This window comes from Oncorhynchus mykiss, chromosome 19 (genome assembly GCF_013265735.2).
Source record: "Oncorhynchus mykiss isolate Arlee chromosome 19, USDA_OmykA_1.1, whole genome shotgun sequence".
Lineage (NCBI taxonomy): Eukaryota > Metazoa > Chordata > Actinopteri > Salmoniformes > Salmonidae > Oncorhynchus > Oncorhynchus mykiss.
Genome location: NC_048583.1, coordinates 43,159,398 through 43,231,104, shown reverse-complemented (window position 1 = coordinate 43,231,104; position 71,707 = coordinate 43,159,398). Strand labels below are relative to the sequence as shown.

The window sequence follows — 71,707 nt, the reverse complement described above, 5'->3', positions numbered from 1 at the left end:
TTCTTTTCTCTCTGTCTCCCCTCACAGGTGAACATCATCACTCCCCAATCAGTCAACAATCAACCCATCAATCAGAAGACACACCTCCTCCTGTTTCCTACCCTATCACAGGTCCTTCCCCATGGTTTAAAAACCCCATCATTTGTTTGCTCAGGAGCTCAATCTCTTTGTAACTGCCATGTGGGTAGATCTCTGTTCTTCATAGATTTCGGTAGCTCAATCTCTTTGTAAATGCCATGTGGGTAGATCTCTGTTCTTCATAGATTTCGGTAGCTCAATCTCTTTGTAATGCCATGTTGGTAGATCTCTGGTCTTTATAGATTTCGGTAGCTCAATCTCTTTGTAAATGCCATGTTGGTACATCTCTGTTCTTTATAGATTTCAGTAGCTCAATCTCTTTGTAAATGCCATGTTGGTACATCTCTGTTTTTTATAGATTTCAGTAGATCAATCTCTTTGTAAATGCCATGTTGGTAGAGCTCTGTTCTTCATAGATTTCGGTAGCTCAATCTCTTTGTAAATGCCATGTTGGTAGATCTCTGGTCTTTATAGATTTCAGTAGCTCAATCTCTTTGTAAATGCCATGTATGTAGATCTCTCTGTTTCACTCTCTCTTTTTTTGTCTTAAACCTCTCTTTTGTTTGAGCACCTCCAAATCACTTTGTCATCTCCTGTGAGTATTGTTTTGGTTATGGTGTTTGTTTGTTGCTGGTGGGAAAAGGGGGAAACCAAGACAAGTCGCCCATGGGCATACACTACCCGTAGGTGAACTTTGTTAAATACACTAGTTAGAACTGGGCGGACCACCCACTGTATTTTTGGTTAGTTAGTTAGCTGTTGTTAAAGTAGGCTAGTCTAGCTTAGGGGTGTTTTTGTGTACTTATTGTTTCTTTCCTTGGGTCCAGCTCAGCCCCTTTTCCTGCTCCCCCCATTTACCGTGTGTTTCTCAAATAAACCCTGAGTTTGACGGTATTTCGGTTGTTGTGGTTATTTCGTTCACACTCACTTTGTCACAATTATAATTTACATGAGTTATGTTACGGGTCTCACTACCATCCCCCCCCCTAGACTGTCGGGCCAAAAGGGATTCGTAACAACACAACTGATTGGCTCAAACTCATAAAGAAGGAAAGACATTCCACAAACTAACTTTTAACAAGGCACACTTGTTAATTAAAATGCATTCCAGGTGACTACCTCATGAAGCTGGTTGAGAGATGCCAAGAGCTGGTGTGAGTTTGTGTTAGATGGGAGGCAAGGGTGACATGGGAAGGATTGGTCCACATAGGCTTGCCCCTAGTCGACTCCCGCTGACGCCATGACTGATACACCAGTATTTCTACTTGCACATCATTTGTACATCTATCACTCCAGTGTTAATTTGCTAAATTGAAATTACTTCGCTACTATGGCCTATTTATTGCCTTACCACCTCACGCCATTTGCACACACTGTATATAGACTTTCTTTTTTTTATTTTGTCTTATTGACTGTACGCTTGTTTATTCCATGTGTAACTCTGTGTTTGTGTCGCACTGTTTTGTTTTATCTTGGCCAGGTCGCAGTTGTAAAAGAGAACTTGTTCTCAACTAGCCTACCTGGTTAAGTAAAGGTGAAATAAAATAATGAGTTGGACCGCAGAGTGAAGGAAAAGCAGCCAACAAGTGCTCACCATATGTGGGAACTCCTTCAAAACTGTTGGAAAAGCATTCTAGGTGAAGCTGGTTGAGAGAATGCCAAGAGTGTGCTTAGCTGTCATCAAGGTGGCTACTTTGAATAATTTAAAATCTAAAATACATTTTGATTTGTTTAACACTCTTTTGGTTACTACAAGAGTCCATATGTGTTATTTCATAGTTGTGATGTCTTCACTATTATTCTACAATGTAGAAAATAGTAAAAAATAAAGAAAAACCCTTGAATGGGTCAATGTGTCCAAACTTTTGACTGGTACTGTATCTGCATAACATGTTGACGAAACAACCACCATGTGTTTACTATACTGTACCGTTTTTGTATTTATGTTAGAAGGACTTCATATCAAGATCACTGTATCATAATTCAACCATGCAGCCTATGGGGGCTACAGAGTTGAGCAGTCAGGAGAGAGCAGGAAGAGAGGCCCTGTGCTCCATGGTCTCGGCTACAGAGTTGAGCAGTCAGGAGAGAGCAGGAAGAGAGGCCCTGTGGTCCATGGTCTCGGCTACAGAGTTGAGCAGTCAGGAGAGAGCAGGAAGAGAGGCCCTGTGCTCCATGGTCTCGGTCCTTGAGTGCTGCTGAGCACCCAGCAGGCTTCAAGGGTGAACGGTCATTAAGGAGCAAAGTTTTAATAAGCCTGCAGACAGACACGCTCCTACACAGCCCAAGTGCCAGGAAAGGTGCTTTTCTTTTGTGCACTCACTTCTTTCTCCTTCATGACTCCAGATATCGTGAATGACCTGCAGCCAAACACCGCTCAGTCTCCAACATTTACCCATAACACAGGATGATCAGTAGCTTTTCAGATAATTTGTCAGTAGCCGTTGTCTTACATGGATGGGTTGACCCAGTAGTCATAAGATTGTTAGTGCCTTCCTGATAAATTGAGGAAGGCAGGGTTGGGAGGTGGTGGGAACATGGACACATCAGTAGGGTGTCAGGCTGCCTCCTTGCTCAATGGCCTCTCGGATCCATCCCCACTCCCTCACAAATTTACACTAGATGTACTGTACACCATAACCTTCACCATGCAGGAATACTTTGAATAGCTCTCAATTCAGATAAAACTTAAAATACACACACTATAATACCTATGGTCCAGGGGCAAATGCCAGAACCAGGAGTGTAATATAACTGTACTGGAGAAGTAGTACTATAACAGTCATCTGTTCCACTGTATGCTCTGATGGTGGATGGACAGTAGAAGAGGATGACAGTGGGGAAAGAGAGAGGTTGTGTCAACAGGCGGTAGGTTGGATCGAAGGGGAGTAGGCAAGGAGGCTGTGGCATTACCACTAGACCATCCAGGATGGTCTCAAAACAACCTCCAGTCAAAGTGAGTCACCCAGTTTCAGTCCTTTCACTGTCCTTTTAAAATTTGGCCCATGCTGGGAACTGTCCTATTGAGACTTTAGGGAAAAGGTTGGTTAAAAATGTACAGAATGACAGCTTTGGAGACAGGCACCTGACGACAGACAAAACAAATATCAGAACCTGTTAACGAACAAAATAATATTTCACAATTATCTTTCAGCATTTTGTACTTAACTAGGCTGACTCCTGGAATGTGGCAGAAAGCAGCCACACAAGTAAACCCTGAGAAATGAAACAAGCACTTTACCTTGTTACATTGATTTACATCATGTTCTCTCAAATATGAATATTTTTTATTGATCCTCAGATAGTGTAGCTATACTTCCTACTGCGAATGAGAAGAGTTACAGATACACAGTGACACACTTTACAAATATACTGTAGGTTACAACTTTTAATGTACTGTCTGGGAGGTGTTGGGTTAATGCTCTTCAGCTGCCCCATGGCTGTTGGGAATCATACCTTTCATTCAGAAAAGAGTGTGTTTAATTGAAGTGTGTGTCTGTGGAAGTAGGACCATAAGGCTGTCAATGTTTTACAAAATATAGTGTGTTTTGAGTGAGCTGATGAAAGCCAGTCAGCGTTCACAGCCCTGTTAACCATGGATGGTCTGTGGCACTAATATACAGCCCTGTTAACCATGGATGGTCTGTGGATGTATCCAGAGCATTCTCAGGATCCCTTTGAAAATAAACACTCAGTCGCGTTTGGCACCATGACTATGCACATTCTAACAAGACAGAATTTCCTCACTCATGAAATGGACAGCAGAGGAGAGTTGGCAGAGAAAAACTGTGATTTCCATAAGGGCTGTAGTAGTGGCCATGTTTGTGTTTGTCCTACTGTTTCCTTCAACCACATTTGTGTTTTCATCCCCCTTATGGATAGCCTGTGACTGTGATGAGAAGCTGAATAAATGCTAGCTGTGATCACTTGGTGAGGGGTCAGATCACCTGTCCAGCAGTCTGCTGAGGTGTGACATGTTTGCTGGTTGGAGACTGGTCTGCTTATCAGATCAGTGCATCATGTTTAATGATGATCAATGGTGTCAGCTAAAACGTATCTTTTAAACTGGAAATCGTTTCAAAGTATTATTCATTATATTCAGAAAGGCATGTGGGACCAAATCCGGATTCAACCTGTGGTGTGGACTGAGCAAGGCCTAACTAAATAGAGAACACTCAATAGCTTTGGCTAAGGCGCAAAAGTACTACATTAGGTCAATTAAAAAAAATGTATATTGTTATGACAACTTTGTTCTTGAGTGAAGGGGGAATGAAACAAGTATGAAAATTAATTATGAAAATTAGAACTGCAATAAATGCTGTACAGGTTAACCAAGTAATTTGGGAATGTATAGTATGTTGTACATATATCATAACATACATATAGCATTCTGCCATATCCAAATATGTAGACTAAATATACACTGAGTACAAAAAACATTAGTAACACCTTCCTAATATTGAGTTGCACCATATTTTGCCCACAGAACAGCCTCAATTCGTCAGGGCATAGACTCTACAATGTGTCGAAAGCATGTTGGCCCATGATGACTCCAATGCTTCCCACGGTTGTGTCAAGTTGGCTGGATGTCCTTTGGGTGGTGGACCATTCTTGATACACAAGGGAAATTGTTGAGCGTGCGACTGGCACCTACTACCATACCCTGTCTTGCCCATTCACCCTCTAAATGGCGCATATACAGTTGAAGTCGGAAGTTTACATACACTTTAGCCAAGTACATTTAAACTCAGTTTTTCATAATTTCTGACATTTAATCCTAGTAAAAATTCCCTGTTTTAGGTTAGGATCACTACTTCATTTTAAGAATGGGAAATGTCAGAATAATAATAGAGAGAATTATTTATTTCAGCTTTATTTATTTCATCACATTCCCAGTGGATCAGAAGTTTACATACACTCAATTAGTATTTAGTAGCATTGCCTTTAAATTGTTTAACTTGGGTCAAATGTTTTGAGTAGCCTTCCATAACCTTCCCACAATAAGTTGGGTAAATTTTGGCCCATTCCTTTTGACAGAGCTGGTGTAACTGAGTCAGGTTTTGTAGGCCTCCTTGGTCGCAAACACTTTTTCAGTTCTGCCCACGCATTTTCTATAGGATTGAGGTCAGGGCTTTGTGATGGCCACTCCAATAACTTGACATTGTTGTCCTTAAGCCATTTTGCCACAACTTTGGAAATATGCTTGGAGTCATTGTCCATTTGGAAGACCCATTTGCGACCAAGCTTTAACCTGACTGATGTCTTGAGATGTTGCTTCAATATATCCACATAATTTTCCTATCTCATGATGCCATCTATTTTGTGAAGTGCACCAGTCCCTCCTGTAGCAAAGCAGCCCCACAACATGATGCTACCACTCCCGTGCTTCACGGTTGGGATGGTGTTCTTCGGCTTGCCTCCCCCTTTTTCCTCCAAACATAACGATGGTCATTATGGCCAAACAGTTCTATTTTTGTTTCATCAGACCAGAGGACATTTCTCCAAAAAGTACGATCTTTGTCACCATGTGCAGTTGCAAACCGTAGTCTGGCTTTTTTATGGTGGTTTTGGAGCAGTGGCTTCTTCCTTGCTGAGCAGCCTTTCAGGTTATGTCGATATAGGACTCGTTTACTGTGTATATAGATACATTTGTACCTGTTTCCTCCAGCATGTTCACAAGGTCCTTTGCTGTTGTTCTGGGATTGATTTTCACTTTTTGCACCAAAGTACGTTCATCTCTAGGAGATGTATGACGGCTGTGTGGTCTCATGGTGTTTATACTTGCGTACTATTGTTTGTACAGACGAAAGTGGTACCTTCAGGCATTTGGAAATTGCTTCCAAGGATGAACCAGACTGGTGGAGGTCCACAATTTTTTTCTGTCTTGGCTGATTTCTTTTGATTTTCCCATGATGTCAAGCAAAGAGGCACTGAGTTTGAAGGTAGGCCTTGAAATACATCCACAGGTACACCTCCAATTGACTCAAATTATGTCAATTAGCCTATTAGAAGCTTCTAAAGCCATTTTCGAAGCTGTTTAAAGGCACAATCAACTTAGCGTATGTAAACTCCTCACCCACTGGAATTGTGATACAGTGAAATAATCTGTAAACAATTGTTGGAAAAATGACTGTCATGCACAAAGTAGATGTCCTAACCAACTTGCCAAAACTATAGTTTGTTAACAAGAAATTTGTGGAGTGGTTGAAAAACAAGTTTTAATGACTCCAACCTAAGTGTTTGTAAACTTCCAACTTCAACTGTATAGTGTAGCTAACTGGTAATGCTTGTATCTTAACAATAGCTTATAGAATACAACCACACACAGGGCCATAACCTTGGACTAAAGTTATTTCTAAATGAATGCCATTATGTAATAGTGTCACGTGTGCTCCCTCTCCTGCCTCTAGGCCACCAGGTTGCTCGTGATGGTGCACACCTTTGTCACCATCGTTACGCTCACCTGGACTCTGTCTCTTCCCTGATTACCTATATGTCACTCCATTTGGTTCCTTCCCCAGGCGTCATTGTTTCTGTTTCCTGTCTGTGCGCTGTTCGTGTTTGTTGTTTTGTTCATTTTTTTATTAAATTATGCACTCCCTGAACTTGCTTCCCGACTCCCAGCGCACACGTTACAAATAAACTCATTCGTTCTGTTTAATGTCAATGCCAGACCTCAATGAAGAAGCCTTTATGGTCGAAGTCTGCGCTGACATGTTTTTTTCTGCCACAGAAATCTTAGTGTAGCCAGAGTTCTCTAAAGAAGCAACACACGGATCAAAGATTGATTCGTCGGACGGAAAAGGACGTGTTCAAACCATGGTGTGTTTGCACAGGGTGGCATATATGACCAAATTTGAATCTTCGTCCAGGCTGGGCTGACCCATGCTGAGAGCCCGGCTAGGAGGTTGAGCCCCCTCTGTGACAGCAGCAGTGTGGAATGGGCTGCCTCAAAAGGCAATTTTAATGACTTTTAGGAATTATCACTGCTAACTAGCTTTGTGGAGAATGACACTGGGGGAAAAAACAGAGAGAGAAGGGTCAAATCTTTGATGTCAGAATGGCTCCATCCTGCATGAGTGTGTGCACGTGTGTGAGAGAGAGAAAGAGACAGAAAGAAAGATAGGGAGAGGGACTAAGAACTTGCATTTTACTCCATCCATTCCTGCCACAAGTCGTCTCAGTCAGGGCCTCCAGCAGCTGTTACTAGTTCCTTTCCACCTGCCTCCACCCCACAAGGACCTAACGTCCCTCTGACCAGGTTCTGCAGCTCTGCAGCCTGGAGAAGAAACACCAACGGGCCTCTCTGAACTACAGCCCTGTCCAAAGGAAGCAAATAAATCAGGAGCCTGTCAGACTCTCCTCTGTCAATCAACACAGAAGGGCAATATACTGCATGTATTTTAAATTCATGAATTTACGTGCTGACATTCCCAGGCAACATGTCTTCCTCTTTTAGACATCAAGATAATTCATCTGACTTTGATGTTGTCACTGGTAATTATTAGAGTATTTTAAAGTGAAGTCATCTCCAGATGTTTCTCATCTTTGATGTCTGATTCAAAGACCATTCTACCACTCAAATCAGTCAAAATGCCTGAGAAATCACAACTTCTTTAATATATAAGCTAATAACAATGCCGTCTGTCAACTTTACTGAACCTTCTTACATGTTTTAATTTAGCTCACTAAAAAGTCTGAAATGGGTCCAAGAAACCTTTCTTGGTAAAGGAGAAAAAAGCTTTGAAATAGGCACGGATCATCTTACTGAAAGAGTAAAGGTAGTTATTAAAAAGACAGATCCTTTTTACACGTTTCTCCCTGATATTCCTGTTCGAACAGTGTGACGACTCTCAGAGGACCTCCGCTGCTGAGGCTTCTCTTCCAATCACCATAAAAGAAAAATATACAGCCAGCTCCTTCCACGGCTCCCACTCCAAACAAAGTCAACACAGTCTGCCATGGCTGTGGGCCTTCTCATGTATCTCACATGGATCTGGCCTTTAATGTCCTCCCCAGAGGGCATTGGATGTTATCCTCATCACCACATTGGGTGGCTGACACTTTTAAACAGGAAGAGGCTCTTGCACTGACCCGCAGCACTAACACAGTTAGCAGAGAGGATGGTGTGAGTGTTATATCACATCCTGCTGGCACCTGGTAATAACTAAGGGACCAACAGTGTCATAATGTGTTGAGAGATGGAGAGAAGCATGGAAATTGTTCACCTTTGCCCTCATACAATAATCAGGAATTAGCTCAGTACTGGTAGGACAGTGGAAATCAAGGACATTCATTAACCCGTTAATATTCTTGTGAAATAAATACTTCCAAGCAGTGAGATTATACACATGCTAATTTACCTTGCATGTCACAGCCTGATCTGTTTCACCTGTCTTGTGCTTGTCTCCACCCCCCACCAGGTGTCTCCCATTTTTTCACATTATCTCCTGTGTATTTATACCTGCGTTTTCTGTTTGTCCGTTGCCAGTTCGTCTTGTCTTGTCAGGGTTTACCAGAGTGTTTCCCGTTTTTCCTGTTCTCAAGTTTTTATTTTTTAGTCTTCCTGGTTCTGACCTTTCTGCCTGTCCTGACCCTGAGCATGCCTACCGTCCCGTACCTGCCTGACTCTGACCTTGTCACGGCTTCTAGGAGTAGTGGGTGGAGGAGTCAGGCGCATAGAGCAGAGTTAGTTCAAACGTGGGTCTTTATTCCAGGAACAGAGTAACGGTCACGCCAAACGCAAGGGCGCATAAATAACCAAGTCCAAAAAAAAGGACGAAACCGTCCGGAAAAAGAATTTCCCCCACATGAACAGAAAAACAAGCCCGCACAAAAGCAGGCGGGCATACCGGGTTTAAATAGCCCAAAACAAAACCCAAACAAGAAACAGGTGAAACTAATCAGACAAAACTAACTGAAGCAGAAAAGGGGATCGGTGGCAGCTAGTAGGCCAGCGGCGACGAGCGCCGAGCGCCGCCCGAACAGGAAGAGGTACCATCTTCGGCGGGATTCGTGACAGACCTGGTTTACGAACCTCTGTCTGCCCTCGACCTACCTTTTACATGCCCTCCTTGTTATAATAAATATTCTGAGAATCGTACTATCCGCCTCCTGTGTCTGCATCTGGGTCATTTTGGGTCTTCACCCTCAAAATACATTACATAATCTGTCAAGCAGAAACACTTCTGAACTAACCTATGCGTGTAGACACAAATGGCTGGACTCAAATCAGCCTTACCACACATCATAGATTTATATAGATTGAGTGGTGGTGGGCATGGAGGCAGTATAGTTACCTAATAGTACTCAGTCAATCTTTCAGTCGTGTTGAACAGAGCCTCACCCTGTTCTCTGTTACCGCACCACCAGGGTGGTCCCATGGATCTGTAGGCTGTTGAGAAGGCTTGGCAGAGGATATCACCCATGCCAGGCCCAGACAGGAACGTCCTTCACTGACTCAGCCGTTTCCAGCAGGTGTATTCCCCCTGGTCCCTCTGTCCAGCCCAACCCACCCTGTCCTTCCATCCCACCCATCCTCCAATCAGTCCTCCTCAAGAGGCAAGTCCCTCAGTTCCCCCTGCATAGCCTCAGCCCTGCTCAGTGCCAGTGCAGACACATGCACCACTGTCCTGGCCGAGCTAAACGCAAGGCTGAGCAGCTTCCTTATTTTGCAAATTTCTACATCCTGTCTTTGGTGCTCCTTTCAAACCCCTGTAAAAAATGTTTTGTCTATTTTCCCCTCCTTCCTACACTGTGTGTGATTGCTCTAGCAACCAAATGTGATTGGGAGAGGGTGTCATAGTACAGTACCATTACTGACTGACCCACACAAAGAGGTGCCACTGATAGTGGGCTTATGATACATGTGGTCACCAGATGTTGCTATTGTTGTGGTTGTTTGGTTGTTGACATATTTATCCATTTAAAACCTCCTCTTCTCTAATTGGGGGAAAGCAGGGGCAAAGAATACATTCTCCACAGACTTTATGAATACATTCTCCACAGACTAGATCAACTGTGTGATTACAATTCTCACAGAGACACTTGGTGCTGCACATACTCACTCCTCTCTCTGGCACATACCATAGCTCCTTGACATGGAGAGACTCATCCACAGACCACAACACAACCACTGTGGTGTGTCTGTTTCTACAGTAGAGAACCAGGCTCAGCCCCTCAATGAGGAACAGGCGTTAAAAATAATCCAGGCAGAGCAGGCTCGGTTACAAGAGACAGAGAATGTATATCTCGCTAATTTACGAGTGCAGATTGCACTAAATCTAACTTAAACCAACACTACTTTGAATTTCCATAAAATAAGGTTCCTGGTCAGGACAATGTTCATTGTCATCAACTGTTACAGCAGAACCTCATTCCAAGGATTTACTGAGGGTAGTAAAACAAATATACTGTAAATGAAGCCCTGTGTGTCACCAGGGGAACTGCAACAGAAGCAGGAAATATACAACAGCTATACTATATAGCGATATAGCACCACTTTGTACTGTACTCTCCCTTCAGATCCAAGACCGGATACATCCAATCTCTCATACAGTATTTGTGTTAAGTCTGAACAAAACTCTTTGAAGAGCAGCAGTGCTCCGACCTGGCTGGGTTCAGGTCCTCCTGAGTGGCCGGGATCACTCTGTAAGCCTGCAGTCAGTCACTGCGGTTGGAATAGGGGCTTGTGCCAAACCCATTCCTGTGACCTGCCAGCCAGACCTTGGTGCATGTCGAGGCCTTCAGAGATGTAAACATCCACTCAAGCCCCAAAGACTTGTGATACCAGCAGGCAGAAAGGCTCTCATTGTGCAGATTAAATTCATGACATTGACTTTGACTGTGACCTTGAACTTAAGCATAGCCGTCCCATGGCCAAGGTCCCCGCCATTCGCACACACACCAGGAGAACATGTCTTCAACTGTACCATGTCCTTCTGCATGGGTGAACATCAAGTGTTTTAATATGCGTTTGCTGCATAAGGGACAATTTGACATGGACATGTTTATGTGACCAGGAGAAAACACTGTGCTGTTCCATGATGTTTGTTTTACTTACCTTTACACGGTTCCTGTTTCCACTTTATAACCCATTCATACCTGATATGGTGGTGCTGGGGGACCCTGTATGCTGGGGGACCCTGTATGCTGGGGGACCCTGTATGGTGGGGGACCCTGTATGCTGGGGGACCCTGTATGGTGGGGGACCCTGTATGCTGGGGGACCCTGTATGGTGGGGGACCCTGTATGCTGGGGGACCCTGTATGCTGGGGGACCCTGTATGGTGGGGGACCCTGTATGGTGGGGGACCCTGTATGCTGGGGGACCCTGTATGGTGGGGGACCCTGTATGGTGGGGGACCCTGTATGCTGGGGGACCCTGTATGGTGGGGGACCCTGTATGCTGGGGGACCCTGTATGGTGGGGGACCCTGTATGGTGGGGGACCCTGTATGCTGGGGGACCCTGTATGGTGGGGGACCCTGTATGCTGGGGGACCCTGTATGGTGGGGGACCCTGTATGCTGGGGGACCCTGTATGGTGGGGGACCCTGTATGGTGGGGGACCCTGTATGGTGGGGACCCTGTATGCTGGGGGACCCTGTATGCTGGGGGACCCTGTATGGTGGGGGACCCTGTATGCTGGGGGACCCTGTATGCTGGGAAGAGAGAGACAATTGAGGACGTCTAACAATGGAGGACTGAGCTTCAGAGAGCCAGGCAATGCAGAGGAAATATGAGGACATTAAATGTTTCCCGACACAGAAAATAATACGGCTGCACATCCCAGCAGGACCACCAACCCCATGAATCAAGGTGGCCTCCTCCAACACAATATATAACACAGACAGTGACAGACTGGGGAGCATTCCATTTACTCTAACTCCAAACATCTTTCCAAGTCCATTGCTAGTTTTTTAAAATATTTTGGATGAAAGAGGATGAAAGAATCTGTACATGTCTGACCTCAGCCTGCACTATGCAAGGTCTTGGATAACCCGTGTTGGTTGTTTTCTAACGAGGACGTAGGCTACATTTTAGAGAGAACAGCTGTGTGTGGCCTCTTCACGGCCCCTCTCTTTCCCTTTTTGACATTAACATTTCAACACCATAAATATCTCACATTCTGTAGACACTGTAGTGACTTCACCTCCCGTGGATTAGCATGAGAAATCTCTGTATTTAAAGCGTTCACAGCCACTTGCATCACCTATAGTCTATTGTACTGTATGGAGGCAAGTAGTGGTGGTGTAGCTGAGGGTATGGAAATCTCTCACCCTGGTACATAGCTCCTGCTATGAGGTCAGCGAGAGCAGCAGGAATGGTCTCTGCTCCAGGCCTTGTTTAGATTGGAGTCATTCCGAGCGTCCCAATAAGGGTGATGAGTTCCAGGTCTCAGTGCAAACAAGAGAAAGGAAGTAATGAGTAAGAGAGAGATAGAGAGAGCGTGAGGGAGAGCAAAAGAAAGAGAGAGAAGGAGAAAAAGAGAAAGAGAGGGAGACAAAGTCTTTATCAGCCGCATCCTATCCACACATTCCTCCCCCAGTGATCTGCCAGAGCGCCGTCATCAGCTGGCAGCCCATCTTCCCCAGGATCATATCATAAAGCCACACACTGCTGGCCCTGGCAGCGGTCCAGCAGGAATTTCTGGAGGGGACGGAACCGGTGGTGGTAAATATCCACCAAAGTAATTTAGTAAATCCATCACTTTGTCAGAGCTGTTGTGACTGCCCAGCCGCTATGCTCTATTACAGGGGCTGAGTCACTGGCTTACTAGGGCTCTTTCATACCGTCCCTAGGAGGGGTGCGTCACTTGAGTGGGTTGAGTCACTGATGTGATCTTCCTTTCTGGGTTGGCGCCCCCCCTTGGGTTGTGCCGTGGCGGAGATCTTTGTGGGCTATACTCGGCCTTGTCTCAGGATGGTAAGTTGGTGGTTGAAGATATCCCTCTAGTGGTGTGGGGGCTGTGCTTTGGCAAAGTGGGTGGGGTTATATCCTTCCTGTTTGGCCCTGTCCGGGGATGTCATCGGATGGGGCCACAGTGTCTCCTGACCCCTCTTGTCTCAGCCTCCAGTATTTATGCTGCAGTAGTTTATGTGTCGGGGGGCTAGGGTCAGTTTGTTATATCTGGAGTACTTCTCCTGTCCTATCCAGTGTCCTGTGTGAATTTAAGTATACTCTCTCTAATTCTCTCTTTCTCTCTTTCTTTCTCTCTCTCAGAGGACCTGAGCCCTAGGACCATGCCTCAGGACTACCTGACATGATGACTCCTTGCTGTCCCCAGTCCACCTGGCCGTGCTGCTGCTCCAGTTTCAACTGTTCTGCCTGTGATTATTATTAGTGGACCATGCTGGTCATTTATGAACATTTGAACATCTTGGCCATGTTCTGTTTTAATCTCCACCCGGCACAGCCAGAAGAGGACTGGCCACCCCTCATAGCCTGGTTCCTCTCTAGGTTTCTTCCTAGGTTTTGGCCTTTCTAGAGAGTTTTTCATTTCCACCGTGCTTCTACACCTGCATTGCTTGCTGTTTGGGGTTTTAGGCTGGGTTTATGTACAGCACTTTGAGATGTCAGCTGATGTACGAAGGGCTATATAAATACATTTGATTTGATTTGATTTGCTCTACTCCGTGCTGAGAGCATTTGGTCTCATTTTGAGGAGGATGCTCCATGTGGCTGACGTTCTCCACAGTTTGGACCTAGGCCTAAGGATCCGATCACACGTAACATGAAGTCAGTCCTCCATAGTGCCTGCGAGGAGAGGAGGATGGAGGCCCATGGAGAAGTCTTGCCAAGGCTGCTCCTGGAGAGCGCCTGCCTGCCTGTCCTATCCTTTAATATTGATTGAGACTGGCCCCTCAATCAGCACGGATGATAAATACCTACAGCCAATCAAGTTGCCAGTTAATCAGCGCTGTCCAGTCAGGTAATCAGGAGCCCATGTTGGATTTGGGAACAGGCGGCCCTGAGGCTGTCCAGCAGGAGAAAACATCAGTCATGTTCTTCAAACATTAAGACTGCCGGGCCACACTTCTACTCTCTGTTCCACACGGTACAGTACTGTCTGTGTACAATTATCCTGTAATGGGCTAGCAGACAAACAGATAGACTTCCCCTCAGGAATAGAATGGTTAAGTCGGGAGAGGAAATGGAGCTCAACCCTTTCAAGGCAATCCAATGGTTTCAGCTAACCACCCACAACGGCACTTGTTTAGACCATTGCCTAAGAATTGAAACATTGTCAGAAATTGATGATGTCCCAAAGGATTCCTATTGATGAAGATGATTCTGTGAATTCATTGTATACATCATAGATTATCTTCACACGATATTGCTCATGGTAGGGGATTAACAAATCAACAAACAAACAAATATGGCACAATATCACAATGGAGGGCCAGAGGCAGACATTTTGATTTGTGGTTCTTATGTTTCGAGCATTCCTGCAGGGAATTTGAAAGGGGCCATTATGCAAATACCCAGGTGCATGCCAAGACTGAGGGACTGAACCCCTGTTTCCGAGTGCTTCAAGATGCCTTCGCCTAGCCCTGATAGGATTTACACAACAATGGTCGGAGGCAGGCAGTTTGTGAGCATGTGAATCTAGTGTGGAGGGCCAGGGGTTTTGCATGTTTGGAGTACTCCCCATTCCAACAACAAAACCATTGAATGCTAGGCTTGGCTCTACACTGGATATATGTAGTCCATGCACAGTGATGGTTGTCTTAACCTGCCATTTTACAGGCACAAGTTTACATTCAAGCCTTCTTTTGGCACCGGTTATCACTTCTGTATACTCAAGTATCACATTCCAGTGCACAGTAGAACACTCAATTGGTTGACTTAATTAAGTATTTAACTGATGGGAAACCAGTCTTATTGAATGAGGTGTATTTATTTTTAAACAGCAATGAGGTGTGAGTAGGCTGGTTCGCTGAAGTGAATCAACTCACTAGATAAATAAATCAGACATCGGTAATCTGGACCATTAATCATTGGACTCTAACTCTTCCTGACTGTGCAGGACTGGAGATTTCAGGACAGGCGTGTTGGCCAGTTGAAGAGAAGAAGGCCCCTCATCCGTTACTCTTAGTGGGATCTGTCTCTAGAGTTAGCGGTAAACTGTGCTGACTGGAGGGAGTCTTGCCATGCTGTTGCTGCTTTACTTCTCATGTAGAAATACTGCCCCCTTGTGTTTGAGAGAACATCGTATTCTGTTGGAATCATGTGATTCATTATATATTTTTTTAACCTTTATCAGGGAGTTGTACTGAGACCAATGTTTATTTTACAGATGAGCCCTGAATTACAGAAAAAAACAGAAATACACACATCGATAAACAAATACATAATGTAAGAAAACACAGTCGGAAATTTTTATAAATTAGCAGAAGCTCTTATCCAGAGTAATTAGGATGAAGTGCAGTGCTTAAGGGCACATCAACCGATTTCTCACCTAGTCAGGTCTGGGATTCAAACCAGCGACCTCTCAGTTACTGGCCCAATGCTCTTAACTGCTAGGCTACCTGCCGCCCTTAAAAACAAACACATTCATAATAAGGTCCTCAATCAGCTTTCTTTAGAAGCACCAAAACATCAAATTGAAAAACATTTTGAAGTATGTTCCACCAATACAAAGCAAAAAACCTCTAATGACTAAAGTGATGAGATGGCATACTACTTTACAGGCCTACAGGCCAAGGCAATGATGAAAGAAAGTGTGTCCATTGTTATGAAGGTAATTTTTTATGCACTAGCTAAACATAACATGCCAATCACACAAATGACAGGCATAATAAATATATCAATAGTAGGAGGGAAGTGAAAGCAGTCTGGTAGCAAACTAGAAGCTCCAGTCCAGGTGAAGAGCAGGGCTCCAGATATTCTCAGCATGTGGCAGTCAGGCAGCATCTGGTTATACTCTACATGTAATCTTAATGAAATTCTAATGCAACATTAGGCCTTCCCATTTCTGCACCGGGAGACTGGCCTGTCACTAGATGGGATAATTGAGGCCAGGATATGGTGAGGCTGCCGGATGAAATCTCCTCTCCTCTCTGTTCCTTTGATTGTGTCCAAGGACAGACCACTGGGATGTCACATAAAATAGAAATCATCCTGGAAGGAGCAAGACCTTGTCTGTCTTTGGGAATAATCTTTCATTTTGGACTGTGGAGAGGAGGGTTGGTGCGTCCAGGCTGCAGTGAAAGGGCACATGCTGTATCGACTAGCCAGCCAGGCTGCTGCGTTCATTACTGTCATGTAGTTCCACCACACTCTGCTCAGTCAGCAGTCAGAGAGCTGGGGCCTTGTCCGGATTCTCATACTCACAGCATTAATCTCACTCTACATCAGAGAGGGTCAGACACAGGGCTCTCCTCAAAGTTTGTAGTCACTACTCAGGGGGCCATGGATTGGTCCCTGAACTCTTTTTGAACGGTAATAATGAATCAATTCAATGCTTTGATCACTAAATTACACCCAAACATTGTTCAAATCAATGTCTGGTTTTGCATAATTTCCCCCCTCATTTTTTATTAATGGAATTTGCAATGAAGGTGAACCTTATTTGACCAATGTAACTAAGCATACTTGATAGATTTTTTGCCATACCATAATGGAGTAAATGAATTGCTTGCTTATGGTGGTGCAATGTGTCGGATGATGGAATGCCATAGCTCTCTGTTGTTCATGACAGCTAGTAGGCCCTCTGTTCTGAGACCAGTGTCTCTGAAGATGTTGTCCATGTAAACTCAGCTAAAAAAGAAATGTCCTCTCACTGTCAACTGCTTTCATTTTCAGCAAACTTAACATGTGTAAATATTTGTATGAACATAGTATTCAACAACTGAGATATGAACTGAACAAGTTCCACAGACATGTGACTAAAATAAATGGAATAATGTGTCCCTGAACAAAGAGGGGGGGGGGGGGGGGGGGGGTCAAGATGTTACCCCACTCTTCCACCAAGGCACCTGCAAGTTCCCGAACATTTATGGGGGGCAATGGCCCAAGCCCTCACCCTCCGGTCCAACAGGTCCCAGACTTGCTCAATGGGATTGAGATCCAAGCTCTTCGCTGGCCATGGCAGAACACTGACATTCCTGTCTTGCAGGAAATCACGCACAGAACAAGCAGTATGGCTGGTGGCATTGTCGTGTTAGAGGGTTCTGTCAGGATGAGCCTGCATGAAGGGTACCACATGAGGGAGGAGGATGTCTTCCCTGTAACGCACAGCATTGAGATTGCCTGCAATGACAATAAGCTCAGTCCGATGATGCTGTGACACACTGCTCCAGACAATGACGGACCCCACCTCCAAATCGATTCCGCTCCAGAGTACAGGCCTCAGTGTAACGCTCATTCCTTCGACGATAAACACAAATCCGACTATCACCCCTGGTGAGACAAAACCGCGACTTGTCAGTGAAAAGCTCTTTTTGCCAGTCCTGTCTGGTCTAGCGACGGTGGGTTTGTGCCGATAGGCGACGTTGTTGCGGTGATGTCTGGTGAGGACCAGCCTTACAACAGTCCTACAAGCCCTCAGTCCAGCGTCTCTCAGCCTATTGCAGACAGTCTGAGCACTGATGGAGAGATTGTGCATTCCTGGTGTAACTCGGGCAGTTGTTGTTACCATCCTGTACCTGTCCTGCAGGTGTGATGTTCGATGTATCGATCCTGTGCAGGTGTTGTTACAAGTGGTCTGCCACTGCGAGGACGATCATCTGTCTGTCCTGTCTCCCAGTAGCGCTGTCTTAGGCGTCTCATAGTACGGACATTGCAATTTATTGCCCTGGCCACATCTGCAGTCCTCATGCCACCTTGCAACATGCCTGAGGCACATTCGCGCAGATGAGCAGGGACCCTGGGCATTTTTCTTTTGGTGTTTTTCAGAGTCAATAGAAAGGCCTCTTTAGTGTCTTAAGTTTTCATGACCGTGACCTTAATTGCCTACCGTCTGCAAGCTGTTAGTGTCTTAACGACCGTTCTACAGGTGCATGTTCATTAATTGTTCATGGTTCATTGAAAAAGCATGGGAAACAGTGTTTAAACCCTTTACAATTAAGATCTGGGAAGTTATTTGGATTTTTACCAATTATCTTTTAAATACAGGGTCCTGAAAAAGGGACGTTTCTTTTTTTGCTGAGTTTAAGTTTCATGTGGTCTTCTGCTAGTGTCCAGCTAGGAATCCTTGAAACAGTCACCAGCAAATCTCAGCCTCCTTAAACAAAGACAAATTGACACAAAATGTAATAATCTCCATCACGTTTTAATTCCATGAACAATAAAGGGACTGCAGAGCAGGAACCCTGACATCCATCAGCCCACAGTTTTGTCATTTATTTGACACATAAAAAATTCCCACCTCCAAGCTGTAGGCAACTATGTCACAATATGTACACCGATCCAAAACCAAACCACACCAACCACTGAGTTTTCCCCATCACTTGAGCTGGAATCTTAAACACTGAGAGCAGGACCTGCTTATGAGTGAAACACTATCTGAACAATAACTTTAAAATCACAGCTGCCGTTTCTTTTTACATCTTGATTTTAAAAAAAATCTGAACTGCATTTAAACTATTTACACTTTTGTAAATGCACATGGTTTGATTAAGAATATTTAATATCTTGATTCCTATAGTACAATGCAATGCTACTTCTGCCAAGTCTTGTGTCTGACAGCAGCTACCATTTCAGTTGACTAGGTCATCTGATTAGTCTAACATTTCAATGCCCATAGACTTTCAGTCACTGCACTGACGCTAGTTAGCATCGGGAAACTACCTCTAACTGGACACAGAGACATACAAATGGTATCCACGAGTTCATCTGACTCTGGGAAAGTAGACAAAATCCAGAAGTATCCCTTTAAGACTTTGCCCTAGGCAAATCATGGTGGAGGATGAAAGCTCACTGTGTCTCAAAGGAGAAATTCTGAGTGACTGGGAGGTGTGTGCAGTCAACCCCAGCAGCAATAACAAAAACCCAGCACCCTTAAGAGGTTCCCAATAAGGTAAAGTTATTCTGTTAGTACGAGGAGCTTGGGAAGTGATACGTGTATTCTGTTCAACAAGAGTGAGGTGATTTTTAATTAAGGGGAAATCTCTTAGTGGCTGCAAATGCTAGAAGAGTTGAATAACAATAACGTAACCCGTCATGGGTTTGCATTTGTGGTAAGTTGTGAGGCTAAAGATTCAGGTGAATACAAAAAATACAATAATATTGCATAAGAATGTGTCTGCTTTAGGCTACTGTGCTATGTTCTAGATGTTGGCTTTCCTAAATAGCCTGTACATGTGGGTAGCTGCACACTGCAATATGGGGTATCTGTACTTTACTATTTATATTTTTGACTACTTTTACCTCACTACATTGTTTAAGAAAATAATGTACTTTTTACTCCATACATTTACCTTGACACCCAAAAGTACTTGTTTCGTTTTGAATGCTTAGCAGGGCATGAAAATGGTCCAATTCACACACTTATCCATTGAACATCCCTGGTCATCCCATCACTGCCTCTGATCTGGTGGACTCACTAAACACACAGGCTTAGTTTGTAAATGATGTCTGAATGTTGGAGTGTGACCCTGGCCATGCCTAAATAAATAAAACAACTAGAAAATGGTGCCATCTTGTTAGCTTAATTTGAAATTATTTACACTTTTACTTTTGATACTTAAGTATATTTTAGCAATTACATTTACTTTTGATAGTTAGTATATTTTAAACCAAATATTTGTAGACTTTTACTCAAGTGGAATTTTACTGGGTGACTTTTACTTGAGTCATTTTCTAATAAAGCATCTTTACTTTTACTCAAGTATGATAATTGGGTACTTTTTCCAATCCTGAAGAAATATTCATCTTGTGTTTCCTGTCTCAGTATCCCTTACTCAGGTGGCTTATCTACTGAGTTGTAGGAGTCAGAGACAGCACACTATGGGTAGTAGTTAGAGAGGAGGCAGCTGAGATCACACAACCATGGGCAGGGACACAGAGGTACAGGGACACACACACAGGGGATGCATAGATGAGATGCGGAGGTAAACCCAGACAAGACGGTGAATGAAAACCAACAGTCAAGAGCACAAGACATGACAGCTATCAAGATAACCTTGAGTTCCAATCTCTTCACATGTTAACATCCAATTGATAGTCCCATGTCAAACTGCAAAAACTACCAACAGTAATATCACTGTTGTTATACTAGTCTAGGCTTCGTTTAACTACACACTTCAAGTGTGTAGTCAGAGGCAAAGGGCTTGAATAAGGCAGGTTTTAAAACCAAAAACTGTTACGGCTCAAGACAAATAGCATTGTCATCAACAAGTCATCAACGGTATGGGTGAAAACAACATAAATCAGTCCATAAGTTAAAACAGACACATTGACATGGGGTAGCAAACCGTTTGTTCTTTTGAAAATCCATGTATTTGTAAACTGAAGTCATTGTGGATGTGAAACGATGATAACTAAAAAATACATGAAATCAGCTGTAACGTGTTAAACTCCCACCAATAAAAAAGTATGACCTCAAAGATCTATCAAGTACTTTTAGTCCCTTCTGTTTGAAAATATATCTGAACTGTTGCTATGACAACCTTTTAACATGCATGTACACATATTGAAATGAAAGAGGGATATAATATATACTGTATATACATTTGACATTTTAATCATTTAGCAGAGCGACTTAAAGTATGAGTACATACATTTTCATACTTTTCACAGTATATACACACACATCCTTCCCTGATCAGGTAAGGCCAAAGTGCTATGGGGTGCGCAGCTTCTCCACACTTTGTGTAGGCTGCTTTTGCATTTAAATGTTCCTCAGCTTTTTTCCAAAATAAAATTCAAAAAACCAAAACAACACCAAGCTCACTAGGCTCTTTAACTAGCTCTATATTCTGTCTCAAAAACGTAAAATTAAACAGCTCTAACATCTAGAATAAAACTACCCAGCCTTTTCTAACACTAGGTCATGTTCTTCATTAGAAAAGCAAACATTGTACAGTATATACACATAGTGCAGACACCTGACGACGTCCCAGAGCCTCCTGGACTTCCTGTGGAATTCCTTTAATGCCCTCTACCGCTGAAAGAGGATCATGGGTAGCCCGTGTGAGTCGAGGAGGGATGTCCATTGTCCAAAGCGGATGGAGCGGGTAACAGGCGTACCAGGGGCCTGGTTGGTGCTGGTGTCATTGGTACCCCACTGCTGTATGAGCAGGACCACAGTGTGACCAGAGTCTGGGGGTGAGCTCCAGGGATAGGGCCACTCAGAGTCTGGGGGTGAGCTCCAGGGATAGGGCCACTCAGAGTCTGGCGGGGAGCTCCAGGGATAGGGCCACTCAGAGTCTGGGGGTGAGCTCCAGGGATAGGGCCACTCAGAGTCTGGGGGTGAGCTCCAGGGATAGGGCCACTCAGACTCTGGGGGTGAGCTCCAGGGATAGGGCCACTCAGAGTCTGGGGGTGAGCTCCAGGAATAGGGCCACTCAGAGTCTGGGGGTGAGCTCCAGGAATAGGGCCACTCAGAGTCTGGGGGTGAGCTCCAGGGATAGGGCCACTCAGAGTCTGGGGGTGAGCTCCAGGGATAGGGCCACTCAGAGTCTGGGGGTGAGCTCCAGGGATAGGGCCACTCATAGTCTGGGGGTGAGCTCCAGGGATAGGGCCACTCAGAGTCTGGGGGTGAGCTCCAGGGATAGGGCCACTCAGAGCATGCCGAAGCCCTCACTGCCCTCACTGATGGCCAGCTTCAGCATCTTGTGCAGCTCCTCATAGGAATCATAGGTGGGGAGGCAAAGCTGGTTAAAACTAGAGAGAGAAGAATTCACAGATAGTCAGTCACTTTACAGTTTTTTATGAGACAAGTAGTGTGTCTGTGCATTACTCAAGTAAAGAACTGAAACCGACTGTATAGCACATGTTAATGAATGTGTAAGAGTGCATGTGTATGTGTCTGAGTGTGTGTGTGTTTGTGAGGGTGCGTGCATGCCCGTCCACTCACCAGGTGTGTGCGGTGGGCAGGGTGCTGTGTGTGGGAGCAGCAATGATCTGGAATGAGGGGCAGAGGGTGTTGAAGCCCCCAGGGGGAAGCTGGGAGGAGCCGGTGGTGAACTGCAGCAGGCGAGCCAACTCCTCCTGGGTGAAGCTGGACACCACGGCCCAGAACCACTTCATCACCTAGCACAACACAACACAGTCAGCATGGTGCACAACACTAACACGTTTGACACATCTCAATCAATATAACGCTGTAGCAAAGCAGTGTCGTTCACCATCTACTATGGCTCCGACCAGGTGGTGTCACACACCTTCTCTCTGAAGTGCCACGACCCTCCTACGACCACAGCATGGGCCTTGAAGTCCTGGACATTGATGTCTCCTGTACCGCACATCAACAGCTGGGGACAAACAGACATTTAGACGTTACAGTGCCATAGGCCTGAGATTTAGAAAGTAGGACAAGGCATGCAAGCTTGGAAAGTTTGATAGGGGATGTAATTAGAGACAAAATCAGTTTGTTTTTCAGTTTGAGTTTTATTCAACATACCTCCAGCTCATTCTCATCAAATATGGCCAGGAGGTTCTCCGGAACAAGTTCATTCAAACCTGCAATTCACAAAACAGTTCATTGCCAAAAGCTTGGTTGCCTATCCCCTTAAAGACATTCCAGATTAGATACAGGGGTGAATGTGAAATTACTCCCTAATATATGGGTGTTTGTATCCCTACCTTTGAGAAAGTGCTCCACCTCGTCTCGCACCTGACTGGCGAGCCTGTACTGGGCCAGCAGGTTCAGATAATGCATCTTGTTCTCATTGTTGACAGCAATCTGAGCTCCTCCAGATATCAGCTCCACCACCTGAAGAGTGACAGAGTAACAGAGCTCAGGACATGACTGACAACACACCCACACACAGACCACGCACTGCCTTTCTAGGAGTACTAAGCAGTCTGCCAAGGAAATAATTATTCTGTTTTGTTAGTGCTTTCTTTTTTCTGTGAGATGACATGGTGGATAAGGGAAGTCATGTCAAACAGAAAGGTTCCCTCGTCACCTTCTCCAGCTGTCCTGACTTGTACTTCTCCTCAGCAAACACCAGGTCCATTTCACTGACATCATTGTTTAGGATGAAGCAGACTTTCGTTTTGTAGAACTCCTGATCATCCGTCTCAAAGTACTGCCGTGGAAAATTAAATACAAATACAGGAAAATAGATTTAAAATAAACGTGTCATTCTAACTCGGTGAAACAACAAGGATGACTTATCCACTTAGAGCAGCAGGATGAGATCTTAATGTTCTAGAAACACCACAATATACACCTCATACGCTATGAAATAAACAGATCGCCTTTCTAACCAGCCAAAGCATTGGGAGAGAGGTAGGCATTGGGAGAGAGGTAAGCATTGGGAGAGAGGTAGGCATTGGGAGAGAGGTAGGCATTGGGAGAGAGGTAAGCATTGGGAGAGAGGTAAGCATTGGGAGAGAGGTAAGCATTGGGAGAGAGGTAGGCATCGGGAGAGAGGTAGGCATCGGGAGAGAGGTAGGCATCGGGAGAGAGGTAGGCATCGGGAGAGAGGTAGGCATCGGGAGAGAGGTAGGCATTGGGAGAGAGGTAAGCATTGGGAGAGAGGTAGGCATTGGGAGAGAGGTAAGTATTGGGAGAGAGGTAGGCATTGGGAGAGAGGTAAGCATTGGGAGAGAGGTAAGTATTGGGAGAGAGGTAGGCATTGGGAGAGAGGTAAGCATTAGGAGAGAGGTAAGCATTGGGAGAGAGGTAAGCATTGGGAGACAGGTAAGCATTGGGAGAGAGGTAAACATTGGGAGAGAGGTAAACATTGGGAGAGAGGTAAGCATTGGGAGACAGGTAAGCATTGGGAGAGAGGTAAACATTGGGAGAGAGGTAAACATTGGGAGAGAGGTAAGCATTGGGAGACAGGTAAGCATTGGGAGACAGGTAAGCATTGGGAGAGAGGTAAACATTGCGAGAGAGGTAAACATTGGGAGAGAGGTAGGCATTGGGAGACATGTAAACATTGGGAGACAGGTAAACATTGGGAGAGAGGTAGGCATTGGGAGACAAGTAAGCATTGGGAGAGAGGTAAGCATTGGGAGAGAGGTAAGCATTGGGAGAGAGGTAAGCATTGGGAGAGAGGTAAGCATTGGGAGAGAGGTAAGCATTGGGAGAGAGGTAGGCATCGGGAGAGAGGTAAGCATTGGGAGAGAGGTAAGCATTGGGAGAGAGGTAAGCATTGGGAGAGAGGTAAGCATTGGGAGAGAGGTAAGCATTGGGAGAGAGGTAAGCATTGGGAGAGAGGTAAGCATTGGGAGAGAGGTAACTATTGGGAGAGAGGTAAGCATTGGGAGAGAGGTAAGCATTGGGAGAGAGGTAAACATTGGGAGAGAGGTAAACATTGGGAGAGAGGTAAACATTGGGAGAGAGGTAAGCATTGGGAGAGAGGTAAACATTGGGAGAGAGGTAAGTATTGGGAGAGAGGTAAACATTGGGAGAGAGGTAAGCATTGGGAGAGAGGTAAACATTGGGAGAGAGGTAAACATTGGGAGAGAGGTAAGTATTGGGAGAGAGGTAAACATTGGGAGAGCGGTAAGCAATGGGAGAGAGGTAAGCATTGGGAGAGAGGTAAGCATTGGGAGAGAGGTAAACATTGGGAGAGATGTAAGCATTAGGAGAGAGGTAAGCATTGGGAGAGAGGTAAGCATTGGGAGAGAGGTAAGCATTGGGAGAGAGGTAAGCATTGGGAGAGAGGTAAGCATTGGGAGAGAGGTAAACATTGGGAGAGAGGTAAACATTGGGAGAGAGGTAAGTATTGGGAGAGAGGTCCATCTCTAGGTCCTCAGAGGATGTGGGACTGAGACGGAGGACATACTTTGTAGTTCATCCTGAGTCCGATGAGCTGGGCCAGGAAGGAGCGGGTGAAGCGAGCGCGGACCAGCTGCTTGTAGGCCCCGCCCAGGGCTGACTCGTACAGGCACTTCCCCACCACGCGCCCCGCAAACTCATACATCTTCAGACGCAGGTGGACCGGCCGCTCAGCGTTGGGGTGGACCTGAGAAGATAGACGGACAGACACAGTACCTCACTATCCTATTGGCTAACCCCAGCACTAGGTCACTGAATCCTGGCCTTAGCCGTATTGTTCTAGTTGTGCTTGTGAGAAGGGAGGTCTTACCAGGCCCTGGTTGTCGTCACTGAAGCGAGTAAACAGCTGATTGGTGGTGTCAAACAGGGTCTTACAGACAAGCTCAAACCACTCCCTTCGCGGCCCTCCCCAGTCCAGAGCTAAGGGCCCACACAACACATATACTGCGTCATTCAACAGCCCTCCCCACACAACACCAGCTGACTGGCCTGTCATCTGCTGATCTTACCTTCCTCATCCTGAAACACCACCTCAAAGTTCTTACTCCAGTCCGACACGGAGAAGTTCCGGGTGGATTTCAGAGACTGGGGAGAGATAGACGTGTTAAAACACTGTCATTTTCACACTCAATATCACCTTACAAGTCTGCAGTAGCAGTTCTTAATCTCACTGCGGCTCGGAAAATAGTTACACTGTGGGTTCACTCACAGAGTCCAGGATGCAGTGGCGTGTGATCTTCAGGCAGGTCTTGGTGCGAGGTCTCTTGGAGTGGATGTGTCTGAGCTCCCTCTGGAAGAAGCTCACCTTGTCCTGGAACGTCTCCGAGCCACCTGTCAACGGCACAAAAAACATCCAGTCTCAATGCTTCTACAGAGGCCAAAAACGATCTATACCAGGTACACCCCCCAGTGTTATTGGACTTGAAAAGGAGGGATACCAACCGATATTCTTGTGCAGGAAACGGATGAAGGTGGCAGCCATGATGTTTCTGTCTTTACAGCTCAGCTCCACTGGCGGCTGGATCCCATCATCCACCACAAGAGTCAAGTACTTGTGAACGGGGTCAGGGCCATAGTATGTGAACTGAAGGGGCAGAAAGACGAGGGTGAACACACAAGCTCATTAAACCTACTGCTAAAGGTCAGACAATATTATGTGGAAATCACACAGTGTTTCACAGCATGGCTGCTTGTCCTACCTTTGTCCCTGGGCAAACTCGAAAGGTGAAAAGGCGCCATGGAATGATTTTCAGGTAAAACTCCTTCACTGACAGTTGCTGTGTAGCAGAAAAGTAAATGGTCCAGTCAATGATAGAAGTCTGCAACAAACCCGGCTGTAGAGCATGTGGTATGTCTGGTCAATACAAAATCCTTTCTATCCTTTCTTCACCCACCTTTGGCGATATGTAGCAGTAGACCTTTTTTGGTTTCTTGACCTTCTCCGGCTGGCCCTCTACAGGGGAGTCATGCTCGTCCTCCTCGTCCCCCATGGAGGGCCGTCTCTGAGGGGCCATCAGAGCCGAGGCTGGGAGCTGCCACGAGGAGTTACTGTAGTTACTGTAGTTCCCTGTGCCGTAGAGGTACGCCTCAAAGTAGATGCTGATCCCTGTGGTGGACACGTTCTTCTCCACACACTTCTTCTCATTCTCTGTTTGGTGGAAGGGTAGCAATTGAAACAAAAGAGTGATATGAGAACCCTACAACCACAGCTTTTCCTCCACCAAGACGAAAGTCTAGACTCTACATGTATTTCACTGTGGAGTATCTCATTTTGAGTATGATAGGCTGAAAATACATGTAGCAACTTGGTGAAATACCATTTGATCCACTATCCTATCACCTTCCTTCACATGGGCCTGTTCAATCATATCCTAAAATAGGACCCTTACTCACCACTGAGAACAATGATGTCGAACTCCCCGTTGCTGAGGGGCAGGTCGGTATAGGAGATGCGTGCCCGGAAACAGCCCTTCTTCCTCAGGGTGATTTTCAGCAGTACCTGGCACAGCTGCTTGTTGGATGACACTGACTTACAGTAGTACTCCTCCAGGCTGTCGTCATCCACCGTGCCCAGCTGAGAGGAGGAAGACACAAAATTGATTCCCATTGTCCAAGTCCACAGTCTAAAATCAGGAAACAAATGAATTTATTCTGTTGTATGAGTGTTGTGTCGTGATATTGGGTTCTTACCGAGTGGACGTGGACGCTGTAGTTGACTTCGTCTATCAGTGAGGTGGAATTACTGGTGGGGTTGCCATATTCGTCCCGAGGCTCGATCTGCAGGGTATGCTGCTGGCCATATACTAAGACCAGGGTGGAGAAGTGGTAGGCTATCTTCGTTTTGGACGGGTCCACTGTCCCTGAAATGGACACAGAACATGTGGGGAAGAGATGAGCATTCAGGGGATATCTCAAATTAAAGTATGTAGTGTTTACCAGTACAATACATACATAGGGCCTGAGACAACAGAGGAAAAACAGCTTTCATTTACACAAAGATCCAAGTTGCTTCCATGTGAAGGGATCGTTTCAACACTTGTCAAACATAATTGAGCAACGCTGTAGAGCATAATACAAATATTTCCAAATACTTAAACAATCAGATTCAGATAAAATGTTCAGGAAAATATTGATATTGCCTTAAATAAATGTTATGATCATCATCACCTCGTGCTATATTTCGTAAACAAAGCCGACCTACAAAACATATTGTGATGATGAATACTATTAACATACTTATTATCATGTTATGAGGACAAGCCATGGAAAGAACATTGGAAGAAATGTTCAGTGGTATCAAATCTGGTCTGGGTGGTCATTAATCATTCTTACTGCGCAACGTCAAAGTTCTGTTCTTTATCATACGTAAAAACACAATTATCAATATCAATTACTTAAACGTCCTCATGTCATCCATGCTTCGCATGTATATTACAAATACAGCACAGTCCAGTCCTGAGATGGGTTAGTCACACAGTCCAGTCCTGAGATGGGTTAGTCACACAGTCCAGTCCTGAGATGGGTTAGTCACACAGTCCAGTCCTGAGATGGGTTAGTCACACAGTCCAGTCCTGAGATGGGTTAGTCACACAGTCCAAACGGTCATGACTTTCTTTACCTGATTTGAATATCTTGTAGTAAGGGCTGTAGGCCACGTTGAGTCCTCCCAGTTTGACAGCTACCTCATAGCGTCCGGCCTTGCGGACAGTGAAGGCCAGTTTGACCACATTGGACTCTGGCTCCTGCAGAACCTCCTGGGTGATGGGGATGTCTAGGGCCAGCTCTATGTGAGTGATGTTGACCCTTAACCCCACGGGTCGGTGGGCAGGGAAGGGCTGGCCGTTCTTGTAGAAGAGCTTTGGTAGAGAGTCAGAGCAAACCATGACAAACCATGGCAGGACGTCTAGTACCACAACTTGTGCCAACAGTCTATTCTCACCTTGATATTGAATTGTATATTGTATTGTTGGGAAAAGGCTAGCAAGTAAGCATTTCACTGTACTGTTTTACACCCCCTATGTTCCCTGCACGTGACAAATAAACTTGAAACTTCATCGTGTGCTTTATGTCCCCAATAGAAACCCAACCGACCAGACAAATAACAGAATCACTGACTAAAATCCGCAGAAACAAAAAAGTGTATCCCTCCTCTACATTCTCTTTAAAGGCCCATTGCGGTAAAACCTGATTTCCTGTTTTTTCTCTCTCTACACTATGAGGTTGGAATAATACTGTGAAATTGTGAAAATTATGATAGTGCCTTTTTAGTGTGAGACCTGCTTAAAAAGAATACCTGAAGATTTAGTGGGATGGAGTTTTTGCCAATTAGTTAATAGAGAGTTCCAAACCCCCCTTGGGGTTTCACAAAGAAGAAAATATATCGCATGAATGAAACTTAAAGGAAAACTCCACCCCAAAACAATATTTTGGTATTTGTTTCATTAGTCCATTGTTGACATAGTCCCAAAATGTGAGGGAGAACTTCTCCAAACCTTTCTGCCAATAACAGCTTGTTTTCAGTTTTTCCCTCCCCACTCAAACCACTCACAGACAGTCCTAGCAACATTATTGCTTGAGAAATTGCTCTTTGCTAAGTAGCACTTTTTAAAATTATTTTTGACCATTTGAATTGAAAACAACCACAGTAAGGTACTTAATTGTTACCCAGAAATGATTTGATATTGAGGTAAAAACGTCTACATTGGACCTTTAATATTTGAGGTGGGTGGTTGTGCTCTAATCGTAGTTTCAGAAATGTACTTTCAGAAATTGAACTCTTAAAATCCAGAAATGACTGAAGTATCCTAGATATGTGATTTCAAGCAGATAGGTAGGAAAGGATCTTACGTGAACACGGAAGCTCATAGTCTGGCCCACTTCCTGTGGGTCCTTCCAATCCCAGGACACCTTGCAGGAGCGCGGGTCCAGGTAGTTCCCTCGTACATAGTCGTAGATGCTGCGGTCACCCCTTCTCCCGGGATCCTCATTCTGCAGGAAGCTAACCACCCGCGCAGCAAGCTCACATAGGAACTTGATGGTAAAGACAAACGCTATGATGGAAACAGTAATTCCACCTGCCAGGGGGAGACATTCAGTCAGAGACCTTGTTTGAACACACTGAATGTGATTAAATGCACAGCATACAGAGGATGGCTCATAGAGGTCTTCACGGGTCCAACAGACCACAACATTTGGAGATCTGACACGGGACCCAAGCAGGTCCAGGTCCTAAATTCAGACTTTTGTCTCGGATCTGTGACGAGTCTGATATAATTGGCACGGGTCTCGGGTATGTGCAATTCAAATTGATTTACCGACTGGACCTGATTGGACCTGTCCTCTGTTAATTTACTGTTTGTGTGATGAGAAATGTGCAAGCTTGTTATCTCTGTTAGCCAATTGCAACTCAATAAATTGTATAGTTATGTTTGACTGAAAATGGTTCCAGCTGCTCACCTCACCTGCTGGAGAGAGACAGTAAAATGAGCCTTGGCCTAGGCTACTGTTGATTGTGAAGATTAAGTTATTTTTCATTGAAGTAAAACGAAAGTTAGAGGAGAAAGAGTACAGTAAAAAGAAGCCGACAAGGGTAATGTCCTCGGGGACAAGTTTGAATATTATAGTGGACAAAGATGAGAAGAATGTTGGTGGCCAAATGGACTGTGTGCAACTCACTATTCAGGTTTGATGCAATTGTCTACCTACCATTAATTTATTTCCATATTTGTTATTGAATGTTTAGTCATTATTATTACTGTAAATACTTTGTATTATTATTGTAGGCCTATTTTATCATCTAAACGGGTTCTCTGCATAGCCTATGCAAGTTTTTTTTTTCATTTTGTTGAGACATTTTCATTGGCTAAATTAAGTTTGTCTTTTCAATTTTGTGATCCGTATTTAGTTTAAGGTTAAAAGTAGGCCCGTTGTAAAATAAATAGCATTAACCTATGACTGTAATTTGTTGAGTAGGCCTACGGTAGGCAATGACCTTTGTTGGTATTAGCTGCAATATACATTGCATTTGGAAAGTATTCAGACACCTTGACTTTTCCCACATTTTGTTACGTTACAGCCTTATTCTAAAATTCATTAAATATTCCCCCCCCCCCCTCGTCAATCTACATGCAATACCCCATACACACAATACCCCATAATGACAAAGCAAAAACTGCAAAAAAATTAGCAAATTTGTGCAAATTTGTTAAAAATAGAAATATCACATTTACATAAGTATTCAGATCCTTTACTCAGTACTTTGTTGAAGCACCTTTGGCAGCGATTAAAGCCTTGAGTCTTCTTGGGTATAGACGCTACAAGCTTGGCACACCTGCATTTGGGGAGTTTCTCCCATTCCTCTCTGCAGATCATCTCAAGCTCTGTCAGGTTGGATGGGGAGGGAGCGTTGCTGCAAAGCTATTTTCAGATCTCTCCAGAGATGTTCGATCGTGTTCAAGTCCCGACTCTGGCTGGGCCACTCAAGGACATTCAGAGACTTGTCCCGAAGCCACTCCTGCGTTGTCTTGGCTGTGTCCTTAGGGGAATTTTCCTGTTGGAACCTTCGAACAGTCTGAGGTCCTGAGCACTCTGGAGCAGGTTTTCATCAATCATCAATCCTGACTAGTCTCCCAGTCCATGCCGCAGAAAGAAATCCCCACAGCATGATGCTGCCACCACCATGCTTCACTGTGCGGAATGTTGCCAGATTTCCTCCAGATGTGACGCTTGGCATTCAGGCTAAAGAGTTCAATCTTGGTTTCATCAGACCAGAGAATCTTGTTTCTCATTGTCTGAGAGTCTTTTGGTGCCTTTTGGCAAACTCCAAGAGGGCTGTTATGTGCTTTTTTACTGAGGAGTGGCTTCCGTCTGGCTACTCTACCATGAAGGCCTGATTGGTGGAGTGCTGCAGAGATGGTTGTCCTTCTGGAAGGTTCTCCCATCTCCTCAGAGGAACTCTAGAGCTCTGTCAGAGTGACCATTGGGTTCTTGGACACCCATCTGACCAAGGCCCTTCTCCCACAATTGCTCAGTTTGGCCGGCCGGCCGGCCAGAACTAGGAAGTGTCTTGGTGGTTCCAAACTTCTTCCAATTAAGAATGTTAGAGGCCACTGTGTTCTTGGGGACCTTCAATGCTGCAGAAATGTTTTGGTACCCTTCCCCAGATCTGTGCCTCAACAAAATCCTGTCTTGGAGCTCTTTGGACAATTCCTTCAACCTCATGGCTTGGTTTTTGCTCTGACATGAACTGTCAACTGTGGGACCTTATATAGACAGGTGTGTGACTTACAAAATCATGTCCAATCAATTGAATTTACCACAGGTGGACTCCAATCAAGTTGTAGAAACATCTCAAGGATGATCAATGGAAACAGGATGCACCTAAGCTCAATTTCGAGTCTCATAGCAAATGGTCTGAATACTTAAGTAAATAAGATATTTCTGTTTTTATTTTTAATACATTTGCAAAAATGTCTAAAATCCTGTTTTCGCTTTGTCACTATGGGGTATTGTGTGTAGATTGCTGAGGATTGTTTTGTGTTGAATCCATTTTAGAATAAGTCTGTAACGTAACAAAATGTGAAGTCTGGATACTTTCCGAAGGCAGTGTAAGCCTGTTCAAAACTTTTTGGAATGTTTTATTCTGTTGAGCCATTTTCGGTGGCCAAATTAAGTTCCAGCTGTAATGTTGTGTTTGCCGCAATATAACAAAATTACCGGTATTCCCGGTAGGCCTACTATGCTACTCGCACACAAACCATGAAAAGGAAGAACAAAAGAGGGAAAAAACTTTATTTAATGCAGCAATATAATAACCTGTTCGTATTTTCACTAGAAACAATGACTTGACTTACTTGTGATATTACCCTAATAAAGTTTTGTGACGGTTTGGTGTGGTATGACTATTATTAGGCTTAGCTACTGCAGGCCTTTGACTGCGGTGTGCACTGGCACTCCAAGTGACTCCGACAGTTGAACTTGAGGTGAGGCAGAATGTTTTAGGCCTACCAGACTTACTCCTTTAATCTAACAATCACAGGAGGTAGGTGGCACCTTCATTGAGTAGGACTGGCTCGTGGTTATTACTGGACACTATAAAGTTTTGAACTTTGAAACAACAAATTTCGTTTTTTTGTAATTGGTTATTTGGCGTTTGGACAAACGGTGGATAATTTGGCCAATATCACTTGTTTACTAATGGCGCTGGCAGCGCCAAGTTGGAGGTTTCTTTCTACTATCGGATCTGAACGGGTCTCTCGGCTCCAAACCAGTATGGGTCTGTTTTCCATGGTCTTTTCGGAAAGGGTCTGACTGTCCTCGGGTCCCTTCGGAACGGGTCTCCGTTTTTTGAAATTAAATGTATGCATATCGGGTTGGGTGGGAAAGCCACGGATCCATCCAACGTTTTGGACCCGTGAAGATCTAATGGCTCATGCTGATCTTATTAGTGGAGAGACCATTTGCAATGCAATTGTAGAAAAATTACTTCAAAGAATGCTTTAAAGGGATTGTTCACTTTCATCCAAAAGTATCTACATTGATTCTGAAGCTCAAACAGTCACTTATAGAAGCTTTGAACAAAGCAAATATCGAACCCATGATTGATTGGGATTTGTGCCACCAATGCCAAAAGTTAACCATTTGGAAACAGTGCCAGGGAAATGAACCCAGAGCATGGATTGACATCATACCTTCTCCATAGACTACTTACAGGGTAAGGAAACCCATGTTGTATTTTTGAGTGAACTATCCCTTTAAGGTCTATTTCCTTGAATGTGCTGTGGAGAAGCAGTAATTGTATGGGTAAAGCCTGGAAATCTTGGGACACACAAACAGTATCTGTAGTTCAAATATATATATATATATATATATATATATATATATATATATATATATATATATACACACAGTATATCTGAATGTTTTCTTGATTATTTATTATTTTAAAAATATATATATATATTTTTAAATGTAACCTTTATTTTACTAGGCAAGTTTCAACTGTACTAATATTTTCAACAAGTACTTCCTGATAATTCTAATGACAGGGTAGTTTAGGCCCCAGGCCTTGCTGACAGGCGCCCATCCCCTACTTCGAACGGCTACTGTCAGTAGAACTCACTCACCAATCACGTAAAACATGAGGTCCCTTATCAGAAAGCACAGTGCTACAGTACAGCCAAATATAAAAGCTCCCGCTGAAAGAGAAACAAAGACAGGCATCATACTTTACTTGACTTTCACAGCACAGAAAAAGCTTTTGACAGACATTGCATAATATTCTGATGTGCCCTACGCCCAGGGCACTAAAGTGGTCGCATAAGCTCCTACATATTTTGCTGTGTGACCTGACATTTTATTTTGGGAGCACCAGTACGACCAGGACAAAAATTACTCTGATAATGACTGTTGTAATGATAGGTTTCACTGTGCAGTTGTTTCTGAGTACCTTAAGAGACAAAAGTGAGCACAGATTTGTTCAATCCAAAGCCTACATGTAAAGAATATGAAAACATATTAAAGAATGTATCAGTGACTTGTATTTCTTGCAACTTTCTGAAGATGTAACGGCAGGGGAATTGTGTCTACCACTTTGTGTAGCCAGTAATCAAATCAAATCTGATTTGTCACATACACATGGTTAGCAGATGTTAATGCGAGTGTAGCGAAATGCTTGTGCTTCTAGTTCCGACAATGCAGTAATAACCAACGAGTAATCTAACCTAAGAATTTCACAACAACTACCTTATACACACAAGTGTAAAGGGATTAAGAATATGTACATAAAGATATATGATTGAGTGATGGTACAGAACGGCATAGGCAAGATGCAGTAGATGGTCTTGAGTACATTAAAAACATATGAGATGAGTAATTTAGGGTATGTAAACATATTAAGTGGCATTGTTTAAAGTGGCTAGTGATACATTTTGTACATAATCTTTTCCAATATTAAAGTGGCTGGAGTTGAGTCAGTATGTTGGCAGCAACCACTCAATGTTAGTGGTGGCTGTTAAACAGTCTGATGGCCTTGAGATAGAAGCTGTTTTTCAGTCTCTCGGTCCCTGCTTTGATGCACCTGTACTGACCTCACCTTCTGGATGATAGAGGGGTGAACAGGCAGTGGCTCGGGTGGTTGTTGTCCTTGATGATCTTTATGGCCTTCCTGTGACATCGGGTGGTGTAGGTGTCCTGGAGGGCAGGTAGTTTGCCCCCGGTGATGCGTTGTGCAGGCCTCACTATCCTCTGGAGAGCCTTACGGTTGTGGGTGGAGCAGTTGCCGTACCAGGCGGTGATACAGCCCGACAGGATGCTCTCGATTGTGCATCTGTAAAAGTTTGTGTGCTTTTGGTGACAAGCTGAATTTCTTCAGCCTCCTGAGGTTGAAGAGGTGCCGCTGCGCCTTCTTCACCACGCTGTCTGTGTGGGTGGACCAATTCAGTTTGTCCGTGATGTGTACGCCAAGGAACTTAAAACTTACCACCCTCTCCACTACTGTCCCGTCGATGTGGATAGGGGGGTGCTCCCTCTGCTGTTTCCTGAAGTCCACGATCATCTCCTTAGTTTTGTTGACATTGAGTGTAAGGTTATTTTCCTGACACCACACTCCGAGGGCCCTCACCTCCTCCCTGTAGGCCGTCTCGTCGTTGTTGGTAATCAAGCCTACCACTGTAGTGTCGTCTGCAAACTTGATGATTGAGATGGAGGCGTGCATGGCCACGCATTCGTGGGTGAACAGGGAGTACAGGAGAGGGCACCCTTGTGGGGCCCCAGTGTTGAGGATCAGCGGGGTGGAGATGTTGTTACCTACCCTCACCACCTGGGTGGGGGCGGCCCGTCAGGAAGTCCAGTACCCAGTTGCACAGGGCGGGGTCGAGACCCAGGGTCTCGAGCTTGATGACGAGTTTGGAGGGTACTATGGTGTTAAATGCCGAGCAGTAGTCGATGAACAGCATTCTCACATAGGTAATCCTCTTGTCCAGATGGGTTAGGGCAGTGTGCAGTGTGGTTGCGATTGCGTCGTCTGTGGACCTGTTGGGGCGGTAAGCAAATTGGAGTGGGTCTAGGGTGTCAGGTAGGGTCCTTGACTAGTCTCTCAAAGCACTTCATGATGACAGAAGTGAGTGCTACGGGGCGATAGTCGTTTAGCTCAGTTACCTTAGCTTTCTTGGGAACAGGAACAATGGTGGCCCTCTTAAAGCATGTGGGAACAGCAGACTGGGATAAGGGTTGATTGAATATGTCCGTAAACACACCAGCCAGCTGGTCTGCGCATGCTCTGAGGACGTGCCTGGGGATGCCGTCTGGGCCTGCAGCCTTGCGAGGGTTAACGCGTTTAAATGTTTTACGCACGTTGGCTGCAGTGAAAGAGAGTCCGCAGGTTTTGGTAGCGGGCCGTGTCAGTGGCACTGTATTGTCCTCAAAGCAAGCAAAGAAGTTGTTTAGTCTGTCTGGGAGCAAGACATCGTGGTCCGCAACGGGCCACATACCTCTTGTGTCTGAGCCGTTGAATTGCGACTCTACTTTGTCTCTATACTGATGCTTAGCTTGTTTGATTGCCTTGCGGAGGGAATAGCTACAGTGTTTGTACTCGGTCATGTTTCTGGTCACCTTGCCCTGGTTAAAAGCAGTGGTTCGCGCTTTCAGTTTTGCGCGAATGCTGCCATCAATCCACGGTTTCTGGTTTGGGAATGTTTTAATAGTTGCTGTGGGTACGACATCGACGATGCACTTGCTTATAAACTCGCTCACCGAATCAGCGTATTCATCAATGTTGTTGTTTGACGCAATGTGGAACATATCCCAATCCACGTGATCGAAGCAATCTTGAAGCGTGGAATCAGATTGGTCGGACCAGCGTTGAACAGACCTGAGCTCGGGAGTTTTCTGTTTTAGTCTCTGTCTATAGGCAGGGAGGAACAAAATGGAGTCGTGGTCAGCTTTTCCGAAAGGAGGATGGGGGAGGGCCTTATATGCGTCGCGGAAGTTATAATAACAATGATCCTGAGTTTTACCAACCCTGGTAGAACAATCGATATGCTGATAGAATTTAGGGAGTCTTGTTTTCAGATTAGCCTTGTTAAAATCCCCAGCTACAATGAATGCAGTCTCAGGATATGTGGTTTCCAGTTTACATAGAGTAAAATAAAGTTTGTTCAGGGCCATCGATGTGTCTGCTTGGGGGGGAATATATGTGGCTGTGATTATAATCGAAGATAATTCTCTTGGTAGATAATGCGGTCGACATTTGATTGTGAGGAATTCTAAGTCAGGTGAACAGAAGGACTTGAGTTCCTTTATGTTGTTATGATCACACCACGTCACGTTAATCATAAGGCATACCCCCCCGCCCCTCTTCTTACCAGAAAGATGCTTGTTTCTGTCGGCGCGATGCGTGAAGAAACCAGTTGGCTGTACCGACTCCGATAGTGTGTCTCGAGTGAGCCATGTTTCCGTGAAGCAAAGAACGTTACAGTCTCTTATGTCTCTCTGGAATGCTATCCTTGCTCAGATTTCATCAACCTTGTTGTCAAAAGACTGGACATTGGCGAGTAGTATGCGAGAGAGTGGTGCGCGATGTGCCCGTCTCCGGAGCCTGACCAGAAGACCGCTTCGTCTGCTCCTTTTACAGCGTCGTTGTTTTGGTTCGCCGGCTGGGATCCGATCCATTGTCCTGGGCAAAACACAGGATCCGCTTCGGGAAAGTCGTATTCCTGGTCGTAATGATGGTGAGTTGACGTTGCTCTTATATCCAGTAGTTCCTCCCGACTGTATGTAATAAAACCTAAGATTACCTGGGGTACCAATTTAAGAAATAACACGTAAAAAAACAAATACTGCATAGTTTCCTAGGAACGCGAAGCGAGGCAGCCTTCTCTGTCGGCGCCAGATGTGTACCACATGCCAAAACAGTCATTTATAAAGGTTTAACATAAAACTTTCCATATTAAATGGAGGCAGGCTTACCTGGCAGAATGATATGATATAATGATGATTTGTATCAATCGGATGCTATTTTTTTTTCTATCAAACTCTGCTATTGAGCATGCAGTACAGAAACACCGCCAGCCAAACACCAGTCTCTTGAGTTCAATTGAAATTGAAGGGAAACTATGTTTTTCTTTTCTTCCTTAGACCTCAAAAGTGGTCTCCTGATATGGTTAAAATGGTTGTGCAATTCAAATGATATATTCTCTACAGATCACTTAATTGGAGTGCCAGAATGAACTCTTTAACAATTCAAAGTATGATGCCAAAAGTCTATACAGATGCTTGTGGCATAATAAAACCCCTGTTCATAAACCATGTCACAGGTCATTCCAAAACCAGCATTTGTTTACACCTTGTTCAGTCATGTTACCTCATTAGCTAGCTAGCTAACAACCTGGTTACTTTATCAGTATATCTAAACATTTGGAGGCAAAGAAAAAAGCGAAAAGGGATAGCTTCTTTATAAGATCAATGATCATAGCAATGAATGAATGACTGATCACTTGCATGTCATCACTCACAAACTTGATGACCTTAAAGAGAGAGCGCTTCAATAGATAGTGCTTTTGCACAATGTAGAAACCTAATATTACACAAATGACTGTAATTATCAACATTTTAACTTTTTATAATAAACAAATGTCTTTACCGGGTTAAATATTTGTTTCTAGAGCACAACATGTAACAAGTAGCAAGAATTCATATACACCCAATATGCTAGATCTCAATCAATTCAAAAATATATATATATATCTTCTGGTGCTCCTAGATTTGACATTTTAAGTGATTTTTATTTATTTAGAGCACTGCCTACGCCCTTCATTCTCACAGGCTTGGAGGATTGATCTTTTTATTTCACTTTTGCTTTCTGATATACCTGTAGATAATAAACCTTTAAAACTAGAACACATACCCATGTTGGACTCTGCATCCAGGACATTAATCCGAAAGTCTAATTGGTCCATGTTGTCCTGCACTAGCCAAGCACAGTAGTGTGTGGACAATCTGTGTATTCACCGATGCGTCACACCACAAAGCCAAATCAAGCTTTTCCAGAAATAGGACTTAGGCTATTCTTGGCATCAGAGAAGATACCTATCATAGGTAGCATAGCTATTTGCTTATTGGGAGTGTACAAGCCAATGAGAATCGGTGTGTACTACAGTATGTAAATTAGGATAGGCTAAGAAATTGTACATGAGAATTGTAATGTAACAACATAGGCCTAGGCTACTTTCTTTCACATTATGTCTTAACTGTCTTAATATGGCCCTGTAGTAACAGTCAACTTCTCCTTTACAACACCTAGTTTTGTTCATCTGTGTGGCTATTGCTTAATAAAAAGTTCAATGCTAGGTCCTTGCAATTAGGGCTGGCATAATTACCATATAACCGTGTAACCGATGGTTAGGATGAAGGCCACCATGAAAATAAAATAACGGTCATAACGAACAGCTGACTGAAGTACTATCACCATACTTAGGTGCCGATACGATATTTATTGTGATTCTCATGATTCTATATGTGTTGCGATTCGATACAGTGAATTTAATTGTGAATCGATGTTCCAGACATATTGCTCACCACATGTCTGTTGCAGAGGGACAAGAGAGAGCCATGAGAAAACTAGTTTTGATCAGTCATGGAAATAAAAGTGCTGAAAACAAATTTGCTGCATATTTAAAAAGATAAGAGATCAAGCTATGAAGGAAAAATACTGGAGGGTTGGTGCAGGTACATCCAACTGGCACTAACATTATATTGCGATATTGTATCTTGACGACGATACGATAACATCAAAAATAATATCCCCATCACTATTAACAACATTCATGAAACGTTGTTGCTCCTTGAAGAAAGTAGCAACAAACAAGTCTTCAACGCAGCAGCAACACAAATAGAAATATAATGAATATAACAGGCTTGGAACTAACTTTGGCAATTTCACTGGAGAAGTTATGGGTACCTGATGCAATCATTTCCATGGTAATGTAGACTGTTCATTCAAATTATGTTAACTGATGTGTAGCACATATTGAAGAGTACAATTCCTGTTTTTACTTCCTGCTTTGCTCTTATGGATACACTTGCAAAGGCCGCCAGTCACAGCCCTACTTGCAACGCATCAGTATCTTCTACAGCCAGTGTCTAAAATCACTCTTAATCCATGGCAGACGCATTGCACTCACCGATAGACCACTTCTCATTCAGGCGCCTTTCAGCAAGGCTGTGCACGAGTTGGATCTCGTAGTCCTGGTCGCGGCTCCCCCTAGAGGCCTGGAGAACCTTGACGCCCGTGGACAGCTTGATGTAGTCTTCGTAGTAGTATCCCCACGCAGCAAGAGAGAGCTGCAACTGGCTGTCAAACTGGGCTAGATCATCCAGAGTCATACAACCCAAGGTCTTCAGTCTTCAGTTGGACCACAGTGCAATATGATCAAACACAGAGAAAAAACAGTCAATTGTATTCATTCACCTCTAGCATGGCCACAGTCTCAAAAAGGATAATACACAGAACGACTGAACAAGTAGAACCTGACTTTAAAGCTGGGTTGTAGTCTGTTATTGCTTTAAATATTGTGTACTTTATCATGCATGCAAAGCAAATATTGATCTATCACCCTGTTCTGCAATGTACGACAGTAACCTTAACATGATCTACTAGGTTACATTTACATTAAGCCTTTAAGGGGCAAGTAAATAATAATAATAATTTATTACATTTGTAAAGCGCTTTTCATTATCCAGGAATAATCTCAAAGTGCATAAAATAACAATTTAAATAGAAAAACAGTTAAAAAAACAAAATAAATATATATTGAACAAAAATATAAACTCAATATGCAACAATTTCAATGATTTTACTGAGTCACAGTTCATATAAGGAAATCAGTCAATTGAAATACATATATTAGCCCCTAATCTAAGGATTTCACATGACTGGGCAGGGGCGCGGCCATGGGTGGGCCTGGGCGGCCATAGCAGGAAGAGAATGGGTCCTAGCACCGACCCCTGTGGGACACCACAGGTTATGGTGGACTCCACTGATCTTGCCTCACCAAGGGTGGCGCACTGCTTGTGGTTAGAGATGTAGGAGGTAAACCATAGAGAATGGCACCAAATGGGGTGGCTGCAGTTTTACGGGCTCCTGACCAATTGTGCTATTTTGTGTGTTTTTTTTGTAATTTTCTTCTTTTTTTGTACATAATTATTCCGCCATCGTTTATTATGACCGAAAAGAGAATCTGAACATCAGTACTGTGATTACTCACCTCGAACTGGACTAGGATTTTTTCATTAATGAGTCAGACACAAAGGATATACTGCTCCTCCTGGACCAGGCCCAAATCCCTGTCATTTGTATGAAGAGGAGACGCCGTTACAAAGGTCGAAGAGCCAGATGGCTGGCGAGACTGCGCTGGCGAGTAGATAATCCGCATTTACCCTCCGTTTTACTGCTAAACGTGTAATCACTGGAGAATAAATTGGATGAGCTCCGTAAGATCAGGAGGGGTAGTATGTCTCTTTGATAACAACAGCTGGTGCGCAATCTCGAAATATTAAGGAAGTCTCATGGTTTTGCTCGCCTGAATTAGAGTGTCTCCTAATAAGCTGTAGACCCCACTATTTACCAAGAGAGTTTTCATCTATATTCTTCATAGCTGTCTATTTACCACCACAAACTGATGCTGGCACTAAGACAGCACTCAGCGAGCTGTATAAGGCCATAAGCAAACAAGAAAATGCTTATCCAGAGGCTGTGCCGGGAACTTTAATGCAGGAAACCTAAAACCCATGTCACATGTGCAACTCGCCCTCCATTAGGCAAATCTGACAATAACTATATCCTCCTGATTCCTGCTTACAAGCAAACACTCAAACAGGAGGTAGCATCGACGTGGTCAATACGGAAGTGGTCTGATGAAGCAGATGCTAAGCTACAGGACTGTTTCTGGAATACGTTCCGGGATGCATCCAATGGCATTGAAGAGTATACCACATCAGTCACTGGCTTCATTAATGTATCGACGATGTTGTCCACACAGTGACAGTACCGGTACCCCTTGTATATAGCCTCATTATTGCTATTTTATTGTGTTACAATTTTTCCTTTAGTTCAGCAAACTTTTTTAAAACCCTGCACTGTTGGTTAAAACCTCTACGGGATCGGTGTCCCCCCATGGGACGGTTGAGCTAACGTGCACTAATGTGATTAACATGACGTTGTAACTAACAAGGACATTTCACAGGACATAGACTTGTCTTATATGGGGAGAAAGCTTAAATTATTGTTAATCGAACTGCACTGTCCAATTTACAGTAGCTATTACAGTGAAAAAATACCATGCTATTGTTTGAGGAGAGTGCACAACAACAACAAAAACTTTTATCATGGCAACTGGTTGATACATTCACCTCTGAAGATAAATAATGTACTTAAATTCAGCAATCTTGCTCTGATTTGTCATTCTGAGGGTCCCAGAGTTAAAATGTAGCATAGTTTTGACAAATAAATGATATTTTTATATTAAAATGTAGGAACTGGGTTCTACAGTTTGAACTTCTGCTATGTCTGCCACCTTGCTTCAGGTCCTGAGCTACAGGCAGTTAGATTTGGGTATATAATTTTAGGCAAAAATTAAAATAAAGGGTGCGATCCTTAATTAAGGGCTTGTAAATAAGCTTTTCCCTGTTGTATTCGGCGAACTGATTAGAGTTTAGGGCAGTCCCACAGATGGCAGTGTGCTCTCTGAGGCGCTGCAGTAGAATGTGTGATCTACTGTGTCGAAAGCAGTACTAAGGTCCAAAAGAAGGAGGAGTCAGAGTGGGCTTAGAGTTGGAGGATACAATGTTCTCTCGGATGGTGTTGATTTTAGCCTTGAAGAACTCAGAAAATCTGTTGCATTTTTCAGTAGTTGCTGTCGGAGGGCCAGAGTCTGTAGGATGGAGAAGACGACTGATGGTGGAAAACAAAGTCCTATGATTTCCTCGGTCGTTGTCAGAGTAGAAGGTGGAGTGGGCTGCTTTTAATGCTTTTAAATAACAAGCCTGGTATTCTTTATAGACCAGTAGATGGACAAATAGGCCAGCACTTCTCCACAGACGCTCTCGCTTGTGGCCATGGGTCTTCATGCTAAGCAGCTCCTCTGTGAACCATGGGGAGAACTGTTTGGAAGGATACTTTTCAAGGGCAAGGCTGTTTAAGGTGTTCCTTAGAGTGCTGTTATACAGGTCAACCATCTATCTCATCAGGGATATCAGACTCATGACAGTCAGCTTGTAGGAGAGGGCAAACAGACTCCGGGAAGACGGACGTGTCAAGGGACTTGTTGTTTTTGAATTTAATAGTGCACTTATGGCAGAGCTGAAGTGCAGGAGTACTCACAGACATTGTAATGGCCCTATGGCCAGATACACATCTCAAGCACATCCAGGTCTGAGGCAGGGACGTCTCCAGTGATGAAGTCTAAATAGTGTTAATTGCTGAAGGATGGGGCTGGAGAAATGTAGCTACTCTCAAATTCATAAACAGAGCTATGGATGCAAGGACTGACCATCCATGAGATTACAGTTTTAACCATGTTTTGAGGCTATACAGTGTTTGTTTACAATTACTTTGTTTGAAAACAAAGGAGTAAAATAAGTTTATATTTTGGGTAATGATGGGGTAAGAAAATTGCCCATTAGGGATTTATTTATAAGTTACAGTGACAAGAAAAAGTATGTGAACCCTTTGGAATTACCTGGATTTGTGTATAAATTGGTCGTCAAATTTGATCTGATCTTCATCTAAGTCACAACAATAGACAAACATAGTCTGCTTAAACTAATAACACACAAATTATTGTATTTTTCTTGTCTATATTCAAATCGAAGTTTATTTGTCACGTGCGCCAAATACAACAGTGAAATCCTTACTTAATACATCACTTAAACATTCACAGTGTAGGTTGGAAAAAGTATGTGAACCCCTAGGCTAATGACTTCTCTAAAAGCTAATTGGAGTCAGGAGTCAGCTAACCTGGAGTCCAATCAATGAGATGAGATTGGAGATGTTGGTTAGAGCTGCCTTGACCTATAAAAAACACTCACAAAATTTGAGTTTGCTATTCACAAGCAGCATTACCTGATGTGAACCATGCCTCGAACAAAATAGATCTCAGAAGACCTAAGATTAAGAATTGTTGTCTCGCATGAAGCTGGAAAGCGTTACAAAAGTATCTCTAAAAGCCTTAATGTTCATCAGTCCACGATAAGACAAATTGTCTATAAATGGAGAAAGTCCAGCACTGTTGCTACTAGTGTCTGTCCTGCAAAGATGACTGCAAGAGCACAGCGCAATGCTCAATGAGGTTAAGAAGATTAAGAAGAATCCTAGAGTGTCAGCTAAAGAAATCTCTGGAACATGCTAACATCTCTGTTGACGAGTATACGACATTTAAAACACTAAACAAGAATGGTGTTCATGGGAGGACACCACGGAAAAAGCCACTGCTGTCCAAAAAAACATGTATTTATTTTACCTTTATTTAACTAGGCAAGTCAGTTAAGAAAAAAATATTATTTTCAATGATGGCCTAGGAACAGTGGGTTAACTGCCTTGTTCAGGGGCAGAATGACATACAGGGGCAAAAAAGTATTTAGTCAGCCACCAATTGTGCAAGTTCTCTAACTTAAAAAGATGAGAGAGGCCTGTAATTTTCATCATAGGTACACTTCAACTATGACAGACAAAATGAGAAGAAAAAAAATCCAGAAAATCACATTGTAGGATTTTTAATGAATTTCTTTTAAAATTATGGTGGAAAATAAGCATTTGGTCAATAACAAAAGCTTATCTCAATACTTTGTTATATACCCTTTGTTGGCAATGACAGAGGTCAAACGTTTTCTGTAAGTCTTCACAAGGTTTTCACACACTGTTGCTGGTATTTTGGCCCATTCCTCCATGCAGATCTCCTCTAGAGCAGTGATGTTTTGGGGCTGTTGCTGGGCAACACGGACTTTCAACTCCCTCCAAAGATTTTCTATGGGGTTGAGATCTGGAGACTGGCCCGGCCACTCCAGGACCTTGAAATGCTTCTTACGAAGCCACTCCTTCGTTGCCCGGGCGGTTTGTTTGGGATCATTCTCATGCTGAAAGACCCAGCCATGTTTCATATTCAATGCCCTTGCTGATGGAAGGAGGTTGTCACTCAAAATCTCACGATACATGGCCCCATTCATTCTCCTTTACACGGATCAGTCGTCCTGGTCGACGCATATAAGGCCCTGCCCCGCCCCCCTTTCGGAAAAGCTGACCACGACTCCATTTTGTTGATCCCTGCCTACAGACAGAAACTAAAACAAGAGGCTCCCACGCTGAGGTCTGTCCAACGCTGGTCCGACCAAGCTGACTCCACACTCCAAGACTGCTTCCATCACGTGGACTGGGAGATGTTTCGTATTGCGTCAGATAACAACATTGACGAATACGCTGATTCGGTGTGCGAGTTCATTAGAACGTGCGTTGAAGATGTCGTTCCCATAGCAACGATTAAAACATTCCCTAACCAGAAACCGTGGATTGATGGCAGCATTCGTGTGAAACTGAAAGCGCGAACCACTGCTTTTAATCAGGGCAAGGTGTCTGGTAACATGACCGAATACAAACAGTGCAGCTATTCCCTCCGCAAGGCTATCAAACAAGCTAAGCGCCAGTACAGAGACAAAGTAGAATCTCAATGTGGCAGGGTCTACAGTCAATCACGGACTACAGGAAGAAATCCAGCCCAGTCACGGACCAGGATGTCTTGCTCCCAGGCAGACTAAATAACTTTTTTGCCCGCTTTGAGGACAATACAGTGCCACTGACACGGCCTGCAACGAAAACATGCAGTCTCTCCTTCACTGCAGCCGAGGTGAGTAAGACATTTAAACGTGTTAACCCTCGCAAGGCTGCAGGCCCAGATGGCATCCCCAGCCTCGCCCTCAGAGCATGCGCAGACCAGCTGGCCGGTGTGTTTACGGACATATTCAATCAATCCCTATACCAGTCTGCTGTTCCCACATGCTTCAAGAGGGCCACCATTGTTCCTGTTCCCAAGAAAGCTAAGGTAACTGAGCTAAATGACTACCGCCCCGTAGCACTCACATCCGTCATCATGAAGTGCTTTGAGAGACTAGTCAAGGACCATATCACCTCCACCCTACCTGACACCCTAGACCCACTCCAATTTGCTTACCGCCCAAATAGGTCCACAGACGATGCAATCTCAACCACACTGCACACTGCCCTAACCCATCTGGACAAGAGGAATACCTATGTGAGAATGCTGTTCATCGACTACAGCTCGGCATTCAACACCATAGTACCCTCCAAGCTCGTCATCAAGCTCGAGACCCTGGGTCTCGACCCCGCCCTGTGCAACTGGGTACTGGACTTCCTGACGGGCCGCCCCCAGGTGGTGAGGGTAGGCAACAACATCTCCTCCCCGCTGATCCTCAACACTGGGGCCCCACAAGGGTGCGTTCTGAGCCCTCTCCTGTACTCCCTGTTCACCCACGACTGCGTGGCCACGCACGCCTCCAACTCAATCATCAAGTTTGCGGACGACACAACAGTGGTAGGCTTGATTACCAACAACGATGAGACGGCCTACAGGGAGGAGGTGAGGGCCCTCGGAGTGTGGTGTCAGGAAAACAACCTCACACTCAACGTCAACAAAACTAAGGAGATGATTGTGGACTTCAGGAAACAGCAGAGGGAACACCCCCCTATCCACATCGATGGAACAGTAGTGGAGAGGGTAGCAAGTTTTAAGTTCCTCGGCATACACATCACAGACAAACTGAATTGGTCCACTCACACAGACAGTATCGTGAAGAAGGCGCAGCAGCGCCTCTTCAACCTCAGGAGGCTGAAGAAATTCGGCTTGTCACCAAAAGCACTCACAAACTTCTACAGATGCACAATCGAGAGCATCCTGGCGGGCTGTATCACCGCCTGGTATGGCAACTGCACCGCCCTCAACCGTAAGGCTCTCCAGAGGGTAGTGAGGTCTGCACAACGCATCACCGGGGGCAAACTACCTGCCCTCCAGGACACCTACACCACCCGATGTCACAGGAAGGCCATAAAGATCATCAAGGACATCAACCACCCGAGCCACTGCCTGTTCACCCCGCTATCATCCAGAAGGCGAGGTCAGTACAGGTGCATCAAAGCTGGGACCGAGAGACTGAAAAACAGCTTCTATCTCAAGGCCATCAGACTGTTAAACAGCCACCACTAACACTGAGTGGCTGCTGCCAACACACTGACACTGACTCAACTCCAGCCACTTTAATAATGGGAATTGATGGGAAATGATGTAAATATATCACTAGCCACTTTAAACAATGCTACCTTATATAAATGTTACTTACCCTACATTATTCATCTCATATGCATACGTATATACTGTACTCTATATCATCGACGGTATCCTTATGTAATACATGTATCACTAGCCACTTTATACTATACTATGCCACTTTGTTTACATACTCATCTCATTTGTACATACTGTACCCGATACCATCTACTGTATCTTGCCTATGCTGCTCTGTACCATCACTCATTCATATATCCTTATGTACATATTCTTTATCCCCTTACACTGTGTACAAGACAGTAGTTTTGGAATTGTTAGTTAGATTACTTGTTATTACTGCATTGTCGGAACTAGAAGCACAAGCATTTCGCTACACTCGCATTAACATCTGCTAACCATGTGTATGTGACAAATAAAATTTGATTTGATTTGATTTGATTTGGTCCCTTTGCAGAAAAACAGCCCCAAAGGATGATGTTTCCACCCCCATGCTTCACAGTAGGTATGGTGTTCTTTGGATGCAACTCAGCATTCTTTGTCCTCCAAACACGACGAGTTCAGTTTTTACCAAAAAGTTATATTTTGGTTTCATCTGACCATATGACATTCTCCCAATCTTCTTCTGGATCATCCAAATGCTCTCTAGCAAACTTCAGACGGGCCTGGACATGTACTGGGGCTTAAGCAGGGGGACACGTCTGGCACTGCAGGATTTGAGTCCCTGGCGGCGTAGTGTGTTACTGATGGTAGGCTTTGTTACTTTGGTCCCAGCTCTCTGCAGGTCATTCACTAGGTCCCCCCGTGTGGTTCTGGGATTTTTGCTCACCGTTCTTGTGATCATTTTGACCCCACGGGGTGAGATCTTGTGTGTTATTAGTTTAAGCAGACTATGTTTGTCTATTGTTGTGACCTAGATGAAGATCAGATAACATTTTATGACCAATTTATGCAGAAATCCAGTTATTTCCAAAGGGTTCACATACTTTTTCTTGCCACTGTATATTCTTCAAATATCAAATGAGTATATATCATGAATTGAAATGTCAAAAAATGTACGTAGCTCTCGCAGATTGCCCCTTTAAGGTTCATATAAACATTAAAGTAAAATAGTGTGGTATGTATTGAGTCATGATGAAATGGCTTCCTCCACTGACAGATGTATAAAATGGTATATGGGTAATCTACTCAAGGAACAAAAGCTTCCCATAGTTGACAGCTGCTGTAGCTACTAGAAACAAAGTATAGTAACCACTATAACCCAGCTGCTCATGTTCACAATTACTTCAGGTAGGGAGTGAGTGTCACTGCTCAGACAGAGGTGAACTCATACTGTACTACAGTAATATGCAGAGGAGGTCAGTTAACAATCCCATTTGTATGACTAGCCCATGAATCACAATGAAATATCTGAATGTGATGCAACTGAAAACCGATATTTATTCAAACATTAGACAGAAAAAAGGGTCTGCTACTCCGTCCACTGAGAGCTACCCCCATATCCGCAGCATTGCATAACATCTACCATATTGTATGTGTAACAACACCTTAAAGCGGCATTCAGCAGTTGAAACAATAACAAAGCCGACTCCCCGCCCCGTTTCGGTAAAAAGCTGAAGGATGGGGCAGGAGAAATGTAACCAGTCTCAAATTCATAGACAGAGCTATGGACGCAATGACTGACCATCCATGAGATCACAATTTTTAACCATGTTGAGGCTTTATAGTGTTTGTTTACACTTACTAATTTACAAACATTGGAGTAAAACAAGCTTATATCACAGTTGAATCTAGCTCATAAGTTATATTTTCAAGAATAATGGGTACATATAATACATGTATAAGTTTTTAAAAAATGGCTGTAGCAACTGTGGATTGTGCACGTTTTGGTTTTTGCCCTCGCACTACACAGCTGATTCAAATAACCAACTCATCATCAAGCTTTGTTTGTTTAAATCAGCTGGGAAAAAACTAAAATGTGCACCCAGGGGGGCCCTGGGACCGAGTTTGGGAAATGCTGCTCGGAAACACTGCAGCCACAGAGCAGCCACAGAGCTTAATGTCACCAAGTGCAGCCAGCCATGAATGGGGATGCTGCCCCCAAGTGGACATAAAAACACATCTATCTCTCAGAGAAAGACAGAAAGTGAAAGAGGGACCTCAGTGTTTCACAAAATGAGTGAATTCAGTAAGATGTTAGTGCACTAACTGTAAGTCTCTCTGGATAAGAGCATCTGCTAAATGACTCAAATGGAAAAAAAGTCATGCAGAATCGTTTAGTAATGTTAATTGTGTTTATGTGATGGGTTTGAATCTGCCCATGACAGGTGAGAGGGAGGTGCTATGCTGGTAATAATTAGTTGCATGCTTGTGTAGTGGCACTGACAACATGGTGGTGGTATGCTTACGTATGATAGTAGTGCTCAAGGCTCTGAGAGCAGAGCCACTCCTGGAAGGCAAAGTCTCGCAGCAGCTGGATATGAGCCTCTGCGATGTCCCTCCAGCGCCGCTTCTCTCTCACCACGTACTCCAGACGAGTCAGAATACTCAGGCTCAGCTCCTCCAGAGTCTCCACATCTACACACACAGGCAAAGACAGACACAGACAAATCAGCCAGAGCAGAGAAGGATCTAGTCTATAGCCTGCCTTATCATAAATAAATTCACCTCAACAACACCAGATTGAGGCCAAGATAAGAATATACTCCTACCAGCAAACAGGCAGGCCCTAAATCACTAAAACCACAACATCATGAGCTTTGGGAAATTACACTAACCTAAAACCAAGAACTCTACCTCTTCAACGGCAGAGAATGAGCTAAATAATTTCACCCATTGGCTGAACATTCAAGAAAATATCCTTTGAACTGTGTAGGCTTTTGTACAAACTCCAATGGATGAGTAAATTCAAAGATGATCAATTCCCCTTGTTGTAAAAGAACTGGGATGCTGTGAATCAACTACAGAATAAATCAATGAAGATGTTACTGTGTTTGGTTGCAATCACATTAGCCTCTGGCTTCTTTACATCAGAAATAGTTCAGAGATACCAAACTGACACTGTTCCATGTCATTCATAAACGCTGGATCTTATCAAGTTGCTGATATTTTGTCAACTGACCTTCAAGTAAGTGTTTGTATTCGGAGAGACTGTGGCCTTGAATCCATTCTTCAATCTGACTTTCTTTGCCTTTCTTCCAGCGCACCTCCCAGAAGAAGATCCACGAGACTGAGCAGAAGAGGAAAGTCAGCAAAAAGCGGAGGTCCATCAGACCATCTTCAGCTCTGACTCAGACTCTTCTGCTCCCCACATAGGCTGGGCCAGGTCCAAAATACTGCACGATAAAATAAAAAGTTGCAAATTATGTTCATTCTCCAGCTTCTTCACTGGTAAAGAGCTATAGCAACAACAACAAAAACATCACAGGTTTAAGTCAGGCAGCTCATGAAAGGTAAGCCTAAACAATGACCAAGACAATTAAAAAGTTGTGACCATGCTCATCTAGCAACTAAGGTGCTTTCATTATACGGTAGCAGCATAGCCAGAGAAGGCATGCATGAATGTTAATGTCTCACACTGGAGGAGTGTTGAATGATGGGATAGGACATGTAATCCAGATGACATATGCATGAACTGGCAAGGTTCTTAAAATGTCTCATTACTTTTATCTCATAATCTAAACTAAAGACCACCAAAGTCCACAGCGACAAAAACATAGAATAAATTCATTGGCAACACCCATAGACATAGATTGTCTACAAGAACAACATCCCCACAAGATGCATATTTGCTACAGCACCCCTAATGATTGGTGTACAAAATTCCCCACACATTTCCAGACTCCCCACCAACCACCAGTCACCCCCACTTCCTGCAGGGGCGTTATTTCCTTCCCCCACACATTTAAGTAGGCACACCGGTAACTAATCAGTGTTGAGGTCAGGATAAAGATGAGTCTGTGACAGTAGGAGTGAAGTATTTGGAAAAAGTGCACCCTTGCCTTTTGGCTGATCCATTTGTGGTTTCAAGGTGGGTGCTGTGGAGTCAGTGAGGGTAACCAGAAGTGGTCTTGTGATAATTGTTTGTGTTTCTGCTGGGCAGAGGGAGCAGGCGCTCCGCATTAAATGAATGTGGGTAAGAGATTTGTTTGCTCAAGAAAAAAAAAAGTGATAGTGGAATAGCAGTAAATGTAAAAGTTACCTAACGGAAGGGGAAGATTCCGGTGTTTGTGATGCTCGTTGTTTGGTGCGGCGCAGACAGGGTGGCGTGAATGGTGAAACAGAAGTCGTTGTCTGTTCTTTTGAGTTTTGTTTGAGTCTTTGCCAGACAAAGTGATGTTAGGATATGTAAGTTAAACTGTATGAGATTTTGTGCCGACTACATTACGTTGTTGCAGGTGTCAAGCTTATGGGCATGTGGCAGCAGTGTGTAGGAGGGAGGTTCCTAGGTGTGCAGAAGGGCATTAGACAAAGGACTGTGTAGAAATGGGAAAAGTAGTGGTATGTGGCAATTGTAGGGGTGCCCATGGGCCTGGGGATCAGAAATGTCCCGTGCGAGAGGCAGGTTGAGGTTTCCAGGGATAGAGTAGTGCAGAAGTTGTCATATGCTGCGGCAGTGAAGAAAGTAGAGGAAGATGGGTCAAGGGGGAGGGATCCTGGAGTGGTGTCAGTAGTAGATCTGTACCAGTACAGAGGGATAGGATAACAAGTGATAGATGTTTCAGTAAGACTGGATTTTTAGCATTTATAGCAATGGTTATCAACTGTACTGCAGGGATGGAAGGTCATTTGCAGAAAATTGAGGTTGTGGTGGCAGCTGCAGAGTATTTGGGTGTGCGAGACTTGACATCAGAAGAGTTACATGGTGTGTTAAGTGATGGTGTCCCATCCTTTCAGGTTGTTGGTCTGAAGTAGGACTAAATAGATTTAAATAGTGGAGGAGTGTGGTATTTTTTAAAAGTTTTTGTGTGTAGTGATTTTTTTTTATTTTTCTTCCCCAAGCAAAGTATATGGGAGTTGTACTCCAGTCTAGTAGGTGGCAGTAATGCAACATTTATTAGATGCCAACCACCCTTACCCTCATTGAAGAAGTAATCAATGTTGATACCTCATGGACTGGTAGTGTGATGTGTTTGGAAGATGTGTTATGTGCTAATATATTCCTTTCACCTGGATTAGGTACTAAGTTTGTCCTCTTTCCTTTTGGTGTTGACTTCCTTGGTCAGTGTGATTTGTTTGACCACAGCCTTTGTTAGCTTGCCTTAGCCATTATACTAATGTGTACAAAGAACTGTGATAATATAACATCTGTGGTGTTAGGAGTAATACTTATGTGTTGTGCTGATGTAGCATATTCCTTATTTGATTCCCAGAAACCATCCAACAGTCATCATAATTTAATAAAAGCTCAAAAGGTTACCCTATCTTTGTGTTCTTGCAGACACACCCATTTGCATTGCCTCCCACACATCCCTTAGTTTCTTTTACCTATTTTTCATGGTGCTGAAACCTGGGTTGGTAACGCAATGGGGGAGGGGGCTACCAACCAGCTAAGCTTTACCCGGGCCAGCTACCAGTCCAGCCTTGCCAGGCCCAAGTCCAACAACCAGCTCAGCCTTACCAGGCCCCCTACACCTACCTTGAGCCGCCGGCCAGCTACCCCCAGCCAAGATGGGAGGGATACCAGTTGCAGGTGGTTCTACAAAAAAACATTAATTCAGAAAAATATTAAATCAAGTTTTTTTGTACAGAGTAAGATCTTGTTTTGTACAGAGTAAGATCTTCCCCTTGCATGCGTGTAGATCTTTGTTTTGGTTGCACTGTGATGCGCCGTCATCTACTTCTACACGTGGCTGCGTTGCATAGAAATGTCTAGTTCCTGCAAAGATGCTGGGAAATGCTAGATGTGGTTTGCTGGCTTTTGTAGAACCACTTGCAACTGGAAACTGACATTTCTAAGATACTTAGTTTTTGAGTCCGTTTTAAAAGTATCTCCATGAACAGGTTAGTTTAAAAATCTACGGTGGCGGTTTGTATGGGGCTTTCCTGTTATGGACACCAAAAGTAATTGGCTCCCGAGTGGCGCAGCGGTCTAACGCACTGCATCTCAGTGCTAGAGGTGTCACCACAGACCCTGGTTCGATTCCAGGCTGTATCACAACAGGGCATGATTGAGAGTCCCATAGAGCAGCGCACAATTGGCCCAGAATTTGTTCTTAACTGACTTGCCTAGTTAAAAAACATTTTTTTTATAAAAATATGACATTGTCTGGGGTACAATCTGTAGCTTGATGTTGACCACTACCTCAAGCTCAACCTCGACAAGACGGAGCTCCTCTTCCTCCCGGGGAAGGCCTGCCCGCTCAACTTCTCCATCACAATTGACAACTCCACTGTGTCCCCGTAGCAGAGTGCAAAGAAGCGGCGCAGGTCCTAATCCAGACACTTATCTTCCATCTGGACTTGTGCAAGTCACTGTTGGCTGGGCTACCAGCTTGTGCCATCAAACCCCTGCCATTTATCTAGAACGCTGTAGCCTGCCAGGTGTTCAACTGTCTCAAGTTCTTCCATGTCACCCCGCTCCTCCGCATACTACACTGGCTTCCAGTCGACGCTCGCATCCACAAGACCATGGCACTTGCTTATGGAGCAGCAAGAGGAATTGCCCTTCTCGAAATTCAGGTTATGCTCAAACCCTACACCCCAACATGAGTACTCTGTTCTGCCACCTCTGGTCTCTTGGCCCTCCCACCCCAACAGGAGGGTAGCTCAACTCGGACCAGTCCAAGCTCTTCTCCGTCCTGGCACCCTAATAATGGAACTGGCTTCCCCCTGAAGCTAGGGCAGCAGAGTCCCTGCCCATCTTCTGAAACCCTATCTCTTCAGAACATCTTAAATAATGTCACAGCACCCCCCCCCCCCCCCCCCTTTTTGCCTTTTGTGAACTATACTGAACAAAAGTATAAAAGCAAAAATGTCTACGATTTTACTGAGTTAGTTCTAAAGGTAATCAGTCAATTTAAATAAATTCATTAGGCCGTAATCTACTGAACTGGAACAGGCTGCCAATCCAGAGCATTCCAAACATGCTGAATGGGTGACATGTCTGGTGACGATGCAGGCCATGGAATAACTGGGAAATGTTGAGCTTCCAGGAATTGTGTACAGGTCCTTGAGGCATGGGGCTGTGTATTATGCTGAAACATGAGGTGAGGGCGGCGGATGAATGGCATGCCAATGGGCCTCAGGATCTCGTCCCGGTATCTGTGTATTCAAATTGCCATAGATTCAAATGTATTTAAAAACTGCCTGCCCACACCATAACCCCAAAGCCACCATTGAGCACTCTGTTCACAATGTTGACATCGGCAAACCACTCGCCCAAACAATGCCATACAGTTTTGCAGTTTTGGGGCCGGTTGGGCGTACTGCCAAATGCTCTAAAATTACATTGGAGGCAGCTTATGGTAGAGAAATAAACATGAAATTCTATGGCAACGGATCAGGTGGAAATTCCTGCAGTCAGCATGCCAATTGCACACTCCCTCAACTTTACATCTGTGGCATTGTGTTGTGTGACAAAACTGCATATTTTAGTGGCCTTTTACTATCCACAGCACAAGGTGCATCTGTGTAATGATCATGCTGTTTAATCAGCTTTTTGATATGCCACACCAGTCAGGTGGGTGGATTATATTGGCAAAGAAGAAATGCTCACTAACAGGGATGTAAACAAATTTTTGTAGAGAATTTGAGATAAGCGTTTCGTGCATATGGAAAATTTCTTTGATCTTTAATTTCAGCTCATGAAACTTGGGACCAACACTTTGTTGCGCTTTATATTTTTGTTCCGTGATCCCCCCCTTACTAGCTCTGACTTTGCTGATAGCTAGTTTATTGAGGAAAATGTACTGTGACATGTGGTTGTCCCACCTATCTACCTTACCGTGAATACATTAAAACGCTCTGGATAAGAGCGTCTGCTAAATCTAATGAAATGTGATTTGTCACATGTGCCGAATAGAACAGGTGTAGACTTTACAGTGAAATGTTTACTTTACAAGCCCATAACCAACAATGCCGTTTTCCCTAAAAAATAAGAAATAAAAGCAACAAATAATTAAAGAGCAGTAGTAAAATATAAATAGCGAGGCTATATATATACATGGGGTACCGTTACAGATTCAATGTGCGGGGGCACTGGTTAGTCGAGGAAATTGAGGTTACATGTAGGTAGAGTTATTATTTTTTATTTGGGGGGGGGGGGGCTTTGCCCTTTCCACACAGCCCCTCACCCACTAGGCTGTATTTGTTTTGCTTTAAAGTATGTTCCACATTTGGGGCGGCTATAGAAAATTCCCCACCCACGTCCAGTCAACGCTGCGGGGTGGTACTTCCTTCCCTACACCATTAGGTAAGCACACCTGCACTTAATCAATGTTGATACTGCTTGGGAGATGTTATGTGCTAATATAGACTTTTCCTATTATTTTCACCTGGATGATTTATTTACTAAGTTTGTCGTCTTTCCATTTGGTGTTGAAGTCCTTGGACAGTGTGATTCATTTGCATGGTGTTTGACAACTGCCTTTGTTAGCTTGCTTTCGTCAATGTTGAGCTACCTTTGAATATATATATATATATATATATATATATATATATAAATATATGACGTGTTTAGCTATTATTCATTCTGTTGTACTGATGCAGCCTATTCCAACTGTCATCCTGATTTAATAAATGGCTACCCTCTCATTGTGTTTTTGCAGACACGCCCATTGCGTTGCCTCCCACACATCCCCTTAGTTTCTTTGAGCTATTTTTCCGATGGGGAAACCTTCAAGGGTGAAATTATACCTGCTTTGCATATGACCCCTAATGAATGACAACTAGGTCACGGAAGCTCTCTATCATTAAGGAGGTTGTTGGGCAGCAGATCACAGACCTGATAACTTCAGGAACGCTGTAAAATGAAAGTTTAAGTAATCAATATGCCTTGCTAAATGCTGGCTCCTTGGGTGTACGTGATACGTTACCTGGCTGGTTGGAAAAGTCGATCAATTAATGAGACAGCAGCAGCTAACTGTCGTTAGCTCAATACTCCATGTGTGTTTAGACAATACATCAATATCAACAACCAAAGTGATTCATGTGTTTTAGGCTATGCACACTGGCAGGGATTATAGTCAGCTAGCTACAACATAAATTCCTTCAGGACAAGTACAGACTAACTAGCTAGCTTGTTGCTGATACTGTAGCCTACGTTAGCTACCTACGATGTACGTTAAGCCGTCAATGTCAACTCAAAATCGAAATGTGGTATTCCAAAGCCAAATTCAGTGATACATGTAATAATTCACCGCTCACGCATAGCTACGTTCAAATACATCAGATAAATCTATTTTAATTTTAAGAATAAAAGTCCTACCTTGAATGTATTTATTATATTTAACTAGCTAGCGGCAACCGGAAGCCGAGATGCGCAGGGAAACAAACGTCGATTGTTGATGACGTTTAGACACAGTCACACGAGGGCTGTAGGCAGTTATACAAGTCAGCTGTTGTATTTTTAAAAACAAAACATGGTAAGTCGTACGATAATTGATAAATACAAGGCCATCATTTAAATATAGACCGTGGTTCTTGATTCGGCAGTTGGAATAATTTAAAATCTATTTCAATTGATGGGAGTTCGTATGCCTTTTTTTGCTCTGCTAGCTTAGCTGGCTAACAGTAGTCACTTGACTTGAGCTAACTGAAGTGTGCATTTTTGCATAAACTTAGCAAACGCTATTCTTTACTTCTGACTTGTATTTCCATATGTTTACTTTAGGGGAAACGGAAGACAAAGAAGTTTGCATCAATGAAGAGAATGATAAGCTTGAAAGATCAGAGAATGTGAGTTTCTGCCAATGATGTTAGCTAGCACGAATATGAATCATTCACACCGTCTAGTTTGACTGATAAACCATGTCAATTTTGTGGATTAGCTAAACGTCAAGCTAACAAGTTGGCATGGATTGTCAGAAATATCAGATAGCTAGCTTCCTTAGACTCACTCATTTCTTTAGTTTGACTAAGACATACTTTATCATGATATATTCCAGTTGAGTCCTCATGGTATTGACTCTGAGTTTCTTTAGAAACGAGAAAGATCGTGCCAAAGTACAAGAGACAAAGAAAAAGGATCCATCGGAAATAAAGGAAAAAGAAGTGTAAGTAGCTTCACAAGTAGGCTGGTTGCCATCTCTGTTCAGCTATTAGAATCTACTCCTTGCCACTCCTTTCATTTGCCAAAGAGACTGGCCTTTCAGCAATCATCAAATAGGAACATTCTATCGTTAATGAGCCCGAGGAGATCAGAGGATTTTATCCTGATTTGATAACTCACAGCTATCATCCAATCACGTTTATACAGATTACACTTTGGAAAACATTCTAACTTAATTCATACATTTGATTGTAAACATTGGAACATTGGGCATTATGATGTAATACATTTCCTTGTAAACATAAACATTGGGCACATGGAGAATAGAGGATTCCCGTTCATTTCATTTTTGCCACCAGCCAATGTGATTTCATCACACAAAGTTCTTGTGTGATATGGAGATGCATCAATTGCGCAAGAAGGGAACAGTGAAGACTTGTAAGTTAAAGTTAATTCATTGGCTGGGCTATTAATCCACCATTTGTATGCTAGCCTGTGTATTAGTCCTAGCTTACTATAGTTTAGCATTATGTATAATGTAGCATATGCCTACTTTTTGATGGACTACAGCCAAGATTTGAAGGCGGACCTAGGTTATGAATACGTTTTTAGGAAGAAATATGATTTGTGAGTGTCAGATGCTCTGGTGGCTATGATTGGTGGGTCATTTTACGTTGTCTGTGAGTTTGAATTCTCTCAATATCCATTCAGAAAGTTTTCTAAAGTAGCCTGTCTGTACTCCCAAGTCATGGTGATCAGCATATGTGCGATGAATGACGACAGGTGCCGGTTTTGCGTTTCTTTTCTCTCGTTAATGGGATGTAGCTGAAGAAAACACAGCTCGATAGACTCTTGTAGGCTAATATTTTCCTTATTATTTCTCTCATTGCGGAGTTCTCTCTAGCTACTTTGAGCAATGGATGCCAAAAGGCCAGTCTCTTTGGCAAATGCAAGGAGTGGAATGTTAGCTAAAAAGACTGGTACCCAGACTACTTCACAAATATCAGAACAAACAAATGCACCCATAACTCTTAACTAATATTCAGTATATTATGGACAAATGATTGATTATAGGTCGATACCTTCTTACTGTGTGTTCACACATTTATTTTCCTACCTGCAGTCCAAAATATCCATCGTGCCTGTTCTTCCAGTACAACACTCAGCTTGGTCCCCCTTATCACATCCTGGTCGACACCAATTTCATTAACTTCTCCATCAAGGCTAAACTGGACATAGTTCAGTCAATGATGGACTGCCTGTATGCCAAGTGTGAGTATCTGGCAAAGTTTATTCAGTGTGAACTCAGTTAATGTAACTAAGGAATAACCCGGTGTATTTTTAAATTATACTCTTGCTTGTTCAAGGTATCCCATGCATCACAGACTGTGTAATGGCTGAGATAGAGAAACTGGGGATGAAGTATAGAGTAGCTCTGAGGTAACTAGCTGTTGTGAAGACCAACATCCAGATACACTACAGACATTCAGACGCATACACACACGTTCTGAGGGTATTATCAACGTTCCATAGGGAAGGTATATGACGGATGCATTTTCTGCCTCTGTAGGATAGCCAAGGATCCTCGGTTCGAACGACTGCCATGCACCCACAAAGGAACATACGCTGATGACTGCTTAGTTCAAAGGGTAACCCAGGTAATGTAGTTTAATCTACTAAATTGACAATGTATTACATTAGGGAAACTTTTTAGTCATTAGAGCACTGTGGTTTTATACCAGAGAAGAACACCAATTCAATCATGTATCTTTCACAGCATAAGTGCTACATCCTGGCAACTGTGGACAGGGACCTGAAGAGAAGGATCAGAAAGATCCCAGGAGTACCCATCATGTACATCTCCAACCATAGGTCAGAATTAACATCAGATTATCAGTGTTCAATTGGTCATTTGTGGTTATCACTGTTTCATCGCTAGTTTATCTCTCTCTCATATAAAATGTCTTATACCATGATCTTTAAACCATGTCTAACCGTAATATTTTTCACAGGTTCAACATTGAAAGAATGCCTGATGACTATGGTGCTCCAAGATTCTAATATTCAGTTGATGGAATTGAAATTCTAGTTGGACTGTGGCTTTTGTCGAGGAGGTTTTGATTTGTTTACCTGCTCATTGTATATTGTTAAAGGACTTAAGTTTATGCTCTACATTTTTAACAGAAATGGATGACAGAGTAATAATTTTGCAAATTTAATGACTGGTGTATTTCTTACTATTCCCAAAACTGTTTTTCACTTTGTTCCATAAAAGTACAAATGCATTCTGTCAAGGTGTGAAAATTGAAATAAATTAATGGAAGAATAGTCGAATGTATCCAGTATTTTTTTCTATCATAGTGTGAAGAGGTAGGCTATACGTCATTAGTCATGGAGGGTGCATTTATTATAAACCTTTAAATTGTGCTGCATTTCATAGGCTACCTAGTGGTTAGAGCGTTGGACTAGTAACCGAAAGGTTGCAAGATCTAATCCACGCGTTGACAAGGTAAAGATCTGTCGTTCTGCCCCTGAACAAGGCAGTTAATCAACTGTTCCTAAATCGTCATTGAAAATAAGTGTTCGTTCTTGACTGACTTGTTGTCTGTTACAGCGGAGGAAATGTGAAGCTCGTTGAACCCGTCTACGCATGCCCAGCTGCTATAGATCTGGGAGTGTCTGAGCGGCGCAATATTGTAGCAGGCATGAGATTAGCTCTCGCTACTCTGTAGCCATGGGCGTTCAAACTGGATTGATTTGGACTGAAACGAACAATATTGTGTCGTAAAATGGACTAGACTGGAATGCGGGCAGTAACTAAACGGAGTGTCGAAGAAATGTGATCGTATCCAATCTATCCCGGCGTTGTGGATATAGACCGAATGACCTCTGGGATAACGGTGCCGGCGGGTATTGGGGTTTTTTAATACAAACTACTGTTTGTTGTCTGTATACCCTTTTGGAAGATGCTATTTTTCCCCCTTATGTTGTAGGCATTATGTGTATTCATAATTTCCCAATGTGCTTAGTTCAACTTCATTGTTGAAGTCTTATTTTCATGATGCCTAAAAATTCACGCATTTTCTAGTTTTAATAATATATTGTCTAGTTTCAGTATTTCAATGATTTACTTGACTTAACCTGCATTGTGATGTTTCTAAAGTGCCAATAACATTATCGTTCAGACATGACTTGATGTAGGCTAACTATAATTCCCTTTAATCCCTGCTTTTGCAAAAAAAAAATATATATATAATTGAACTCATCTGACATAAGTGGACAATTGTAACAACTACTGTAGCTTTAACTCCGCATTTGGGTGGAACATATGATTGTGTGCCATTTTGTTCATAAGAGGTACAGTATTTTAATTTGGAGACTGATACAGCCTGCAGTTTTGCAAAGTTCTACATATCCAGCGTGTCATGAATTGCTCATGTTTCTCAGCTGCTGTGGGAGTGTTACTTGCTGAGAAACTGCAATCAGATTGACAGTTAAAGGGCAGGGCACATAGGCTGTAAACCATCTGTGCCAGGTTCCAGGACTGGGGTCCCTTGTGTGGGGGGATGCTAAGGACCACAGTGGGGTGTGTGGGGGTGGAGGAGAGAGATGAGGATGAAGGTGAAGAGGATTTGCGGGACGGAGGGGTGCCCTTCTTCGTAAACAGGGGAGGCCTACCGGTGGATGAGGAGACTTGGGAGCAGATGTGGAGGCATGTGGCTCGGATTCACCCTAATGGGGAGGCCATAGGGACACGCATCCGGGGAGCCAGTGATCTGCCCAAGGTAAGAGCAAGTGAAGTCCTCACCTAGACACCTTACTCTGTTGTTTTCAGTTTGACAGCTCTACAGACTACACTCAGTCTATTTCAACAATGTGAAAGTAAAAAATAATCAGCTTTTCCTCCCGCTAGTATATAGCGTTCAATGTGTCCTAGTCACATTTATTTACCGTAAACTATCATTCAAGATAAACATGCAGTAAACTATTCAGGAGGATATATTGTCCCATAGCATAGGCCTAGTATATGATGCTACATGCTTAATTCGATTCACACTAGAGATGGAGTGAAGATAACCCACTATGCAGAATGTTTAACTGACTCAGTTACGTCTCCTCAGATAACAAGTGGATGAAGCTGTCAAAATATGCAGCATTTCAAACCACACAGATACACATGCAGTCATAACATGCCACCAGATGTACAAGTGCTGTGCTGTCCAGATGAGGTTAAATGCTGCCTCTGTGCTCATAAGGAATTCCATTATATATTCAATTAATGTAGCATTGTGAGACTTGCTATATGGAACAATTAAGATAATGACCATGCCCATAAAGGATTGTTGTTAAGTTAAACAACAGGACATTCTCCAGCTCTGTGAATATAGGGATTGTGTGATACTAATGCTTCTTGTTGTGCTTTGCCTCTCCCCCATAGATTCCTACACCGAGTGTGCCTACATACCAGCCAACCACCAGTATCCCACAGCGCCTGGAAGCCATACAGAAATACATCAGGGACTTGCAGTATCCTTTGCCTGGAATGGTAGAACTGCTTGGTCACTATTGCCAAGCTCTGGACCAATGATGAATAGCCCAGGTAGCCTAGATAAAGCTGTGACTGTTCATTGGAGCTGTTGTTGGTCATTGTCAGTCTCTGTATGATTGTTTATCCCAACCTGTCAGTCTAGATAACAGTTTAGGTACGTCAACAAAATGTACAGTAGGTTGATTATACATTAATAAATGTGTAGATATGTTAAATTCCATGCCTGATGCTAACACACTATGCTCTGGGTTGGAATTCAAGATATGTCTCCTGAAGTATGTGTTAGCCATGCACTCTATGTATTTATAAATAATTCATAGATATAGGCACAAGCTGATTTCATGCAAATGGAAACTGGGTCACACAGTAGATGTACTGAAGAAGATTATGGTGATTGGTAACTCACTGAGGTCCTTTGTAGCTCAGTTGGTAGAGCATGGCGCTTGTAACACCAGGGTAGTGAGTATGATTCCCGGGACCACCCATATGTAAAATGTATGCAAGCATGACTGAGTCGCTTTGGATAAAAGTGTCTGCTAAATGGCATTTATATATATATATATATATATATATATATATATATATATATATATATATATATATATATATATATATATAGTTTACTATTATTTACTCTTACTCATTATTTTATGACAATATGTGTCATATGTCACATCTCAGAATGTAGACCATGTTTAGACTATAATCTATTTTGAGCATAAACATTAGTATCTCTCAGTTCAAGGAGCTCATCCATAATTCACAAACGAGGAACTATGAATATCAGAAAGCACTTAACGGGGTTCATTCCCCATGAGAATACGTTCAGTGCACAACCCAGAGGGTCTGTTTGGACATTTCCCATATTGTTTCACTCCCTCTGCATTTGTATGTACACTGGACAAAAATATAAAACCAACATGTAAAGTGTTGGTCCCATGTTTCATGAGCTGAAATAAAAGATCCCAGAAATATTCCATACTCATAAAAGCTCATTTCTCACAAATTTTTTAACATCCCACTTAGTGAGTATTTCTCCTTTGCCAAAATAATCCATCCATCTGACAGCTGTGGCATATAAAGAAGCTATTTAAACAGCATTATCATTACACAGGTGCCCCTTGTGCAGGGGATAATAAAAGGGCACTGAAAAATGTGGAGATTTGTCACACAATACAATGCCACAGATGTCTCCATTTTTGAGGGAGCGTGCAGTTGGCATGCTGACTGCAGGAATGTCCACCTGAGAATTTAATGTTAATTTCTCTACCATAAGCCGCCTCCAACGTCATTTTAGAGAATTTGGCAGTATGTCCAACTGGCCTTACAACCGCAGACCACGTGTATGGTGTCATTTGGGGGAGCGGTTTGCTGATGTCAATGTTGTGAACAGTGCCCCATGGTGGGGGTAGGGTTATGGTATGGGCAGGCATAGGTTACGGACACAATTGCATTTTATCGATGGCAATTTGAATGCACAGAAATACCGTGATGAGATCTGAGGCCCATTTCTTTTAAAGGTATCTGTGACGAACAGACTCATATCTGTATTCCTAGTCATGTACAATTAGTATATTATGCCCTAATGCATTTATTTCAATTGACTGATTTCCTCATAAGAACTGTAACTCAGTAAAATCTTTGAAATTGTTGCATGTTGCATTTATATTTTGGTACAGTTTACTTAACAATATCCTACAGGTACAATCACACGGGAACACAGTTTTTTGAAATCAAGAAGAGCAGGCCTCTTACTGCGTAAGTTTCACAGTTTCTTCTATCCCATTCCTGTTTCCTAATCTTTTATTTTAGCTTAGCTCTTAGATTATCCTGAGGGGATCATGGCCTTGTAGGGATATTGTAAATGTCAGACAGTAAGCAACATGGCAGCTACCTGCCAGAGAGAATCTCAGGGTTTGGTGAAATAGCTTTTCCTGGGGCCGCAGAGGCCACAGTGGCAGCAGACAGAGGAAGTAGCTATGCATGTTTACCGATTTGCTTTCATATTATGCTGATCATGACAGAAGCTGAAGGAATTGGATATCTGAATCGGCTGTATGTCTGTTGCACCCAAGGGCTTTGCGACCAGGAACTGTTATCATAGCCTAATAGGATCTGTTTCCCCGGCAGAAGCTTCTAATGCATTTTGCTTACTCGGTTCTTGACATTTAGCACCAGATGGTTTTATTTCAATGTCTCATGCAAAATGCCAGTTTTAATAATCAAATGTATTTATTTTTCCTAAAGGAGTTAGTCATTTTCCCTTTGCATACACAAAGATAACCTGTAATATGTACAAGTGTCTTTCAGGCCTTTTAGAATCCATGTTTATAATTTCTACCTTTTAGAGTAGACCATTTTGTTGCCTTGCCTTCAGGTGTATTCTAACCCTCATATTCTGTGTAGGTTGATGGACATCGCCAAGGAGATGACCCGGGAGTCACTGCCAATCAAGTGTCTGGAGGCTGTGATCCTTGGGATGTATCCTTTCCTTTAAATAGCTTAGGTGTTCCACGTGAAAACTGTAATTACTTTCTTATGCCACTGTTACCTGCACATCATTTTATTTCTCATCTACCACACTCAGCAGCACAAGATTTGTCAATGGGGTGATAAATGATGACCTGGAAATGTTGTTTTCCAAATGAGTGCTTGTGGGAAGCTAAAAAAATAACATGGAGTGATGCCTCAGTGTGGTAACAGGGATTTAGAGACAAAGCTTTATGGGCACAATCAGGACATCCAAGTATTATGTGATTAGAACTGACTAGTGTGCTCAGTCTGAGAATACTGTATGCAGACTAATGTATTCTTGTCTTAAAAACAGATTAGTGGAGCTTAAACAATTGTGGTTTATGTTACCATGTAAAGGGGCACTCCAGTTGGAGCATGCAACCAGGGTCAGTGATAAGGTTTTTCAATGTCCTTGACCTTGCCTGTCCCAGTTACCTTACCAACAGCATGTCGGGTGTGGAGCGCTTCCCCCTCAGCTTTAAAACGCAGTTCTCAGGGAACCACTTCTGCCACATCGTGCTGGGGGTGCACAGCGGGGGCCGCTTCGGGGCACTGGGCATCAGTCGGCGGATGGACCTCATGTTCAAACCCCTGGAGTTCCGAACACTGGCTGACCTGGTGCAGGAGTTTGAGGGGGCCTACATGGGTTACTGGCATACCCTGAGGAAGGTGAAGATTGGCCAGTATGTGTCCCATGACCCCCACAGTGTGGAGCAGATAGACTGGAAACACTCCATACTAGATGTGGATAAGCTGACCAAGGAGGAAATGAGGAGAGAGCTGGAGAGACACACTCGGGACATGAGGATGAAGGTAAAGGACCCAGGGACACAGAGACCATGTGTTAGAGTGCAGGAATGTGATGGGATGTACAGAACTAAGGCAGGACATGTGCACACATCTGAGGACTGAGATGGAAAAATGTCCATGAGCCAAACCATGTTAGGGATCCATGAAACAGACCTGTCAGCTTCCTAGGATTCTAGTGATTGCATTAGGTCCAACAGGCACTGAACTCCTAGTTTGTAGACTTCCACAGTACCAGTATGGAATTTAGATTTGTGTCAAATGAAATTGGGATACATCTGAGCTCCATGTTTTTGATTCATGTGATGGGGAAGCACCAGGGTAATTTTAATGTGAATCCTTTCTGAGCAGATGGAAAGCCCCTGTTAATCGCTGAGATTCTGACTCCTTTTGACCCTCTGTCTCATCATGCATGATGACATGGAGTTGACCTTCCATTTCACTAGCTATAATCCTCAAATGATGACCTCATGCGCTATCATCCCAAACAGTAATGAAAGGATCCTTAACGCAGGGCCCTGTGTATAATAAAACTAATGGGATGGCTTTGCTCTGCTCGGTTGTGCGCCATGTATGATTGCCTCTATCAATCAATGGCTGATATTTTTAGGGAGCGGGATCTCTCCCATTCACAAGACCCACAATCACATTAACGATGCAGAGGATTTTACCATCATCACCGTCAACACTGTGCCTCCAGCATGTTAGGGCCTCTCACCGAGCAGCTCACCTTAGTACTACTCTAAGTAATTGAAAGCTGATGATCGGAGTGTTTGTTTGCTACTGACTTTGCTTCCACCTCGCTACTCTGCATTTATTGATGTGCTGTATTTTGAAAGACAAACGTTTAGTAATTGGAGTCTTACTTGAACTGCACTTTTCCTTAGTCTGTACAGAGGATATGACCAGAACTGTTTGTGTACCTCGTTTGTGTTTCCCCTTGTTGCTAATGTGAGGTAAACAGAACTGAGTGATTGTCTTTCAGATTGGGAAGGCTGCGCCCACTTCACCCACCAAAGACAGGAAGTGTAACATGGGCTCGCCCCACCGTAACCCGGGCAGCCCCATGCGCAGGAACAGCCGCATCGAGAGACGGTAATACTGATTGTGCACTATAGTCAGATATCAGGAGATGCTTAGTCTCACTATAGTCTCTCTGACAACACAGTAAATATTCATTAGGTCAATAAACAAGGTGCTAGCTGTAGTGGAGAGGGCTCTGCACTGATCTGAACAAGCACTAGAGGCTAGATGTCCTATGACGTAGTCCAAGAGGATTCTCTGAACAGTAATCTTTGTTGTAATCTGTCATGAGAAGTCATATCTTTTTTTTCTTTTTGGGGGGGTGTACAGTCCATCAGGAGAGAAGAAAGTTCTTGATCCGAAGTCCCCTCCAGACATGAATGGATATCAGATTCGAGTGTGAGGAAGATTTCACTTCATAAAATCATCCTGCAAAACAAGACCGTAGAATGGTAGGGTTCTGTCCAACTAAAGGTTAGTTCCGGGGAATGGGCTTTTGTGTTCAGATTCGAAATAGGTTTGTACTGTGTAAGCAATTTATTTAGGGTATTTTGCATTCAACAAACGTGAGGTATACTGTACAGAGAATGGCCATGTCAATAACAGATTTTTGACTAGATGTAAGTTCAAAGCCTATAATTCTAAGTTCTCACAATGCTCAACTTTGGGGATATCAAACAGTTGTTTTACACAGCCAAATCCATTTAAATTATCTTGTCTAACTGGTTGGCCTATTCACAAGAATTTCTCTCCAAAAATGTGGCATGGGCCATTCATCAGCCCTGTGGTTATTTGTTGTTACCAGGCTTTTTGTAAAGCCAGAAGCTTGGTAGTGTAGTCCATTCTACAATATAATTGGTTCAGACAGCATTTAAGGGTCAAACAGGCATTGATCATGTTTTTAAAGATGTTCTGTAGGGTTTTGTTAATATGCAATATTACATTTAGCTTATTTCTTAACATGTAAAGTGCTGCAATTGGAAATATCATAGCAGATATCCATGTTGTCAATCAGTTATTAAGAATGACAATTATTGTGAGGATTATGTGCAATCTGTGTCTCCATGTTGTACTGTAAGTGTGTAAATACATTGAACCTTTAACTGTTAGCCCTGCTGGACAGTAACTGCTTTTGTAGTGACTAGTTTGCAATCCACTTACCTTGTGCCTTTTAGGAACATTTTAATAGACAGTGATAAAGAAAACAAGTATTACTGGGTGAATCGTTTTTTCAATTTCACTAGGAAAATACACTGTACAATCCATCTACTCGATCCCAAATAGATGGTAAATTGAGCTATCAACACCTTACCCTGTGTTTGTGTGTTCTGCTATGGAGATGATGCGTGTGATTGAATATTGGGTCATTCAGTGTACAGTAGTCTATTTAAACCTTTCAAAGCATGAAAAGTGTGATATGTTTTAGGATAGTAAGAGAAAGTAGTCAGTGTGGTCAACAGAATTTTTAAATTCTGGGGTCACTCAAGACAAAATCTCACACTCTCATAAAATGACTGCAACTAAGTGCGAAGGATGAAGTTGCAGCTGATATGGTTTGACATTATTTGGGGGGAAAGAGAGATATTTTGAAGGCAGCAGTTACTTTTTTATATTGACATGGTCTGATATTTTTGCCTTCGTACAGTATAAATAACATTATTCTTATTATCTTAACACATAGCCTTATTGTGGTTGTCTAGCTCTATTTAATATTTACCATTTTTATTAAAGGTGCAAAGAGATTTGTTTACAATATTCTCATCTTCATTTTTAAATGACATTTAGGCCAGAGCACTTGAGAAATTGGAGTCTGCACCATTTAAAAAAAAAATAGTGCCTCGGAGCACATTGATTGGTTGGGATTCCTTGAGCCTCTTTCATTTTAACATAGAGGTTGTTGTCTTGTACCAAAATATTATATGACCATTTATCACTATGTAGGACTTCCTATTGATTTAGAAATAAACTCTCCTCACCTCTCTCCCAATTAATCTGTTGTGTTGATTTAGCTGACTTATGTCATGGGTCAGATGCCTGTGAGTTTATTGGAGCTTCAGCTACATTAAGAGATCTACAAAATACAACAATGGATCAAATGTAGAGCTAAAATCAATGAATACAGTTATCAAACAGTGTGCTGAGGACATGGAGGGCACACTGCCAGTCTACATACCAACCAAGAGTCCAAATTGGGCAGTGTGCACTCATCTGAAATACCTCTGCCACACACAGACGGACAATTCAAAGAATAAACGACGAGCAATAAACATTTCCTCCTTTGATTGTCCACAAAGAAACCTTAATACAAATCCCATACTGAGGATCTGTGCACTAGGGGACTATACATTTATAAGACCATAAACAAAGACCTCTGCTTGCAGCCACACTAATTAGAATAACATTTTCTGTATCTTCTCTGTTGCATGCTGGTACACTGTGAGAACTCCTAGCCCATTTTGGGCTTCAAGACATCCTTAACTGTAAATCACAGGAGTTTTTTTATATCCTTTTTCTCTCTGCAATTGTGTTTTTGTTCCTTAGTGCAAAGATGTGATGATGTCACTGAGATTTTATCTAAGGTGGAATAACAAGAAATATTGTAACCAGAAATCACCTGTACGGCTTTGTGACACTTGAAACTGAAATAAACAAGCAACTGGTATTTGACTAGATTTGTTGAAAATAAATGGTGTAACATTGAGTGATTATCGTACCTATTTTCCCATTCAGCAAATGCTTTATTTTTTGGGGTACTGTGCTGGCTGTCTGCAGTGCACTGTACTGACGCCCAGGGATCCTGCTGCACATAATCAATTAAGTCTAATGGAAGCCTCACTGGGTGGATAGTCTACCTGACAGCACTGCAATCGGCTAACAAGGCTTAACTAATGAATCGCTGCCAACCTGACACATTTCATCATATCATGGGAGCACAGAGGACTGCCATGGTTGCTGCTCTCCTGAACACCCAGCCTATCTTTAACAGGGGAAATCCATACATGAGGTAATGTTTTGTGTTCAGACCAGGGAGAGATGGCAAGACTTTGATAGCTCTCATACAGCACAAGAGAATACTGGTGACTGTTCTCTTATGAAATTGCTCCTGTTAGTGTAAGTTATAGCTGAATGTATAGCTAGCCGAATATACTGAATGTATAGCTAGCCGAATGTACTGAATGCATAGCTTGCCGAATGTACTGAATGCATAGCTTGCCAAATGTACTGAATGCATAGCTTGCCAAATGTACTGAATGCATAGCTTGCCAAATGTACTGACTGCATAGCTAGCCGAATGTATAGATAGCCGAAGGTACAGCTAGCTGAATGTATAGTTAGCCGAATGTACATGTACATAATGTAGGTAGGTATGGAATGTGAAATGTGTTTTAAGAAGTATGGTGCAAGTGCTTTAAGGAATCGCAGTTGAAGTCACAGTTTGTTAAGTGGGGGTGATGTTGGTAATGTTCAGTGTAAAAAATGATGGAGAACGATTTCAAAAAGTATGAAGGCACTGGGGAAGCCAAAACATAACTCTGGTCTTATCTGAAAGTAGATCCCAGTAGTACCTCCCCCACCTTATCTGCCCAGAACTCTTTATGAAATTAAAATACAGAATGAATAGTAGCCTACTTTTTTTTTAAAAACTACTGACCCATTTCTCCTCAGCGGGTGTGTTTGTTGCCACAGAGGGAATCTCTGTTCGAGCGGCGCAGTCCAACTCCTGAACAGGTTTCAAGGTAGATCCAGGAACTGAAGCACTAAGGTATTTATTCTACTCATATTAACTTGTGTTTATAACTCTTTCAGTGATGGATTGTAATGAGATACAGAAATTACTTCCCTGGAAGAACCTGCTAGAGAAAACATCTGATTTATTGTAGTTAGGCTAAAGTGTCAGACGTTGACAGTGTGTCATTCCAGTGAGATATATAACTGGATGTTTTAGTGGTGACAGGAGTCCGTTAGCTGGTCTTCTAGACCAGGGGTTTCCAAACTTTTTCAATTGGGGCCCCGCTTCGAGCACTGGGAAACATCCTGTGCCCTACCTGCACATGCGCTACGTCCATTTCTATGGGTACAATCACTATTCATGACACAAACGGTTCACATCCCTCTTGTTGGTGGAGATCATTTTGCAGGTTTAAAGCTTATTTCCTGAAATTCTTCACATTTTGTCAGAAAATGTTGCAGTTTGAGCTAACTTTCTTGCAATTCTATAAATGTTCCCATGTCTAATGTGTACTCATGTGATATTTGAACATCTATGGGCAACAAATACAAAATAAATGTTTTTTGCTGACATGGGCTATTTCTAACAAGTTCTAAATAGCTCTCAAGGTATGCAATGACTAACATGAAAAGAGGAACTGATTATGCACTACCGAATTTTGAAATGGCACCTTGTGCATTCTACTATTAACTTTTTTTTTTGGGGGGGGACCCCCACATTTGAGAACCACTGCTCTAGACTGCATTGTACACACACAGAACCCCTGACTGTGCCCTATCACGCATGAACGTTCCCTCCCTGCAATCTGAATGAATAATTCATTCATGCCTCAGCCAGCCACACACATTTTCTCCCTGACAGACAGTGCCTCGCTGGAGCAAGAGATCTCCCATATTAATGGGACACTGCCAACATTCAGGTCACAATCTTAAAGGTCCAATGCAGGTAACGATGAAGTACCTTACTGTGATTGTTTTCAATGGTCAAAAATAAACAAAAATAGGTTCTTAGCGAAGAGCAATTTCTCAAGCAAGAATTTTGCTAGGACTGCCAGTTATTCGCTGTGAGGTTTGGAACTCTTTCTTATGGTCTATGTATTATCTAATTTACAGCCTGGTGATGTCACCAGGCAGGCTGAAACTCCATCCCAGCTAAACAGGCTGACATTTCAGCTCTTACACTAAAAGGGCATTATCATTTTCACAGTATTATTCCAACCTCATAGTGTGGAAATATACACCCCGTTCACAAAAATGGTTTGCGCCTTCAGACAGTGAGTCACGTGGCCTGTTATAAAAAAAAGCAGACAGGCATTGAGGCATTCAGTTACTGTTCGATTGAACGTTAGAATGGGCAAAACGAGTGACCTCAGCGACTTTGAGCGTGGTATGCTCGTCGGTGCCAGGCGCACCTATTCCAGTATCTCAGAAACGGCTAGCCTCCTGGGGTTTTCATGCACGACATTGTCTAGGGTTTACAGAGAATGGTGCGACCAACTGGAGAATGGCAAGAATTGTGCAAGCTAACAGGTGGGCCACAAACAGGCAAATAATGGCGCTCATAAGTGGTGTGCAGAACAGCATCTCGGAACGCACAACTCGTCAGTCCTTGTCACGGATTAACACCATCTCAGCCAGGCAAGACAGGATGTAGATCTTCCCAAAATACTGTCAAACTGATATTGTTATATGGAAAATATGAACTCAATATTTCTATCATTTGAAAAATAATACTATGACTGGCCCAAAGCCAGAGGGACAAAACACATCAAACACAGTTTGTAAAGATTTAAATGTTCTAATTTACTAGTGTAGCAGATTGTTTACTCAGTTTGTTCACAAAATATTAACTTTTAAAAGCTTCATGCATTCAAATCTCAACAGTAAGAGAATGTCAAATAAATTCCAACTTTGAACTAAATTCAACCTTTTTGGTTTGTTTTTTTCTCTCTCTTCATGTAAACAAAAACGATTCTTCAGAGGACATCCCATCCCCTCTTGACCTTGGGATGAGTAGATTCTCTTCAGGTAGGAAACAACCATGTGAGCCCAAG

The 71,707-nt window shown here is 43.1% G+C and overlaps 3 protein-coding genes across 5 annotated transcripts; 2 read left to right on the top strand and 1 right to left on the bottom strand.

Moving 5' to 3' along the window:
- Positions 1-20,739: 20,739 nt before the first annotated feature.
- Positions 20,740-56,327, bottom strand: LOC110498360 (apoptosis-resistant E3 ubiquitin protein ligase 1). 2 transcript variants are annotated; one of them, XM_036954880.1, is made up of 23 exons: positions 56,249-56,320; positions 52,460-52,519; positions 49,943-50,156; positions 49,230-49,398; positions 39,658-39,878; positions 33,604-33,675; positions 29,327-29,553; positions 28,098-28,335; positions 27,170-27,339; positions 26,873-27,053; positions 26,374-26,627; positions 26,179-26,256; positions 25,922-26,063; positions 25,689-25,810; positions 25,489-25,564; positions 25,290-25,399; positions 24,987-25,166; positions 23,154-23,276; positions 22,828-22,957; positions 22,646-22,704; positions 22,407-22,496; positions 22,100-22,275; positions 20,740-21,906 (listed from the first exon to the last, which is right to left on the bottom strand). In XM_036954880.1, the coding sequence occupies exons 3-23, from the start codon at positions 50,088-50,090 to the stop codon at positions 21,804-21,806; spliced, it is 3,069 nt and encodes a 1,022-aa protein (XP_036810775.1). In that variant the 5' UTR covers positions 50,091-50,156; positions 52,460-52,519; positions 56,249-56,320; the 3' UTR covers positions 20,740-21,803. The 2 variants fall into 2 exon arrangements, with proteins under 2 accessions (XP_036810775.1, XP_036810776.1); XM_036954881.1 differs by lacking the exon at positions 52,460-52,519 and having other exon boundaries at positions 56,249-56,327.
- Positions 56,250-59,362, top strand: LOC110497930 (rRNA-processing protein FCF1 homolog). The gene is made up of 8 exons (XM_021574406.2): positions 56,250-56,405; positions 56,654-56,718; positions 56,964-57,035; positions 58,155-58,303; positions 58,399-58,471; positions 58,602-58,689; positions 58,809-58,903; positions 59,044-59,362. The coding sequence occupies exons 1-8, from the start codon at positions 56,403-56,405 to the stop codon at positions 59,090-59,092; spliced, it is 594 nt and encodes a 197-aa protein (XP_021430081.1). The 5' UTR covers positions 56,250-56,402; the 3' UTR covers positions 59,093-59,362.
- A 294-nt stretch (positions 59,363-59,656) lies between these two features.
- LOC110497929 (tubulinyl-Tyr carboxypeptidase 1) lies at positions 59,657-68,607 on the top strand. 2 transcript variants are annotated; one of them, XM_021574405.2, is made up of 8 exons: positions 59,657-59,941; positions 60,567-60,816; positions 61,470-61,558; positions 63,282-63,338; positions 63,987-64,061; positions 64,526-64,907; positions 65,887-65,996; positions 66,255-68,607. In XM_021574405.2, exons 2-8 carry the CDS (start codon positions 60,598-60,600, stop codon positions 66,325-66,327), a joined length of 1,005 nt encoding a protein of 334 aa, XP_021430080.2. In that variant the 5' UTR covers positions 59,657-59,941; positions 60,567-60,597; the 3' UTR covers positions 66,328-68,607. The 2 variants fall into 2 exon arrangements, with proteins under 2 accessions (XP_021430080.2, XP_021430079.2); XM_021574404.2 differs by having other exon boundaries at positions 59,658-60,816.
- The last annotated feature ends 3,100 nt before the right edge of the window (positions 68,608-71,707 follow it).

Excerpts from the sequence above, each read along its gene's own strand:
- LOC110498360 (XM_036954881.1), bottom strand. The coding sequence starts at position 50,090 with ATGGACCTCCGCTTTTTGCTGACTTTCCTCTTCTGCTCAGTCTCGTGG. Across the intron at positions 26,257-26,373 it reads ACTGCTACATATCGCCAAAG|CAACTGTCAGTGAAGGAGTT; the intron begins GTGGGTGAAGAA and ends TCTGCTACACAG. Across the intron at positions 25,811-25,921 it reads TTTCCTGCACAAGAATATCG|GTGGCTCGGAGACGTTCCAG; the intron begins GTTGGTATCCCT and ends TGCCGTTGACAG.
- LOC110497930 (XM_021574406.2), top strand. Across the intron at positions 57,036-58,154 it reads GAAATAAAGGAAAAAGAAGT|TCCAAAATATCCATCGTGCC; the intron begins GTAAGTAGCTTC and ends TCCTACCTGCAG. Across the intron at positions 58,472-58,601 it reads AAGTATAGAGTAGCTCTGAG|GATAGCCAAGGATCCTCGGT; the intron begins GTAACTAGCTGT and ends CTGCCTCTGTAG.
- LOC110497929 (XM_021574405.2), top strand. The coding sequence starts at position 60,598 with ATGCTAAGGACCACAGTGGGGTGTGTGGGGGTGGAGGAGAGAGATGAG. Across the intron at positions 63,339-63,986 it reads AAGAGCAGGCCTCTTACTGC|GTTGATGGACATCGCCAAGG; the intron begins GTAAGTTTCACA and ends TATTCTGTGTAG. Across the intron at positions 64,062-64,525 it reads GAGGCTGTGATCCTTGGGAT|TTACCTTACCAACAGCATGT; the intron begins GTATCCTTTCCT and ends TGCCTGTCCCAG.